The sequence below is a fragment of the Canis lupus genome, chromosome 5, assembly GCF_048164855.1.
Source record: "Canis lupus baileyi chromosome 5, mCanLup2.hap1, whole genome shotgun sequence".
Lineage (NCBI taxonomy): Eukaryota > Metazoa > Chordata > Mammalia > Carnivora > Canidae > Canis > Canis lupus.
In genome coordinates this window covers 39,333,755-39,405,843 of record NC_132842.1, presented here as the reverse complement: position 1 = coordinate 39,405,843, position 72,089 = coordinate 39,333,755, and the positions used below count along the sequence as shown (strand labels likewise).

The 72,089-nt window shown below is 39.9% G+C and overlaps 2 long non-coding RNA genes across 3 annotated transcripts; one reads left to right on the top strand and one right to left on the bottom strand.

The window, feature by feature from the left end:
• Positions 1-28,076: 28,076 nt before the first annotated feature.
• Positions 28,077-42,859, bottom strand: LOC140633580 (uncharacterized). The gene is made up of 4 exons (XR_012031161.1): positions 42,467-42,859; positions 31,456-31,566; positions 30,200-30,289; positions 28,077-28,184 (listed from the first exon to the last, which is right to left on the bottom strand). It is a non-coding gene; the product is annotated as an uncharacterized lncRNA (long non-coding RNA).
• A 79-nt stretch (positions 42,860-42,938) lies between these two features.
• Positions 42,939-59,703, top strand: LOC140632946 (uncharacterized). Of its 2 annotated transcripts, none has more exons than XR_012030592.1 (4): positions 42,939-43,237; positions 49,500-49,623; positions 53,919-54,073; positions 55,864-59,703. It is a non-coding gene; the product is annotated as an uncharacterized lncRNA (long non-coding RNA). The 2 variants fall into 2 exon arrangements; XR_012030593.1 differs by lacking the exon at positions 42,939-43,237 and adding an exon at positions 47,477-48,714.
• Positions 59,704-72,089: the final 12,386 nt, after the last annotated feature.

Here is a 72,089-nt window from a genome sequence, read left to right as displayed (position 1 = left end):
GTGAAGACATACCAACTAAAACACTCAAAACATGTAAACTCTTCACAGAAAGAGAAATAGAAAATCATGGACATGTTACATAATGACATGAGACTGTAGGCTTCTGATTGGATATATTGATTTCTCAGGTCTTTAGATCTCCACAGGTCATAACGATTGTCAAAGGTTCTACCCATCTCCCCTCCCCCAGTGAGAGGATTCTGGAAAATATGAGCTTGCTCTTATCATTTTCATAAGAATTTATATATCTTCTCACTTGACTCTTCTACCCTGGTTGCATCTGCCTGCCTGCTAGTTATATAGCATGAATACTAAACAATATCAAGCCATTCCAAAGTGTTTATTGTGATATGAAGTTGGTCATTTTCCCTTGGATATTCGAGTTCTCTTCCCGTTCTAATATTCCCTATTTCATTTGGTAGGTGAAAGGACTAAGTGAGGTACTTACAAATGTGTCAGATGCAGGCAAAGTGTTCATTAAATCGTAACTGGAATTAGGGGCACCTGGGTGGCTCAGTTGGTTAAGGATCTAACTCTTGATTTCAGCTCAGTTCATAATCTGAGGGTGCTGGGATCTCGCCCTGTGTTGAACTCCATGCTCAGCATAGAGTCTGCTTCAGAGTCTCTCTCTACCTCCTCCTTTGCCAACCCCACCCCGCCTCCACTCACAGGCTGTTTCTCTAAATAAATAAGTAAACAGAATCTAAAAAAGAACCATAGCTGGAATCATTATTTTAGCTTTTGCACATTATTTTTCCTTCAGTGGGGGGAATCCAGCGGAATAATGTAGAATAGGTTATATGAATCTTTTTATCAACTGGTACTACTTTTTCTTTCCCTCATGTCTTACTGTGACCAGTGGAGGCAATAGGAGGTAGAATGAGAGAAATAGTATTTTCCATATTAGAAAGGATATATTAACCAAGAGGAGTGCAGAGTCAGTGTCAGCCTCACTAAACTCTGGAATGAACATTCTTTTTGTTAAGGTAGAGCCAGAAAGCGGTGAAGAAAGACAATAAAAGGAGAAGCAGTTGTGATATTGTGATTTATAGTAAGAAATATGTATTTGTCTTCATCCCCATTTCTGGCACAGAGCTCCTAAAATTTGGAATTTCTTGTGTTGAGTGCCACAAAAGTGTCTTTTGTTATATTAATGAGGTGACTTTTGGACCACGCCTAAGGATGGGGGCTGTTGCAAAGAGAACCTGCCGTGTGATTAGCAGGTTAGAACTTTCATTCCCACTCTCCTGACCTCTGGGAAGGGGAGAGGGGCTGGTGGTTGAACCAGTCGTCAATAGCCAGTGATTTAAGCAATCATGTCTATGTAATGAAGACACCCCTTGGGTTTCTATCCAAAAGAAAAGGACTGGGTTCAAAGAGCTTCTGGGTTGGTGAGCATGTAGAGGTTTGGGGAGAGTGGCATGCCAGAAAGCTTGGAAGCTCCATGCCCTTTCCTCATACCATCATGCCTTATAGGTCTCTGCCACCTGGCTGTCTCTGAGTTATACCCTTTGGTAATAAACTAATAATCTAGTGATGTAAAATGTTTCTCTGAGTTCTATGAGCTGTTCTGGAACCCAAGGAGGGAGCTGTGGGAACTCTGATTTATAGCCAGTCAGTTAGAATAGAGGTAATAACATGAATTTGTGACTGGTGTCTAAAGAAGAAGGGGATAGTTTTGTGGGATTTAGCTCTTAACCTGTGGGGTTTGCTACTATTCTCCAGGTAGATAGTGTTAATATTGAGTTCAATCATATGATATCCAGCTAGTTTCTGAGAATTGCTTGGTGACTTGGGAAAACCTTCCCCTACCCCACCCCCCACCCCATACAGACACATACACATTGAAATTGGTATCACAGCCCTTAACCAGTCATTTGAAATCTGTAGCTAATACTAAGAAAGAAAGAAAGAAAGAAAGAAAAAAGAAAGAAAAGAAATCTGTAAGTAAACTGGCTGGCTGGCTGTTGGAGAACTTGTGGAATTTAAGAAATAAAACAGATGAACATAGGAGAAGGGAAGGAAAAATAGAACAAGATAAAAACAGAGAGGGAGGTAAACCGTAAGAGATTGAACAATGAGGAATAAACTGAGGGTTGCTGGACGTGGGTGGGAGGAAGGGGTAACTGGGTGATGGGCATTAAGGAGGGCATGGGATGTAATGAGTCCTGGATATTATATAAGGCTGATGAATCACTAAATTCTTCCCCTAAAACTAATACTACACTACATGTTAACTAACTACAATTTAAATAAAATCTTGAAAGGAAAAAAACAAAACAAAAAATAAAATCTCATCAAGCAACATGTAGTTTTAGGCACTTCCTGTGTACTCAGTGTTTTCCTGAAGTTTTTGAAGGAATAAGAAGGAAAGTAGATGGTATGCTGCTACTTCTTTTTCAGTCTGACCTCTCACCACTGGGACACTCAAAGCTCAGCTTTTAGTCTTGTTTTCCTTCTTCTCTACCTCTACTCACAACTTTGGTGAGCTAATACAGTGTCATGGCTTTAAATACCAACCATATGCCAGTGATTCCCTAACATAATTCTCCATCTAGATATCTCCCCTGGACCCAATATTTACATGTCCAGCTGTCTGCTACAGATCTTCATTATGAGATCTAGAAGATCTCTTAAATCTGTCAACGAGTTTAGTCATAATTACATTCATCATCTCGCTGTCCCACCCACTGCCCCCACCCTCACTCCCCCCCACTCCCCCCCCCCCACACCGGCATCCAGCCAGCCTCATCACTCACAACAAAAACCTATTCCACTGGCACCTCTCCCTCTTAGTAAATGGTAACTACATTCTTCTGGTTACTAGGACCAAAAACCTTGGAGTTGTCACTCTTCCTTCCAAACTCCCAAGATACTTTGTTAAAAATCCTATTGGATTTACCTTAAAAATGTGTCCAGAATCTGAGCATTTTTCATTAAGTCCACTAATCCCACCAAAGTCTGGATTCCTGGGTTACTGCCTCCGCCTCTTAACCAGTTTTCCTGTTGTCAGCCTTGTTTTCACCTCTGTGGTCTATTCTCAGTTCATGAGAGTGATGCTCTAAGGACATAAATCAGACCATGTCACCCCTCTCCCCAAAATCATGATGGCTTCCCATTCAGATAAAAAGCCAGAGTCCTTATAATGGCCTCTGGGACCCTACATGATCTGGTCCATTGCTTCTCTAATTCGTCTATAACTTCTCTACTCCTTCTTCATGCTGAGGCACTCCACTGACGTCCTTGCTGTTTTTTAAACATCAGTCCTTGCTCAGGCCTTTACCTCTACCCAGAGTGCTCTTTCCCTAGCTGTCCACCAGATGGCTACTCTTGTTTCCTTCACATTATTGCTCTACAAGTTACCTTCTCATTGAGACCAAGCCTGATCACCTGGTAATCTTAAAACTGGGACTCCACATGGTTAGTCTAATCAAAGAATTTTATTTAAAGAGACAGCTAACCTGCAGAGAAAAAAATAAAACTAATTCAATCTTTACTCAATATCTTCAATTTAAAAAAATCATCATCTTAGACATCAGCATTTTTTAGAGAATTTTCCTTTTTCTGTCCTCTCAGTCTCGATAACTCTCTCAAGCATGATGGCTATTCCAATTTCCCTCTCCACCTCATTTTGCCTTTCTCTCTGGAAAACAATCATATATATAATGTATATTACATATTCTCCCCACTCTCATGTGTACTCTCAACTGTTTCTATTTCCTTGATCTCTGCTCTTTAGTGTACGAAGCAGTTTAACCTCTCTGGAATCCACAGTTTTGTATTTTGTTCTGCCAATTTTTTTTGACATCCAATCTCCAAAGGAAACCCCTAGTCCTAACCTGCTGAGCAGAAATCTTCACTTTTGGAGAAGGAATATTACAAACATTCATAATTTATGAACCTACAGTCTATCCCTGTTGGATGGATGTCAAAGGACACAGACTGAGGAATTTTCATGGGTTATGTGAGAACTGAGCTGGACTTTGAGAGCTGGGTATAATGTCTATAGGCCAAAGGTAAGGGATTCAGATAAAGAAAAAATGCAAGCCTAAATATGAAGGGATGAACTAGAATCCCAACAAGGACAACATGATAAATGGAAAGGACAGGGAATCAGGTTGAGATATAATTGATATGGATGAACTAGAACTAAATTATCTGATTGTTAAAAGCTGGAGAAGAGCTTCCAGTAGGGAAGACTGAAGGTGTTTGAGTCATGCTTTATTTGTAGTAGGAATATTATCCATACTGAGGCAGTGGTAAAGGGGTTACACTAATCATTTACAGAAGGTTTTATAAACCTGTTGCTTCCTCAGGCCTCTTGTGTTCAATGAATGGCAACCTCATAATTCTAGCTTCTTCTGTACAAAACCTTGAAGTCTTTCTTAAGTCTTATCTTTCTCTCATAATCTTTATGAAATTCATCAGAAATCCCATCTTCTTTACCTTCAAAATACTTTAAGAATCCACTCATTGCTCGTACCTTCTCAACTTCTACCCGATCCAAGCTGTCATTGTCTCTCCCCTGGGATTACTGCTATGGACTTCTAGATGGTCTTCCTGGCCCATCCTTGCTCTTCTTCAGTTCATTCTCATCATTAATAGATAGACTTTATATTTAAATATAAGTCGGATCATTTATTTATCTGCTCACATCATTCCAGTGGCTTCCCACCAAGATCACATAAAAGTCTAAAATGCCCCCCATACTCTGGCTCTCAAACTGCATTTTCTTTCACTTTCTCATCACTCTACTCCAACCATACTAGCCTCCTTATCATTCCTTAAATATGCTGAGTATGCTCCCCTCTCAGGGCCTTTGCACTTGGTATTTCCTAGGCCTGAAAAGTCCTTTCTCTTGTTCAAGAGTGCTTGTTCAACACATGGCACAATCTCCCCCTTCCTATATGCCTCCTCCAATCCAACAGAACCTGCTTAAGGAGGTCTTTCCTGACCATTTCATATAAAATAGCGTAGGAATGCTGGGTCTGCTACATGTCTCCCTCCCTCTTACCCTGCTTAATTTTTTTCCATGGTGCCTCCCACCATCTGTGGGAGATTACATATTAACTTGCTATGCTAGATTGTCTTTTATTCTTCCTGATTCACTCTACTCTTCTGCACTCACTCTGTGCCTTGGGAGGATCACCACTATGGACTGTGACACATAGGCATTCTGGCCTCTGGCTTTCTAGATTCCAGTTAGCTTCAGCCAGTGGTGGGCACTGGTGGGAGATGAGAGGAGGGCACAGTTTGAGTGTTAATTCCCTGTCTCCCTTCCTGCCATTCTGCTTTTTGGTAGTGTCTCTGTTTCTTTTCCCTAGGCCACAGCTCTCACTGGACAGTGTTCTCACTGCTCACAGCTATAGGCATCTCTTACTGGGTTCCTCTCTAGGGCTAGAGGAAGGGAACAGAGGCCTACAGAGGCCTAGAGAGGTAGGAACTCTCTGCTATTGCTAGAGCCCCAGGGTACTTCACCAGACCTTATTAGTTTCCCTTCATCTTGTAACACCTTTCTAATCAGCCCCCTCAGTAAGCTCTCTCTAATCAATTATCCTGCTAGACTGAGCCATCTGTTTCCTATGGAGATCTCAATTTACATGTTTATTGGTTATGTCTTCTGTTCATGTGTGTACTCATCGACATACAATAAATGCATAGTGACTTAAGAGTAGGGATTTTGTGACTAGAACAATACCTGATACTTAATAGGCAATTCATAAATTTGTTGATGGATAGATAATGAATAAATAATGTATTTCTTTTCTGCTTACAAGAAATTAATGAGATAGAAATTATTGTCTCTATTTTGTCGATAAGGAAATTGAGGTTCAAAGGGGCATGATCATGCAGCTAGTATAAGACAACTCTGACTGGAATCACTGTGTCATATTTGCATTGCTACCTTGCATTATTTTTTCATTAAATCACATAATACCTTTCCTATTGCTATTATATGAAAGGTTGTCAATTTTATTATCCTTATCCCATGGTATTGGATTATGTCACATAGTTTGTGAATTCTTCAGCTGCCACGGCAGTTAAGAAATAGCCACAAAGAAAGACCTTAGCTTTTAGCACAGTAGAAGGCATAATGACCTATCAACCAGCAAAAAGAAGATATTTTAAATCTAACACATATTAAATCCAAACCACATGTAAATGTTCTCGGCTGATAAGGCTGTTTCTCAAGCATACTATTAGAACTGCTTCAGCAAAGTTGCATTAAGTTTCCAGTCAGATGAGAGAATGAAATCTGGGCCAGAGGAATAGCTGATTCAGAGCCAGCTAACAGGAAGTGCTTTCAACCCCAGATGAGTTTGCTGATTTAAGACAGAGAGGATCCCATGTCCCACAATGGAAAGCAAAGGCTCTAGTCCTAGTTTTGTGCCAGTCTAGCTGACTCCAAATCCACGATCTGTGCTCCTCTGAAAATTGAACATTCCGCCTCTTTTTTCCTCTAAAACCTACCAAAAATACTTCTTTTTAGTCTTTTATCCTCCTTCGTAACAGCTAGCTTTTGAAGGTTTTGAGGAGAGATAATAAAGGTGCTAGTAGGTTAAGGTCTTTTGAGGGCAGCACATGGAGAAAGTCATAACAAACAAAGAAAAACCAAAATCTACTGTGGATATAATTTCCAAATGAAGATAACCAAAATATCCTTGTTATTAAAGGATCTTTTAGGTTCAGACTGCTCTTATAGGGCTTGAACATTCCAAATCCCTTAAAAAGGGACTTGTCCTCTCTCAGTGGTCCCATGGGAAGCAAAGGAATCATCATCCCAGCATCTTTTCCAACATAAAAAAAGCAGAGTAGAGGGAGGCTACTGCCAGTCGCTTGACCAACAAATGCCCATTGGGCATCTGTCATGCGTCAGGTGATACAAAGGGTGCAGATGATTCAACGGGGAGCTAGACATGGATGGACCTTACCCTCACAGTGCTTAGACCCCACCAGGGAAAACAGAACCTGAAATAAATAAGTTACTTCTGAGTATACAAAGGGCAATGATGGAGAAGTGAAGAGTGTTGCTATACCTTATGAGAAGGGCAGCTCATTTGATAAGCAGAGGAAATATCCCTGAGAATGAGCCTGGGAGGATGACTAGATGTGGGAGGCTGGGGACTGTGCATATTGTACTTATAATTATAAACCCAGAACCAGCACAGGACCTGGAAGATACTCAGTTTGGGTTATCATTGCTGTGTCACAATCCACTCCAAATGTCAGTAGCCTAAAATCACAACTGTTTCGTTATTTTTCACAATTTGATGCGTTGGTGGGACTCCACTGGCCATTATCCTGCTCTACATGCCATTTGGCTTCACTTGTAGTCTACCAGAGGCTCAAATACCCAAGGTGGCTCACTCAGATCTCTGGTACCTTGGCAAGGGTAGCTAGAAGACATGGACTCAGCAGGGATGGCTGGGACAAGTGGGCCTCTCTGTCCCTGCAGTTCCAGGGACTCTTCTACTCCAAAAGTCCTCTCTGTGTGGTTTCCCCAGCAATGTGGCTGGACTTCTTAGGTGACAGCTAAGATATCTCAGAACTACAAAAATAGAAGCTGCCATGCATTTGTAAGGGACTCTGGAATAGAGACACTGTTGCTGCATCCTACTGGTAGAAGTGAGTCCTGTGCCAGTCTTGACTCAGTGAGGGAGAGGACCATATGGGGAGTATGACTGTCAGAGGTGTGGTTCATTGGAAAGGCATCATCTTCACAAACTACCTACTCTTCTAGGTGCTCAATAATTCAATAATTTTATTTTTAGTCATGGAATCAGGGTGAGAAATTAGTAGGAATCAGTCAATGTGGAGGGAGAGGCCTAAGCAGCATCTTTGATGATTAGAAGGCATGTGTACATAAGTCTTGTTGAAGGACCAGGGAGGGGTTCACTTCAGAGGAAGCCCAGAGAGAGGAGAGATAGGGATGAGGCCAGCGAGTGAGCTGGGAACAGGCTGAGCCTGAGCCTGACTCCCCCAAGCTTTTTAGTTATGTAAGCCAATCATTTCCCTTTCTCCCACTGCCAGTTTGAGCTGGTTTTCTATCTTTGAATCAAGAGGCCTGACTAATGGTAGGGAGGCAGCAAATCCTGCTGCCCAGGGAGGAAGGCCCTGAAGGTGACCTCACTGTTGAATGCAAAGCCATTTGGAAACAGCCTGTTCTGTACAAATGCAGAGCATTATGATTATCCCTGATGTGCAGGCTGTACACTCACCTTGAGTAGGATAGAATCTGCCCCTGACATCAAAAAGAAAAAGGTCTGTGGGTGGATGTTCCTAATGGCTTCAGAAAGCCCTTTCCACATGCATAATTAACAATGACAGCCAACCACTGCTCGGTATTCCTGCAGAAGCCAGTCAAGTATTTTAAAGGCTCTTCTCAGATCTCCACAATGTAAATTTGCTTGTGTTGGTTTTCACTAGCCACAATTCCTGCTTTCTGAATCCTCAACCCACACTGCCTTGAGGATTCCTATACTACAAGTTTGCTGAGCGAATTCAATAAGATAATTCATGTAAAATGCTCAGCATAGTACCTAGTCACAATCTAATAAAGCCCCGGGAAGCATAAGTTGCTTTTTTGTTGTTGCGGTTGTCTGATCTTATATATAGAATCCCAAGGGCTTTCATAAGTGTAGTTTTTTAAAAAAGTCCCTGCCTTTAGTCCCCTAAAAGACCAAAGAAAGGGAGAGCTAAATCAAATGGGAAGAAAGCTTGTCTAGGGTCCCCTTCCTTGGCCAAACTGAAACCCAGACATAACCATCATCTTAGGTATGAGGTCCTGGAGGACTTCAGAATGGAGATGTGTACATGTTATCCCTCTCTGACTCCTGTATTAAATCAAGGCTCATGTAAGGCTTGGGAAGCAGTGGTTGAGGTCCTCAGTGAGGGCTATAAGGCCCACTCCAGTGGCCTGACCCCTCATCTCTGAATGCACATATGTGTCTTGCTGCCTCCTGCCATATGGCCTCCACACCTGCCATCCTTCCTACACGCAGTAACTCACTTCCACCACATTCAGATCTCAGCTCAGCCTTTACTTCCACATTGAAGCATTTCCTAATCCCAGTCTAGGCCTGTTTGCATTCCTGCATGGTGTCCTATCACTTTAATTTTTGCCTTCAAACTTTGCATCACAGTTCATTTATGTGTGTCTATCAGTGCAGTTCTTGGATAATTAATGGATTCCTTCATCTTATTAAGTTTCATGAGAGCATGATCCAAAGAATTTGGTTTGTTTCTTTTCCTTTCTCTTAAGCACCCAGTACAGCACATGACACACAGTACATGCTCAGCAAATTCTGGTTGAGGAGTTGGAGAGAGAGAACGATGGATGCTATCCATTGGGATTAGGGACAGAACTCATCAGTTAATTCAATCAAGCCAGGCCATCCCTGAGAAATTATTGAGTTTCCAGAGAGGTAGGTAATAATTTATTCTAGGACACCAAGGGGGAATGGCTATGCTCCTTGTCTAACCCTTAAGTCAGTTGATTGTCCTTTGGGAATTGATTTTTTTTCAAATGTTTCTCTCCTTGAAAGATGGCCTTTCCCAGAGGAGTAGTTCTCACTTGCAAGAGACATACATATAGAGGCTAAGACTTTTTTCCTTTTGCCATAGGTTGCAAAACAAAGTCCAATGTACACTCCATACGACCTATATCTCCTTTCATTCTTTTTTTTTAAAAGATTTTACTTATTTATTCATGAGAGACACAGAGAAAGAGAGAGGGAGAGAGAAGCAGAGACATAGGCAGAGGGAGAAGCAGGCTCTCTGTGGGGACCTCGAAGCAGGACTTGATCCTGGACCCTAGGCTCATGCCCTGAGCCGAAGGCAGACACTCAACCACTGAGCCACCCAGGTGTCCCCCTATATCTCTTTTCTAAAGCTTTTTTCTAAAAGTCTAGAGAAAGAGGCAATATATAAAGATTAATAGACACTAGTTAAATATACCGGCTATCTAAAAGGGTCACTCATTTGTGGTTGTTTGTACTTAGCTGCCTACTTCAAGGTAGAGGCAATAAAGTATAATGATTTAAGGAATGCACTTCAGGGCAGGCGAGGCTGAGTCAAACCTAGGAGCTGGTACTTACTCTTTACAAACTTAGACAAATGAACTTACTCTCAATTTCCTCATTCAAAATGGAGAGATTTACTTCATTGCATTGTTAGTGGCTATGAAGCACTTGGTGCCAGACATACCGTAAAGGCTCAATTAGTGAAAGTTATATCATTGCTTTTATGTGGTTCTCTTTTTTTATACCATTGCCAAAGACTGGGGAAGGGTTTGTGAAGGGAAATAGAGTAGATTAATTTCCTTCTAGGCTAAAAGAGACATTTCCCTTCAATCCAAAGGGACTCTCCATGGACAAGCTGGAGCTGTTACTAGCTAAATTAACCAAAGTCTTTGCAGTCACCATATGTTGAGCCTTCCAATACAATCTTAACTCTACCTCTCTTGTTTTTCATACTTATTGAAAACTTCTTCTGTTCTATTAATGTCATGCTCTTTTACAGCCAACACTTTGGTAATTCTTCTTTTTATTGGAAGCAGCGTATTATTACAGAAGCCTCCTGGGTTGGAGTCATAAAAACCTGAGGTCAAATTCTAAGTCTGCCACTGGGTATCTTTGTGAGCCAGTACACACTGCTTTCCCTCTCTGATTTTCAGTGTTCTATGGGGGATGGATAGAGTGACGAGAAATGAGGTAGATACGATGCCTGCCATAGAGTACAGAGGTGACTGGGCAGGAGGTGTTTGTGAGGACTTTGTGATTTGCCTTTACAGGTGCATTTTCCCATGACAATGCAACCTAAGGAGGAACGATATGCATGAAGTGCTAGGCCAAAACTTGTCTTATTCTCCTTTTGCCAATGATTTGAGGTGTGTATGTGTGACTAGAAAAGCTCTACAACTTCTTTGAGTTTCTGTTACTCTCATGTATAACAGGAATGATTCTTTTAATAAATATCTTATTGAGACTAATTTTTCTCTCATCTCTCACTTCAAAATGGTCAGGACAAGGAAGAGGTGATGGTTATTATAAAGTCATTCAAGTATCAGAGGAGCTCTCTCTTCTTTAACATCCAGGTATCAGGCTCTGTAAAATTCCTCTGCATGCTTATGGCCTAGCCTCCAAAGGTGCTCACCCACCTTCCATCATCCATTGATCAATCAAAGAATTCACTGCCAAGTTCCCACTTAGAACTATGTGCCATACACCATGGTAGAAATGGGGACAATGAGAGGGAAGATACAGGTTAATAGGGAACAGCTGAGGAAACAGATGATCACAGCATAGGATTGCAATGGAGAATGGTAGAGGTTGTGATAGGAGAGAGTCACAAGGGAGGGGAAGGAAACCACGAAATTAAGTGCATGAAGGTAGAAGACATTAGATCTTGAGCCTAGACTCAAAAGATAAGAAGAGGAAGGAGATGTATAATGCTGAGGCAAGATAGACCACAATAAATAGGTGGCACAGTAGTAATTTTGCAAAGCTTAGATGTAAGGTAGCAAAGGCACAATCACCCTTTCTGAGGAATATTCCTAGTAGTTGCCACTTTTTGAAGCATTCCAGGAGGAACCAGGTCTACAGACCAAGGGTGAGAGTAGGTTTTGTTTTGATCTCACTAGCTTACTCATTCAGAGCAAACCAAGTTAGACTATTTAGAAAAGCCAAGTGGAAAACTTTAGTGATTTGGTGATTTTATTGGTTGAGATACAAATTTAGTTACATATTTGGAACACAAAATGACTGAACACAAAATGACTGATGTCCAAAATGCATGAAACTATCCTCCAGGAAGTGTCCCTCAATGGGACATTTTTCTTCAACTTTAGGCATAAGCCTAGAAATATTGTGAGATCAGTAATTATTTGCTATTTGGTTCCTTTCAGTGGGCAGAAGTACAAACAGTGAAAACTCTGGACTATTATAGTTTTTCCAAAAAATGTAAAAAATAAAGCCCAACTTATTTCCCAATATCCACAACTTAGTTTCAAGATCCAGGGGACAAAATGTTCTGATGACAATTCCTGAGAGAGCTCCGTGTGGGCCACACATTAAAATGCTTCATTAAATCATCAAAAGTAAGTGACCTTTTAGAAGGAAAGAATATCTTGTACAGGAGGCAGAGATTTTGTGATCCCAAAGTCTCAAATTAGTCAAAGACCATAATTCTGATAGTCACTAATACAAGTTAATGTGAATTTTATTCTAATGCCATTGTGATGATGTCATAAATATATCATGCAGGAGATGCTTAATTCTGTTTCTCAAAAAGTGGCCTTGTGGTCCCAACTCAACAAAATTAACAATTATTTATTTAGTCCTTTGCTGATACTATACCAGGAACATGAGATACATTAACAAATCCAAAAGACCAAACTCCTGCCCTCGTGGGGCCTCCATTCTAGTGGAGAGAGTTAAACAATAAAGAGCAGGCATAGCAAATAAGCAAACAATAGAGTTTTTAGAAACGGAGCATGAAAAGGGGATTAATAGTGTTAGAAGTATGGGGCAAGGGCTGTGGGTTTCGGTAGATTAACTGGGATGGGCTTTATTGAGTAGGTTGTGTTTGAACCTGGGAAATGACAGAGGTGCAGGTGTCTACAGGAAGAGCACTCTGGGGAGAAGGGACTGTCCTAAGACAGGAGCAGTATGCCTGAGATAGAGAGCAAGGTGGGAGTAGATGGAGATGATGTCAGGGAAGTAATGGCAGCATGGGGCAGCATTCAGGATTTTTAGACTTGTAGGTAAAATGAGATGCTGATGGTGGATTCTGAGCAAAGAATTGAGAGATCCGATATGTTACTCCATATGGCTCTGGTTTCTGAGTTGAGAATAGAATATGAAGGGCAAGATGGAATCAGGTGACCAGTGAAGATGCTGTTGCAGTGATATAGTAATCTGGTTGATGATTCAGCCAGGGTGATAGATAGGTAATTGAAAATGATTGGACTCTAAGGATAGTTTTGAAATCTTATCAATGCTAATTAGTGATTGATTTAAATATGGGATATGAGGGACGCCAGGGTGGCTCAGCATTGAGCGTCTGCCTTCGGCTCAGGGTGTGATCCCAGGATCTGGGATCAAGTCCCACAAAGGGGCTCTCTGCAAGGAGCCTGCTTTTCCCTCTTCCTATGTCTCTGCCTCTCTTTCTCTCCCTGTGTCTCTCATGAATAAATAAATAAGCCTTAAAAGGGGGGGGGGCGGCATATGAGGCATCAAGAATGAGTTCCATGGTTTTGTCCTGAAATGAGGAAACTGAGATGCCTTCAGTTAAGATGAGGAAGTCTGTGAGTAGAGAAGCTTGAAGAGAGGGAAGGGGTATATTAGTAGTTTAGTTTTGGACAGGTCAAGCTTGAGATATCCTTTAGATTTACAGTTGGAGATGTAGACCAGGCAGTTAGATATGTGAGTCTGGACTTCAGGAGAAAAGTTCAGCAAAGAGTTTAAATTTAGGGATCTTTGGCAGAAAGTTGGTACTGGTAGCCTTGAGATTGGAAGACATTACCATGAGAATGAGTATAGAGAAGGAAGAGGACAAAGGACTTTTATCATAATTTTATGTGTATTAGTTTTCTATTGCTACAGTAACAAATTACTACAAATTGAGTGGCTTGAAAAACACATATTTACTATCTTATAGTTTTATATGTCAGAAATCTTAAATGAATCTCATTGGGTGAAAATCAAGGTATTAGCCCTCTTGTGTTACTTTTTGAAGGCTGAAGGGGAAAATCTGTTTTGTTGTCTTTTCCAGCTCCCAGTGGCTGTCTGCAGTCCTTGGATTGTGGGCTCCTTCCAGCTTCAAAGCCAACAATGGCTGGTGGAGTCTTTGTTCTACTAATATCACTTTTACCCTGACTTTTCTGCTTCCTCTTTCACATTTAAGGACCCTGTGATTACATCAGGCCCATCTGGATAAGCCAGAATAATCTCCCCATTTTAAGATCCTTAATTTAGTCACATCTGCTATGTCCTTTTGCCATGGAAGGTCATATATTCACAAATTTTAGAAACAAAAATCTGGACCTCTTTCTTGTTGGTGAGGGAGCATTATTCTACTTACAACATTACAAGAGCCTATTAATAATGCAGAATCCTGGGCAGCCCGGTGACTCAGCAGTTTAGAGCCGTCTTCAGTCCAGGGTGAGATCCTGGAAACCCAGGATCGAGTCCCACGTTGGGCTCCTTGCATGGAGCCTGCTTCTCCCTCTGCCTGTGTCTCTGCCTCTCTCTCTCTCTCTCTCTCTCTCTGTCTCTCATGAATATATAAACAAAAATCTTAAAAAAAAAAAAAAAAGCAGAATCCTGGGCTATACCCTAGATGTGCTGATTCAGAGTCCCTAGGGAATAGTGTCCAGGAATGTTTTATATCAAATTCCCTGGGAGATTCTTATGTACTCACTGGCTTGATGGTGAAAAAAGATGGTGATGGAAGGGGATAAGTGAGAATCTGGTCTCACTCCTCACTGAGATTATAGTCCCAGTAGATTAAGGTGACCTTCTGTGTCATCAGCCACCTCTCAAGGCCACCATGTCTGGTTATCCATGTTACATGGCAGTATGGGCAGTTCTCAGCCAAGGCCAAGCTACAGTTCAGAACCTTAGTAGTTATAGGACCAAGCTGGAATATGGCAGTACTTGTTGATTCCTCTCCCAATGAACCCAAAGGCACAGGTTGTAGAGAGCTGCTTTGTCAAGGTTAACTCACAAAGGAACAAGTTCTAACTGGCTTGAAGAGATGTGACATTCCATTGCAAACACTTACTTTAGGAGCAAAGAAATGAGCACTTGAGTGAATATTTCTCTTCACAAACATTAGAGAAATTTCCAAGTCATGTAACATGATTCAAAAACTAAACTAAACCAAACTAAGATAAAAATAAAACAAGATAGGGGATCCCTGGGTGGCTCAGCAGTTTAGCACCTGCCTTTGGCCCAGGGCGTGATCCTAGAGTCCTGAGATTGAGTCTTAGGATTGAGTCCCACATCTGGCTCCTTGCATGGAGCCTGCTTCTCCCTCTGCCTGTGTCTCTGTCTCTCTCTCTGTATCTCTCATGAATAAACAAAAATATTTAAAAATAAAATAAAATAAAACAAGATAAAACTATTCATACCCAGCATAGGTGTGAATGATGAATAACCTTGAGGCAGGGATACTTAGATCTCCAAATTTCTGGATTTTTCTCTCAAACTGACCTCAAGAACTTTTTGCAAGTTTCAAGGCTTTCAAGTGAGAACTTTTCCTTAGAAGAATTCAAACATTAAAATGTGTTTTCTAAATTTTTACTATCCATGAGGTATAAGAATGCATTTTCTTTCTTTTTTTAAAGATTTTTATTTACTCGTTAGAAAGAGAGAGAGAGAAATCATGGAGGTGAGGAGGAGCAGAGGGAGAGGGAAAGGAAGGAGACTCCCAGTTGGTCAGGGAGCTCAATGCAGAGGCTCCATCCTAGGACCCTGGGATCATGATCTGAGCTGAAGGCAGATGCTTAACCAACTGAGCCACCCAGGCACCCCAAGAATGCATTTTCACATGAAAATTTCGATTCAGAAACACAGAGAACAAAGCATGAATATTTTTCTCAAATTCCTCCATCCCTGAAGGTAACTAATTACTGTCAGAAGTGTGGAGGACATCTTTCCTTATTCCTTTACACTCATTTACCTGCATCCGTACATATGTACACACAGCTACCTTTTATATAGATGAGATCATACTGGTTTTTTTCCTGTAATGATGTCTTAGAGATCTATTCATATCAGCACAAATAGTTTTCCTTTATTTTTTTAAACTATGGCATCATAGTTCCCTAGTTCCCATAAACCATAGTGATGAACGTTGAGGATCTTTCTTCCTCGTTAACTGTGTGACCTTAAGCATGCTACTTAACCTCTCTAGGCCTTAGTTCCCTCACTGTGAAATAGGAATAATAATTTTACATACCTCATAGCTTTGAGTATGGTTTAAGTAGGTAAAATCTATAAATCACTTAGAGCAGTGCCTGGCATACAGTAAGCCTTTAAATAATGTTGATTGTTATTAACGTTACAAAAAATGCCTAAGCAAACATCTTTATACGTATTTTTTTACATGTGTAATCTGTTTTGCAGAGTGGTTTCCTAGAAGTGAAGGGCTAATAATCATAGTGAATATACATTTAAAATTATCTTTGCTTTTCAAAAATTCTTCCCTACTTGATACTCCTATCAAGATTATGTGAGAGTACCCAATTCCCAGTGTCTTATCAAAAAAGCCATTAGGTCATTTGTGACTACTCAAAAATTTTGGAGACCTTTTCTATGTTTTGATAATTCTACATATTTGAATCCCTCCATTGTGAAGTAAAATTCAAAAACTACCTTTCCCAATTTCCTCTGTACTAAGAAACTGCCAGTTAGGGGCAATCACATGACACTTTGACCGGAAAAGAATTACAGGAGAGAAGTAGGCATAGGGCATCTTGCGTTGCTGGTGTTGAAAATAGCAGAGACAGTGTGATTCAAGGTCCAGGATGGTAGCAGCTCCCTCATTAGGATGGTTCTGAAGCTTGCTCTGAGAGCTATTCTGCAATACTTAGAGCCTGTTTCTCTTAATATTCCAAGCATTTAATAATTATTAATCATTTTTATTTCTGTTTAAATTAGCTACAGTAGATTCTGATGTCTGCAGCAAGAACTCTGATGGAGTCTCAAAAACCTTAACAGGTGGCATCTTTCAAATTTTTGCCAATCTCATGGGCGAAGTGTATTTCCTTATTACTCATATGTCTGAATCATGACTTCTTACATCCTTTCAGGGAGGTCAGATCTGATTGTGAGATTATAAATGCCATAGTTTTGCCTACAAATAAAGTGTCAAATCTATAATGCCTCCTCCCCTTCTTTTATCCTTCCTTTAATACACTGTTGTTATTAATAAAGTATTCTGAATAAGTAATTTTTTTTCTGAATAAGTAATTTAAAGCTAAGGTGCTAATGATTAATTTGAATTTATAAATATTTTAACTTCCATCTTTATCACGTTAAATAATTTCTATGCAAATACCTCTTTTTAACTATCGTATTCCGCAGTTAGTTTTCAGGGAGGTAGTTTTCATATAATCATTTATAGAGAACTCTAACACTTCTTTGTTTGTTATTCCTAACACGATGTTCTAATGAATGCTTCGGCATGGCATCATGTTATCCATCATTGAAAAACATGATTTACTAATCCTTTCTCTTTGTTACCTGGCTAAAATCTCTACCAACATTATGGGTACCTACCAAGCATACAAAAAAATGAAGAACGTCAGTACGAAAATCAGGAAACACTGTCTAATGTTAAATGAGGCAAAAATCTGCCATTTTCAATGGTAAAATCAATCCATAACTTTTCATAAAACAAGAAGTAATCCTCTGAGATAGAATGGCATGCTGTTTTCCCCAGTCATATATGCAAATATTTTCAGAAAACCTAATCGAATCATTATTTACTACTTAGAATTATTATTTTAAATTTAATTTTTAGAAGAAAAGAAGAATAAATAAGTTAGTGTCTTAGCTTGAGTTATAACAAAATGCCACAGCCTGGGTAGCCTAAAATAACAGAAATTTATTTTTTCACATTTCTGGATGCTGGGAAATTCTAGATCTAGTTGCCAACAGATTCGTTTCTGGTAAAGGCCCTCTTCTTGGCTTGCAGATGACGGTCTTCTCACTGTGTCTTTAATTGACCAAAAGAAATTGAGAGAAAAGGGGAGAGAGGGAGAGAATGCTCTCTGGTCTCTTCCTCTTATAAGAAAGCAAATCCTGGGCAGCCCCGATGGCTCAGCGGTTTAGCGCTGCCTTCAGCCCAGGGCGTGATCCTGGAGACCCAGGATCGAGTCCCAAGTCAGGCTCCCTGCATGGAGCCTTCTTCTCCCTCTGCCTATGTTTCTGCCTCTCTCTTTCTCTGTCTCTGTCTCTCATGAATAAATAAAATAAAATAAAATAAAATAAAATAAAATAAAATAAATAAAATAAAATAAAATAAAATAAAGCAAATCCCATGATGAGGGCCCCATGTTCATGAGTTTATCTAAACCTAGTACTTCCTCGAGGCCCCACCTCAAAAAAACAATCACAATGGGAGTTAGAGCTTCAACATATGAATTTGAGGGGGAGCACAAACATTTAGTCCATAGCAGCTAGATTCTAAGCTGCCAATCCTAAAAAATGTTTTGAATTTATCCTCAGCTAACCAAAATAATTTCAGTCCCTTAACTTCACTCTGCATTTATTTCAACAATGTATTAAATTAGAGCGTATTGGTAAATGCACTTCAGTAACAAATGTCTAATTTTTTATTCAACTTTCATATTTCCAAATGAAATAAATGATCTATTTACATGCATCAGTAGACCATCTGGTTCCATGCGAGTCCCCAACACAGAATCAACAATTGTCATCCATGTTTATTCATCATTCTTAACTCATTTTCTTACAAATAATGAAAATCTAGGACCTTTAGCAAACAAACAATCTTCATCATTAGTTTAAAACTTGATCTCTTTAACTATATAATAGAACATGACAAAAGAGCCTGGCAAAATATATACCTAACAAAATTAATTACTGGTTAACTCGATTGTGCCATTCCCATTTTATTGAGACTGATAAAAGCAGGGCAGAGTATGAATTTTAAAAAGCATTATGAAATTAGAAACAGTGGTCAGTATACCAGAGATGTGTGTTTGTCATTTAAGCAATTAAGTACAGTTTGCCAAGGGCATCCCTTTAATTCTTTCTTCTGAGTTATTTCTCTTCCCATCTTAGAATCCAGGGTCACTCTCAGCATTTGCATTCACCAGGATTTTTGAGCTCACATTTAAGCCACCAATATGCTGATGGGAAGGAAAACATACCAAAAACCCAGAACAGTAAGTAATTTAAACAATATAATTTTTACTTGTGCAGGAAAACAAAACCCCAATGCATTAAACAACATCGTAAGTTATCTTTTAGTAAAGACCAAGGTGAAAATTATTTGGTGGTTCTCTTAATGAACATGAGCCATGCAGTATTCAACGTTACGTCCGACTCAATTTTTACATCACACATCACTTTTCCTAACCACCAGGGCTGATTTGATTCTCCCTTCTAGACACCCCGCAACATTTTCCACTTCTTGGTATGATTGTTTGTAATTATGTGCTGTGTGATTATACAGTAAATGCCAAGAGGAACAGCGACTTCTCTTGTATTCTCAGCGGATAAATGGTTCTCAATAAATATTCATTAAATGAAAGAAAGGGGCAGACCCGGCAATTCTGTATAGAGCACTAATTTTACTCAAGGATTTGGGGGTGTTTTTAAATTAAAACATAAATTGTTTTAGTTCATATCATGATATGAAGTACAAAATTCATATCCGTTTTCAAGATAGAATTGAAAACTTCTTCCAATGAATGCTTGCTTTCCTCTGTCATTAATGCTATTTCAGAGGAAAATTTAATGATGTACTGATGTGGTGGGTTTGTGTGTGAGGCTCCAATGATCAGTAATTGAAGCCAACGAAATTCAGACATTTCATTATGAAAGGAGAAGTGACTTCTTCCTTTCCATGGAGAAAACAAGAAGCAGCAGAGTAATGAAGTGCAAAGTGTGCCTTAGCAAGTTATTTTAATGCCTCAGAGTTTCCAACTGTAAAATGAAAGAAAGCATTAGATTGGATGTTCTCCAAAGGCCCATGAATCTCAAAAATTCTGTCGTGCATAAACTCTTGGGTTTTTTTGGCTTACCATTATCCTTACTCCCACAAAGAGGAAAAAAGTAGGGTAAAAAGTCATGATATTTCTTTCTCCTTTCTTAAGCTAAGTGTTGCATTTGTCTTTTGAATGACACCTTTAAATGCTGTATAGTTGGGTTTCTTTCCCTTTTTATGAACTTGTAATCCCATTCATATGTCTAAAGGAGAAAGAACAGTAGATCAATATCAAACCACAGAAGTACATTTTTATGGATCAGCCACTCAGATATTATCAGCTGAGATGTTATATACTTCACCATCACAACCAGATGTAATGGAAAATATTGACTTCAAACACTACATGGAAAGAGGGAGGGAATTTTGTAACATCCCTCCTGCTATCTCATCTGTTCATTCCCTCTTTCTTTCTTTGGGCTTGAGATTTTATCTTCATATCAGAAAGTTTTGCAAGACAATGAATGTAGTAATTACTGCAACATTAATGCAATCTCTCAGGGGTGGTTAGATTAAACAGTTGCTATGCCTCTGTACCAAGCAAAGATTATCTGAATCCAAATAAAAGAGAACAAGTCAAAGTCAGTGTGGTGCCAAGTACTGATAAAAAATAAGTGGTTGATATTGCAAGCAAAGAAAACTAACATAAAACAACAATTATACTTTTTCGAGTCTGTGCATATTGCCTAGTGATTGCATGATTCAGTAAAGCTCTATGAAAAAGACCTGTTTTGTTCTATTATAACCAAATGCATTTGTCTTATAACCAAACACATTTAATATATGTCGGCTACAAATGGCTTTAAGGTATCAGCGCTGCTTATGTTGTGCTTTTTGTTAACACTAATAAAAATGCCTGCCGAAAGTTGCTTTTGTATACCCCATGCACAACCTAAAGGCTGGCGAAAGAAGGAATTAAAATCAGAACTCCTGAATTCAAAAATCAGACAACTTGAAGTGTTAGTAAGTCTATTAGAGACAGGAACTCTGGTGCATGGCTGGTGGGAGTGTAAAGCGGTACAATCACTTGGGAGAGCAATTTGGCAATTATCTAGCAGAGTTGAAAATGCAAACGCCTACAAGTCAGCAATTTCACTTCTAGGTATATACCCCAGAAAAACAGGTATGTGTACACAAGAAGCCATGTTTGTAATAGAAAAAACTGGGAGAGGGGAGCACTAAACATCATTGAAAAGGGATTACATAAACTCTGATATAGTTAAAAAATGGGATATGATATGGCAGTTAACATAAAAGATTTATATATAGTAAAAAAAAAAAAAGCAAAAAACAGAATGCACCATATATAACAGACCACTTTTATAAATTTGAAAATCACAAACAGTAATATAATATTTGGTTTCTGGCTAGTAAACTCTAAAATGATGGATTAGAAGGATAGCCACTAAATTCCAAAGAGAAGCTGTCTCTGGGGAGAGGGAGGAGAGAGGGACATAGGACTGGGGAGGGATGCAAGATACTTCAGCTTTTTCTGCAATGCCTTATTCTGCCTTTATGAAAAACAATTTTAGAACACATATGGCTGACTGTTAATATTAGTAATTCTGAGGTGAAGACACATGGATGTTTTTATACTATGTACTTTTCTGTATTAGTTGCTCTTCCGATAAAAAAAAAACAAAACTTTAGTCGCTTTTGGTCTCTCAGGGCAGCTGGAATACTGTATTTCTTGAATTTAAGGAACCACGATTCTATATTTAAATTGTTTAATACACTGTATTTTACTCATTTATAGTGTTTATACTGGATGAGTAAACTAGGGGCTTTGGAAAGCTTTCCATGGAATTTCAGTTTAATTAGGTCCATTTATATGCTTGGTAAACGTAGGCAAAGTAAAGTTTTAAACATCTGTTTATACAAGGTACACAAACCAGAAAGCATTTTCTTTGGTTTGTCCATATTATCCTGTGCCAACATGAATATTAGCATCAGTTTACAGGATTTTTCCCACTGAGAGAGTCAGGGTTAATGTTGCTATGTAAATTTCACGTGAATCCCATTTTGGAACAATTTATGTATCTACATGAAGTGCGGAAATGAGAGACTTTTAGTCCAGAGGGTCTTGTTGAAGTATAAACAATGGGAAAATCACTTTTCATGCCGTGGAGTTTTAACCCTCTCTCTCGTGTTTCCTGCCTGTGCACGTCATCCTGTCTGAGCCCCAGAGCCCGTGTGGACCGTTACCTAAGACTTTGCAAGCAGCTGGAGGAGGCCAGGGGGAAGGGAGGAAGGAGGAAATGAGCTTCAGCCTCACACAGACTTGGGTTCAAACCCTGACTTTGTCACTTACTCATCGTGGGAGTGAGCAGACGACCGAAGTCCAGCCGTTCAGCAGGGATGAGAAGAGCCACACCTCACAGTCTGGGTGAGGACTGCAGGATCCGGTGTGTGCAGTTCAACATGATGCTGAGACATGGCACACACATGACCGGTTGCCATTATATTTATCCCCACCACTGCAGATGCAAAACCATTTCTATCTTGAATGGAATTGGAGAGGTTTGTGCTCCTTGGATGCACCTGCTGCTGCCCTATCAAAGGATAAAGGTCAAGGAGCAGCTGGAGCCCTAGTGGAGTATATTATGAGCAAGTCTTACCAGAGTTGGGGGGTTTTCTTTGTTTAGCTTATTTGCCTTTTTTCTTTTAATTTTTTGGTTACTCTTGAAAGTTTTTATTTGTTTTGTTTGTTTTGGTGGGTGGGAGAGTGCTCTGCTTTAAGAAGGCAAAAAGCACGTCCTTGTCGTTCCGATCCTTCCTTTGTTTCTCTGTGTCCACTCATAGTTTTATTTCCCTGGCTCTCACTTTTTCTTTCTACTGAATATTTCTCATGTTTCAATACAAAGCACCATTTCTTTCATTCACACTTAAGATTGAAGGGCAATCGGATAGACTTGTGTCACAGATATTTTTAAATAATACTTACATCCATTATCTTCTCCAAAATAAGGGCAATTGTTAGAGTATTTTGATAGTGAGTTTTCCAAAAATGTTTTCAATAGTGGAAGTCCCCAAAAAGTCTTTATGAATTGCTGATCCTGGAATTTTGGTACTGCAACAGGATGGCAAAACAACAGGGGCACCTGGGTGGCCTGCTTTCAGCTCAGGTCATGATTCCAGGGCCCTGGGATTGAGCCCCACATCGGGCTCCCTGCTCAGTGGGGAGCCTGCTTCTCCCTCTCTCTCTGCTCTTCCCCCTCCTTGTGCTCTCTCACTCTTCTCTCTCTGTGAAATAAATAAATAATCTTTAAAAAATGATGGCAAAACAGCTACTTGTGTGCAAAAAGCCTGAAAAAAGCCTGAGTTACCCACCATTCCAATGCCATGTAGATGCCCAACTCCTCTGTTTACTTTGAGATTGGCTTTGATGCTGGCTTCAACTCAGGATGACCTACAAGTCATCACTTGTCCTTCTCAAGCCTCACTAAGTGGCCACAGCCCCTGGTTGTGACTGCCAATCCTTCCTGACATAGCCCTCCAGGTAGCAACTAGCAATCTTAGCTGATAAGGAAATGGAGACTTATTTGTCCTCACTGGCTTAAAAATGTTTTGTTCTGTTGTTTTTTTCTCAGTTGTAGAAAAGGGAACAGAAAGGTGGATATTTAAAAAAGAATTAGGAAATTATGGGTTATTCTTTAATTTTCTCTAGTAGCCCCAAACATTCAGGACTGCAGAAAGAACTTAAATATGAAATGAAATAATACAGTCACACACAAGTAGTATTGGAAAGGGCATTATAATGACTAGGAGAGTGAGAAGGAAGATTATCTTAAAAGATGACAGAAAATTATAAAGCCATTTGCTCTTCCCAATGGGTTCCTATGATATTTTAGATTTATTTTAAGCTAGAAATAGGAAACTATTTGTAGCATGATGTCATGCTGCATGTATTTCTGGCCTCAGTGGTTGATCATTCAGGAGACACTCTCATGATACCTTCTTGGACAGAATCAAACTGTGCAGTAATTTTAGGGCCCAGCAAGAAAGATTTAGATGTGACTGGAAGATACTCAGCTTTCCGACAGGTTGGGTATGGAAAGTGAGGCCCAAAGAAGTAATCAAAGATGATCTTGAAGTTTTGAGTCTCGGTATCTTTGGAGAAGAGCGGATCCTGGTAGACACAGGAGAGTCTGTAGGAGAAAACAGCTGTTCTGGGGGACAGAAAGAGTTCAAGTTAAGATTTACTGAGTCTGAAGGATGTCAAAATGGAGAACATCTTGCAAGTATCTTGGCATTACTGGCCTAGCTTTTGAAAGCCCAGGGATAAAGATTTGATAATCATTGTCCTTGAGCAGATGGTGGAAAAGAATGTTGACCTATTTCAATGTGTTTATTATCTGAAAGGTATTATGAAGGGTGCCAGAAACTGCAGCAAGGCAGATCTGGTTCTCTGCTGAGTTACAAGGATTATGAAGAAATAAGAGAGAGGTAGCTATGGAATTTTTGTATAGGGAAGGGGAGGCAATTTCTAAGCGGAAATCTGGTGGTGAGATGGGATAATGAGCTTTGATATGTAGAAGTTTACTATAGATTGAAAAAAATAGGTGCTTATTCTTAGAATGGGAGAGAGAAATGATTATTATAAGAGGCCTCCTAGAGCTGGCACAAATACATTGATGAGGTAGAAAGGGGGTCCATTTAGACAGTTGAAACCACTCGGGCTCTGCGAGAGCTATCCTCCATTTCTGAATATTCACATAAAATCGACAAGGCATGGAAAGAAATGATCAGAGAGAGCATACTTGGTATTAGATAATGTATAAAACATTTAATAAAGACATTTCAGCCAGTTCAAAATTTGCTTGAATTTTTCAGTTATGTGGACTCTACTCCTAGTTGAGAAATGAAAATTGTGTTTATTTTGATGGTAAGGAGACATACCTTGACCAGTGTTCCTTGGCAACTCCAATATTTACCAAGGACACTTAGGAAACTGGCAGTGAAAACACATGGAGACCTATGAGACTCATTCCAAGCCTGGTTAGAATTGCTGTAAATCTAAACCAGGTGATGCTAGCACAAGGCAAGCCTATTAGGCCTGAATGTTGAGGAGGTGCTCATTCAGTGGTGACTCATACTTGGTGCAGATGGTGTTAAATGGACTTTCTGTTTTAACATTTTAGATACCAGCTGCAATTATATCAACGACAATAGTGATTTCAGCTAACTTCACCTGTGGTCAAATATATTTTACCTTGTGCATGTGCATGTGCATGCTCACACATGAACTGTGACCAAAGCTTTATGAAACAATTCTTAATTTCACCATATGTGTTGCACATTCATATTTTCTACTCTAGTTCCCTTTCTTAAATTTGTCATGATTCTCTAAATTGATTTCACAGTCCCCAAATAAATCGTGACTTAAAGTTTGTAAATCATTGAGATGAACAGTGATATTCTCTTATTTTACAATCTGCTTCTATCTCCTTCTTTGTTAATGTCTTATATATTCTCGGAACAATAGCCAATTCTGATCCTTAGTCTTAGCATATGAGAAGCTATATTGTTTCCCCAACTATAATGATTCATTATACTGGGTGAATATTAGCTTAACAATAGTGGTCTTACATGTTTACGCAGTTTTTCTTTGTGTATTTTTTTTTTTAAGATTTTATTTATTCCTGAGAGATGAGAGAGAGAGAGAGAGAGAGGCAGAGACACAGGCAGAGGGAGAAGCAGGCTCCATGCAGGGAGCCCGATGTGGGACTTGATCCTGGGTCTCCAGGATCACACCCTGAGCCGAAGGCAGGTGCTAAACTGCTGAGCCACCCAAGGATCTCCCTCTCTGTGTTTAAGATGATATCTGTACTACGATGGAGGTAGGGCAAAAGACGAGAAAACAGGGAGAATTTATTTATAGGTGGCTTAGTGATTATTGTGATTTAATGTTTACAGATGACTTAGTGATCACTAAAACGTGATATAATAGAACTATATTGATAAAAGAACTCCAAGCCCGTAGCCTCATCATCTGCCCTGATTTCATGTCCATGACCCCAACCTGACAAATGAGTACAGTCTAAATATTTGGTAAGTGATTGGTTCAAAAATAGCCTCTTAGCCCAGTCAAGTTAATTAGATCCATTCTGGTGACTGTAGTAGTTCTTTTTCCATCTACAATTGACTAAATGTGAGACAGAACCCTGGATGCTGGCAGCCATATTTGCCACCAAGAGGGAAGATCCTCCCTGAGAATGGAAGCAACACAAAAACAAACAGAGCCAAGGGTTGGAAAGCCCGAGAACCATCCCTAAGCATATCATCTGAGCCTAAATTTTTGGTTGTACCTGAAGCACAACAGGTCTCAATGACTGCCACTTATAATCAAGTGTCCTGGTTAAGAACAACAAGAGAAGTGAAGAGAAATTTATACCTGTATTTGAGTGGCAGCGTCCGAGGAGATTTTTGTATTTTGTTATTTTTTTTTAAATAATGTGGATATTTTAAATTTTACAGAGGGTCAACATGAAAAGTTAGCATTCCTCGAGATGCTCTTTGGAAAGTTAGACTCCGAGTCGGTGTTATTTGGAGATACTATTCAATCTACCTCTCAAATTTTGTATTTCTGAAATTCTGGAAGGATCTAATTTTATAGTTTGACCACGCAGATTTTTCCTTTTTGGGTCCAACCTCACTGTTTCCATGAACTTCTGTCAACAAATACTGCAGCTTTTGTTATCTCCCTAGTAGGCGTTTCCCAGAGGGCACTTCCCTGAATATTGTGAAGAAATGTAAATAAAGGCACTAAGTGGAATTACTAATGTCTGAAATACACAGAAGCTGGGGGTAAATGTCTTAACTCAGGCTTGGTCCTGCGAATACAGAGGAGGAGCACTTGGCAATAAGCAGGTCTTCCCCCCAGTAGAGAAGCATGGGGTAGGGAAGCAGTATAGGGGTAGGGCAAGAGGCCGTGGTTGTGTGGTCATTTTTGTGTATTTGAGTCCCATATATTTTTAATTTTTTATTTTGAGTAATTATAGATTCACATGGACTTGCAAGAAATAATATAGAGTGATCACATATACCATTCTCTAGTCTTCCCCCATAGTAACATCTTGGATAATTACACAGTATCAGTACCCAGGAAATTGACATCTTTCAACTTTATTTTGATTTCTGCAGTACTGCATGCACTTGATTGTGTGTGTGTGTGTGTGTGTGTTCGCACACATATTTGGTTCCATGCAGATTTATCATGTGTAGATTCTTGTAGATTTAGAATTACCACCACAATCAGACACAGAACAGTTGTATCACAAGGATCCCTTTTATAACCATGCCCATCTATCAATACATCCCCCAACCTATGTCAACCACTACTCTGTTCTGTCTCCGTAATTTTGTCACTTGAGATGTATTTTTAGTTTGTTTCTCTCATCCTAGAAATATCTAGAATACTTGAATGTGAAGTTGAGGAGGACGCGATAGCAAGGCTATGCGTTCTGCTCTCTTTCACCCTCTCTTTACTTAGAGAAATCTTTTAACAGCCATCTGTGCAGCCTTTCTGTTAATAGAGAGATAGTGGAGGTCAATGTGTTGTAAATGATAGGGTGGCTCTGTAGTGCTCTAACTTCCTGACCTCCAAACCTTGGCTGTTTCCTATGGTAAATGGGGTTAATAATTATAATGATCTCACAGAGTTGTTTGAGGTTAAAATGAAATAATGCACGTCAAACACTGCATGCCGTTATTAAAGAGAGAACCGGGTCAGTCCCAGTAGCTCAGCGGTTTAGTGTCACCTTAGACCCAGGGCAGGATCCTGGAGACCTAGGATCGAGTTCCCCATCGGGGTCCCTGCGTGGAGCCTGCTTCTCCCTCTGCCTGTGTTTCTGCCCCCGCCCCCCCGGTCTCTCATGAATAAATAAATAAAATCTTTTTTAAAAATTCTGGAAGCCGAGTCCAGAAGTCTGTGTATAAATAAATAAATAAATAAATAAATAAATAAATAAATAAATAGAGAGAGAACTCTGTGCCACACCCCCTTGGACAGTTATCACATGACTATACAACGAAAGTTTTAGAGAGGTGTTGCTCCTAGAGAGCTGGAATCTTCCTCTCCCAGATTCTTGTCATCGGCCTTAACTTTACTTTCCTAAGCCTCACAGAATAAATTGGATCCTTGTTCTACCTTGTTCTACAGCATTTAGCTCTTGTAAGTCAAATCCTGTGCTCGCCTCCTCTCCGGGCCCCACTTCCTTTAAAGTGATCCCCATATGATTCCTTAATGACAGAACTGGGTCTGTCTTTTTCACCATGTCTTCATCGCCTAGCAGAGTGCCTTGCCCATGTTTTGTGCTCAAACATGTTTTAATGGACGATATACCTTAGCAATCTTTTATCTTCACAGTTGTCCTGAGCACTCACCATTCAGCCAGTTTCTCTTAAACAGTGGTACAAAAATGGCTTTTATTAATCTCTGTCTATAAAAACAAAGGTTACAAGGTGTATCATTTCTGAGCTCCAACAACAAATGGCAATGTATTGTGTTACTCTGAACATGAGAAAAAAAATAAACTTCTATATAAACCTTTGGAGCTAATGTTATAGAGTAATAGGAAATTCTCTATTTCTGGGTAGGTTTCTAATCCTGTTTATTAAGTCACAGCTAGGTTTTTTTGGCTGACTGATTTGTCAGGAAAACCACTAGATCTTTCCATAGGAGTGGTCACTATAGCACCAATCGTTTCTTCCATGTTGGTTTGAATTAAATCCAAGAAATGACACCCCATCTTGCTTCCTCTTCTTTTTGAGAAAAGGAATTGTCATCAAACCAACTGCAGGACTATATGATGTTTTCCTTGCACATAAGTGAGACTCCAGCATAAGCTCAGAAAATTAAGTCCAGGTAGCCCGGGTGGCTCAGCAGTTTAGCGCCGCCTTTGGCCCAGGGCCTGATCCTGGAGACTCAGGATCAAGTCCCACATTAGGCTCCCTGCATGGATCCTGCTTCTCCCTCTGCCTGTCTCTGCCTCTCTCTGTGTGTGTGTCTCTCATGAATAAATAAATAAAATCTTTTAAAAAGAAAAAGAAAAAGAAAATTAAGTCCATGTCTGTCCCACCCCACCAACATTCAGGTCACCATCATCTCATCTAAAAAGCTGGCAGCAGATTCCTAGCTAGTCTCCAGATCTCCATTTGTCTCACTCTTTTTTTTTTTTTTTTTTAAGATTTTATTTATTTACTCATGAGAGACACACAGAAGCAGAGACATAGGCAGGGGGAGAAGCAGGCTCCCTCCAGGGAGCCCGATGCGGGACTCAATCCCAGGATCCCCAGGACCTGAGCCAAAAGAAGATGCTCAACCACTGAGCCACCCAGGTGCCCCCTCTTATCTCACTCCTTAGACTCTCTCCACACTGCTGCTGGCTTGATCTTGCAGAAGCAAAAGCCCCAAACGCCATTTCTTCCTGTGACTACACCCTGAGCTGTCACCTCCTTATGACCCCTCATTTACTGTGCTCTATCCATTTAAAATGGCTTGTTATACCTTAATGCATTTGTGTTCTATTTCATCCCTTGATTTTTTCAGAAAGTATCTCTACCTGAAATAATTTTTATCTAACTGTAACTTGTCCCTCAGCTTAGACATTGGGTCTTTCCTGAGCCCAAATCCAGGCCAGAAACTTCTCCTAAGGGCACCTGAACTCCCCTCCACCACCATTACAACTCTCATCACGCTATGTGATAATTGCTGTTTGCTCACTGTAAGCAAGTGGTGGGTGGAAGTTAAGGAAAGATTCTATTTGCATATATGCTATATAGTATAGCATGGGCTTTTGGAGAAGGCTTCACCTTTGAAAACTGAAGGAATTAATTGTTAAAATATTGTGACTTGTTTTTATATGATGAGTGAGATGGATGTTGGGGGAAAAAGTTTGGTATAATTCTGTAACATTCTAAAAAGAAATATTCCTATTACACGTATTTTTCATACACATGCATTATGCTTCAAATTTTAGTTCCCAAACTAGTTTTAAGGATCCTTTCTGTCATACAAACATTTTGAATATGATGCAAACAATTTCTGCATGCCTTGTGGGCTTTCCTTAAATGGAGTAAAAACTGTGCATTATCTGCACTCTTTCCAGTCCAATTATAGATTTTCTGTGGTTAGCAGCTGGACGTTTGAACACATTCCTCCTATAGCATGGAGATCCAAGGAGTTCTGAATTTGTGATTAGCAAGAGGAATTGTGCCTTAAAACATACATCACTCCCAAATGGAGCTGAAACATTCAACATCTCATTTATTCTGTAGTAAACAATTTTGTTTTCTAACAAGGAACAGTTGCCATCCAACTCATTCTAAATTTCAGTGTATACTTCCTTGAACAGAAAGCTTTTGGTGTTTTTGACTACTTTTCTTTGATTGTGTGCCCAGTACCACAAGGTGAAACTAGACAGTTTAAAAAAAAAAAAAGTCTCATTCAGCTTACATTGTAGCAAAACTTCACATCCTCTCAGAGATGAGTTGAAATGCCTCATCACCTTATTGTGAATCTTATTTGTCCTGAATAAAGAAACTCCTATAAGATGAAAGAAACTCAATGAAAAGAAATTCCTGCAATTTCTTATTTACTTTTATCTCTGGCAGTTTATGGGGGAAATAATAAAAACTTTACAGATACATGCACACACGCACACAAGGGTATTTGCTCCAGTATTGCTTCAAAGGGCAAAGAACCAAAAACTAGAATGTCCATTAGAAAATGGTTGAAAAAATTATGACACCTCTATACTGTGGGATATCAGTAACCATTAAAAAATCAAGTTAGGCTCATATCCACAAATCATGATTTTTCCAAGTGAGAAAATAAGGCTTCAGAATAATGCATATAATATAATTTCTTCTAAGAACGGTATGACCAGTTGGGGGAAATGCTCTTTCTACTGGGGGGGGGGAGAGAGAGAGAGAGAGAGAGAGAGAGAGAGAGAGAGAGATTTGTATGTAGTTTTAAGAACACTGATAAAAGACTGGACCATCTTAATCTGTTAACACTGGCAGAAAGATAGGATTGGAAAAGGCCTATTTCTTTACATGTCTTTGCATTATTTCATTTCTTGCAAATAACATAGTTTTTTGAAATGAAAACTAACAGAAAATAAATTCTCAAAAAGGAGAGTTACAAAAGAGAGAGAGAACGAAAGAGAAGCCACAACAAACCACGGGTGTCAGTCTGTTTATTCTGGTTCCACCACTAGCGTAGAACTCCTGCAGTCCCTGCCAAGGGCAGAGGACACCTAAGCCAGGCCATGAAACAGTAGCAGGAGCAAAGGGGGAGAAGGGAAGACGTGGATGAGAATCTGAAGAATGACCGCAGATTTTGTCAAGATTTACGGGCTGCTGAGAATGCCAGTCATTCATTTAATTCATATGTGCTGAGCACATGTAGGTGCAGGGGCTGTGGGGGTGCTGAGGATAGGACTGTGCACAAACACACAGTCACTGCTCAAGGTCTATAAATGATTAGCCTAGAGGTAGGGCTCAAATGAGGTGGGGGTGTAGGCAGTGGTCCAAGTCGTCATGGCAGCAAGGAAGCATTCAAGAACAATTTCATTATGGACTCAAGGGATAAAGAAGAAAAAGAAATCACTATATTGAGTTATATCACCAAGTCTCTTCCTGGTTTTTACTAGGATTTTTCATCTGAAGATTTATTGTCAAACTCCTTTCTACAGATAAAATGCTTACCATAAATCACATTGTAGGGATGCCACTTGAAGAAAAAGTTGGCGTAGCCACCTTGCAGTAAGTTTGAGAAACACAGTGATGAAAAGTGCATCCAGACACCACAATAATATACTGTGAAAACATAAGATGAGGCCGTGTGGGATCCTGGTAACATTCTAGTCTAACCTGGGTAGTGAGTACATGGCTGCTCCTTTTATTACTATTTCTTAAACTGCACATACACATTTCATATACTCTCTGTAACGTCGTAATATGAAAACCAAAACAACGAAGAAGTAAATTATTTTTGAGCAAAAGTTAACGCTTCCATAATGTATGAATTAAATTTCTATATCAAACCTTCTCAATGACACACAGCTATAGATGTTCATTTTTCTGTCTTTTCTCCTTAATTATGCTGTTTCTATCACAATAAATCATTTAGGCAAACAAAGCATGATTTTTAATGAAGTTTCATGGAGATTTTAAGCAAAGAGCAAACATTTCACATTAAACTGAAATTGGGGGATCCCTGGGTGGCTCAGCGGTTTGGCGCCTGCCTTTGGCCCAGGGCGCGATCCTGGAGTCCCAGGATCGAGTCCCACATCGGGCTCCCGGCATGGAGCCTGCTTCTCCCTCCTCCTGTGTCTCTGCCTCTCTTTCTCTCTCTCTCTCTTTCTCTCTCTCTCTCTGTGTCTATCATAAATAAAAATAAATAAATAAATCTTTAAAAAATATTTTAAAAAATAAAATAAACTGAAATTGACATCTTGAATCCTTTAATACTTATATACTGATAGTATTTTGCTTTAGCTTCAGCAGTGATGAGAGAAATGATAAATATTCTAACAATATCAAGGAGCTATGAATATTCAGATTGTGAGCAAGTCCTAACTGCCCACAGTTTTCCTTTGGAGTGGGGAAGGGTTGTCAGAGAGACTTCCAGAAGAAGTGACTGACTTACCCTTGAGGTGTTAAATGCTGGCCCCACAAAATATACCAAATACTATGTGGTGATAAAGCCCAGTTCATTGCTTGGTGCAAGTGAGGAGAACACCCCTCTAGAGAACCATAACAGCACCTGAGAGACGTTGAGATACTGATTGAGGTTTGAGGTCTGGTTTAAAGTACGCCTGTCTATGCAGGGGATCTAGCTAAGATTAGGTCAATGTTATGACCAAATAATTTGGGATGTGTAAAAACAGCAAAGGGAGGATTTTGAGGTTAGAGTTTCAGAGTCTTGGACTATAAACTGTTAGTTGATGCTTTCTATTGAATAAATTGATGAGTCTTTCAATTCCTGGAATGAACAACAAAGTTGGTTGCAATGATTTTCTTCCTGGGCAAGAGTCTTCTGGAGTAGTAAAATTATGTTGATGAAGATGATGGAATAAGGAAGTCATGTTAATAATTGCAGATAGTAAGCTGTGTGGAAGATTTCCTCTCTCCGTGAGTAGGAAGTCAGAGACAGCAGGAAGGATCCACCCATCATTCCTTCCACACAGCTAGAGACTTGGCATCCTTTAGCCCACTGCCGTAGTAGGTTGAGTCACTAATGCCAAGAGCAGGTTGAAACTGCTCTGTCATTGCGTGTTTTGTAATGTGACCCTTTCTCTGGGCCTCCATCTGGTCCCTGTTTCAATATTTCTAGGGCTCTGCTAAATCATCCTCTTGGGGCTTTCATTCTCTGACTATAGGCAGGTGGGAGATGATAGTGGATAAAAAGCAATCCCCCTAGAGTCAGATGCCATAGGTTCCCATGCCACCTCTACCACTTAGTGGCTGTGTGAGCTCGTGTCAGATGCTTAACTTTTCACTGTCCCATTGTTCTTATTTCAATAATAAAAATAAGAACAAAACTGATCTCGTTGAGGGAGCTAAAAGCCCAATAATTCATGATAACTGCTCATATTTTTCTGGTTGTTGTCATCACTCTTCTAGTTTTCACTCTACAGTGTCAGAGGTTAGACCATTTAAAATATTTTAGACTAAGAGAGAGTTTTAACCTACATATTAATTAATCTAGCATGTGCTCCTGTACATTTAAATCCAATAGAAGAACAGCCAAGCATATAACTGAGGACTCCTAATGTTTAAGATAAACATAATAGAATAAAATATTGAAGTCACTAGCATATATATATATATATATATATATATATATTTAAAGATTTTATTTATTCATGACAGACAGAGAGAGAGAGAGAGAGAGAGGCAGAGACACAGGTAGAGGGAGAAGCAGGCTCCATGCAGGGAGCCCGATGTGGGACTTGATTCCAGGACTCCAGGATCAGGCCCTGGGCTGAAGGCGGCACTAAACTGCTGAGCCACCTGGGCTGCCCCTCTAGTTTATATTTTTAAATGATGTAAAACCATGAAACAATTTTGAGAAAGATTTTTTTTTTTTTTTTTTTTTAGTCCTTATAACTTACTCACAGGCATTTAATTGCTGTGGGTTGAAAATGTGCTGAACTGGTCTGGTTTTTCTTTTGGTTCTGTTATAAAAATAAGGTTGTTTCTGCCTGATTTTAACCAGCCAGATTTGAGACAGTAGAATTTGGCCAGTTAGTCAAATTCCCTCCTCATCTGCACCTGCCACTGTGAGGTTCAGCTGGCAGTTGCCCTGTTGTTGACCTGTGGGATCTCTGAATCTGTCTTCCTGCTCTAGAAGGGGCTGAGAGAGCAACATGGGGCCATTCTGCTGTGGGTGCGCCATCACAGTAAGGCACCATGGCCTGGCTTGCTTTCTGAAGTGCACAGTGCGGGGGCAGGCAGTGGAAAATAGGAAAGAGGGTATATGGAAAAAGGAATCACATTTTGGGAAGAGCTGGCTCCTAGAAGTACCTAAATTCTAAAGGATGCTTCTACTGATGTGGCATAGACTTTCTAACTCCGTGTATTTATAGCTAGGTGTAGAGATTTCTGTTGTGAATTTGTCAAAGAACACGGTCATGATTAAAAATGAAAACCAGCTGAAATACAAGCCAAGTGTCCAAGTCATGTCCTAGTATGATCAGGCTTTATTCTCATAGATATATTAAAGAAAAATGGAAAGAAATGTACAGGTGTGTTTTCTTATAAATCATTGAGATCATTGATGTAAAACTTGTCAAGTAACTCAATTATACTATTACAGAAAATTGGCAATTATTCAGTTAAATCTTCTATCCCAAGCAGAAATTACATCTATAATGATTCTCCAGCATTTAGCTGAATGTTTATTTCTACTGTTTTTTAAAGCTTTATTTATTTACTTATTTGAGAGAGAGAGAGAGAGAGAGAGAGAGACGGAGAGTTGCATGAGCAGAGGGAGGGGCAAAGGGAGAGGGAAAGAGAATTTCCAGCAGACTCCCCACAGAGCGTGGAGCCAGATATGGAGCTCAATGTCACGACCCATGAGATCACGACCTGAGCCGAAACCAAAAGCCATCCAGGCTTCCCTCTTTCTACTTTTGATAAACTCAACATTTTATAAGCAGCTTTCACCCTTTTGGGCCAGTGTAGGAAAGCTCTTCTTATATTAAGACAGAATTTATGGCTAATCAACTTCTACCGTTACTTCTATCTCTGCTTCCTTGAGCTTCACAAAACATATGTCATCCCTCTCTAACTTGGTTTCCTCTCAAAAACTCAGTCCATAGATACTTACTGAATATGTATTTTATGCCATGATGCAAAGACCTGGGAAAATCAAGCAGAAGTGCTTCCTGACTTCCCAGGGTTTGGAGGACACTACCTTATTTTCATCAAGCCTCTTATTTTTCAGGCTTACTATCACTAATCCCTTTTCATTTCTCCCATAGAACATATTTCTTACCCTCAGATCAAGCACATAAGACAAGAAACAAAACTGTACACATTTCTCCAGATGTGATTGAACTAATGCAGAGCACAGTGGCCACTATTAGCCAATTTATCTTTGCATCACCATTAGCATTGAAAGCAGGCCTCATACACATCTGAGTGCTCAATACATATTGAAAGGCTGTGGATACTCCACTCTTTCTCATGTGGTCTCACTGGTCTGAGTTCTTCTATTAACTTCTCGTGATGGATGCAGCCATAGATTATGCATGATTAAAACAAATGCTTGGGGAATAAATAGTGAACCATATGTGACTTAGAAGTTTCTTAAAGAAGAAATTAAATCCACCTTAGGAAATTCCTATGAAAATAGTTGCATTCAAGTGAGTCTGCTGCCACAATAAAAAGCATTTTTTATCTAAATGATGAATACTGTATTCAAATAAAATCATGAAGAGAACTCTGCATTGGTATGTGATTCAGGATAGATTTGTCTATCTGTTGGCTGCACATGGTTGTACTGAACGAAGGTGATCAGGTCAAAAAAAATTTTTTAAATGCTCACTTTCTCACTTTGGATGTAGGTTTTAGGAACTGCTATGTTAATATACTCTCTCAACCTTCAGAGCCCACTCTCTTTGACTACACACACACACACACACACACACACACACACACACACACACGTAGAGTATTGGATATAGTTATGTCCAGGCATTATTTCCCATGCCTAATTATGCCTTGAAGAGTAATCTTCAAAGAGGACAGAGACTCCCAATATAAAAGCAATTGCAAATGCCTCATGTGAGTGTGAACAGCAGTTAAAGGGAGAGACCTATGGAAAGAATCTCTGCTGTAATGTGATTCTCTTTTATTGATCTCGCCAAAAGACTGTTCTCTACCTCTCTGTTTCCCATCCTGGTGCATTGGCCACCTATTTTTAATTCATCCCTTCTTAGATTTCCTAAATAAAACTACTTATACTAGTGAATCTTAGCTTTTCCAAACAATAATCTTTATGCTTAGGATTCTTATTCACTAGCTTAGGAGCTTTTTTTTTCCTATGGTGAATCTTATTTGTGTTATTTTTTTTATTTGGTTTCAATAGTACTCTTAACATTTTTAGAAGCTCCAAATAACTTTTTAAATCATTCTGACTTCAGTAATATTCATGACATCTTGCAATACAATGTCTATAGATTTATATTTATTTTATTTTACTTTTTTTAAGAGAGAGAAAGGAAGAGGGAGAAAGAAAAATCTTAAGCAAGCTCCATGCCCAGCATGCAGCCCCAAGCAGGGCTCGACCTCACGACCCTGAGATCATGACCGGAGCTGAAATCAATAGGCAGTAACTTAACTGACTGAGCCACCCAGGGGCTCTGTCTAAAGACTTTTTAAGCAGCATGTTGATTCTTCTCCACCAATAATTTATAATACTGGCAGGATCAGACACAGCTCACCCACCAGGAGCTGCTTAATGTGTCTCAGTCAGTTGAATTGATGGTCTGTTCTCATCCAGGGAAATTTGAACTACTTTTAACATCAAATAACCAATCCATCCATTACTGAATCTATCAAAGCCTGTGATCCCCAATGCCATTAAGATGCTCTCAATTAAATGGGCTGGTCAAATCAAAGTCCACTCATGTAGTGCCTACAGACACGGTCTGTGCTGAAATGACACATTTTCAAAACCCAGAAATGAGTGCTAGGCAAGATGGGAAATAAAATGAGCCTTTGCATTGGGAGTCTCTTCCCACTGCAGAATAGTCTTTGAAACGTAATTAAAGTCTGGGAAATACTGCATAGAAAGAATTCTAGGTATTTCGGCATGGCAAAGAGTCTGACCAGCAGTGCAACTCCACCTGTTAGATATGCATAATCAAAATGATCATTTTAGGAAACAATTTGTCAAAAAGACAAAGTGTTTATAATTCTTTTGAGTTTTGAAAAAGACGTCTCAGTGAGAAGAAACCATTTTTAACGTTTCTTTTAAAATCCTTGAAATGGTTTTTCTTTCGTTCACTCAAAACTTGATTATTACGAACCAAGGTATTTCAAAGAACTTATTCTGCTTTGATTTTCCACACATTCACTCTCCATTCTTTCAGGGTAATATTTTAAATTAGCTTGTGCTGTATCACCTCTAAAATATCAGTTTTATTTGAGAGATAATACAAAATAGCTTCTCTTATTTTACCTTTCTCATCCCTAGTTTGACTCTCTTTTTAAATTCACTTTCTCTTTGCAGTTGCTGCTTGTTGCAATAAAGCAGTAATTTTTTTTAAGATTTTATTTATTTATTTGAGAGAGAGTTAGCAAGAGAGAGAGCACAAGCAGGAGGAGGGGTAGAAGGAGGAGCAGACTCCCCACTGAGCAGGGAACCTAAGGCAGGAGTCGATTCCAAGACCCTGAGATCATGACCTGACCCAAGGCAGACACTTAATTGACTGAACCACCTAGGTGCCCCTCAATAGAGCAATAACTCTTATCGTGTAAAAATGAGGATAAACATAATTTCCAATAAATTTGAATTTAGATAAATATACTTTGTTTTTAAAGCAGGTTGTCCATGTGACTGAGAGCTTCAGGCAGAAATGCATTCATTTCGATATTGGTGCTGACAGTAACTGATGGTACCCTTGGGCAGGAGGGAAAAAATAGGAGATTCAGGCTATGTGCACATTTTCCCTTATTAACTCACTGCAAGGCTCTAAGCTCCTATGAGGGGCAAAACAAGCCTCTTCACAGAAGAAAAGAACACATTCAAATTTTTTAATAGTTCTGAGATAAGAAGTCATCTGGGTCATCACTTCATTTTGCCATTGGCAAATCTGAGGCCCAAAGAGAAGTGATTTGTCTCGGGTCCCACAGCTGGTTAGAGACAGATGGGGACCAAGAGCCAAGCCTCTACTCTCCCAGTGCAACCCATTTTTCTGCTTCCTACTTCCTTGGATAGGGACAGTTACCCCTACCTAAAACACAGTGTGAAGTTTTTCTTTCCCATAGCCCTGGAGCCCATAAAGGCCCATACAATTGGCCAGCAGATCAGATCATCTCTATGATATAAAAGTGAAACATCAAAATACCTCTTGCAACTTTCATCCCCTGGCCTTCAGCACACCAATCCAATTAGAAACAGTGTTTTTCTAATACCACTATAGGCAATGGGAAGAGACCTAACCAGATGATAAGTTGCATGCAGACTTCTTCAGACCTTCTCTTTTGGTTTCACCAAGAAGTCCTAGCAGCATATGATATATAAGTGATTGACACTCATTCCAGGCTTTGTGAACACTAGATGTTGACCACATTTTTCAGCATTGTATGCTCTTTTTTTTTTTTTAAGATTTTTAATTAATTTATTTTAAATTTATTTTAATTAATTAATTAATTTATTAGACACAGAGAGAGAGGCAGAGACATAGGCAGAGGGAGAAGCAGACTCCCTATGGAGAACCTGATGCTGTACTCGATCCCAGGACCCGGGGATCATGACCTGAGCCGCAGGCAGACACTCAACCACTGAGCCACCCAGGTGTCCCTGTATGCTCCTTTATATTCAGATATTCTAATCCTATGGTGGAGCTACCTTTAACATTATGAAAGGAAAGTCTTATGGTTTAGAGGCTGAAAGATGTAGACTTTTTCTGGCCCAGAAGAACCAGAAGTTTCCTTACCCTGGCAGTTCTGGAACTACTGCTAAGCCACTTTGTGGAGCTGATGGTTGGTGAGATAACTAAAGAATTTCAATAAAGCTACCAGCACTGGGATTCCACACGGAATTTTGTATTCAGACCTCCTACCAAACTTTGCTCACGGATCCCAGTCCCAGCCCTCAGCTATGATCTGATATGTGTGAGAGGCCTTCTGCCTCACTCTGAGAACCTCATCTCTCCAGACACCACAGACCAAGCAAGATTCAGATTTTCTTCCTCCACAGCACCTAGCTTAGAAATATGAACATAGTAGGAATGCAAAACATTCTTTATACGTGACAACAGATAGTTGTTTTCTCTGTACCCTTGTTTGGATAGAGTAGCAATTCACCCACTTGGCCCTACACTATCCATATTTTAGTTGCTCCCATTACTAACCTGTTAACCTTTCCCCTTTCAAGTCAGACATTAAACAATACCCACTTCTTTACTTCTATCAGTTCAGCTACAATGTTTCTGAAGTCCTTTTAGGGCTTGGGAAGAAAGGAACAAATATATAAAAGTACAATCATTATGAATATTAGAATCTTTCTTTCAAACCTTTTTGAATGTAGATCCTTAGAACAAATCTTGTAAGCATATTGAATATAAATTTCAAAACTTGTTACGATTTCGAGACAATTCCTTATTCATTTCAAAGCATTCCAGCTTGCATTAATATTTATTTTTTAATTCAGTGGGAGGCATTCCTTTCTCAACAAAGCCAACTAATTACCTGAAAGAATCATAAAACCAGAAGTTCAAATATTAAGAAAGGAATTCAGGTTAAAGCACATTTGTGGCCCACCTATTGAAACACCATAATGACTGTGATGATAGACTGCATTTACATGGCATTGTATAAATCAAAAGAAAAATGTGCTGTCTTAACAAATCATTGTGAAAAATCATGACTGAAAAAATAAAAAATAAAAACCCCAACACAGTTTAGACTTCATTTACCATCTTGAATTTGACATAGAAAAGAAAGTAAGTTCTCAAGTGGGCAAAATGCTGTACAGTTATTTTCCAAAGTGAGGAATAAAAAATGAACAAAACTTGGAGGAGAAAAAAATGCAAAAATAAAATGAAAGTGTAGAAGTGATTCAGCATGGGGCATCTGGGTGGCTCAGTGGTTGAGCATCTGCCTTTGGCTCAGGTCATGATCCCAGTGTCCTGGGATCGATAGTCCCGTATCAGGCTCTCTGCATGGAGCCTCCTTCTCCTTCTGCCTATGTCTCTGCCTCTCTCTCTGTGTCTCTCATGAATAAATAAATAAAATCTTAGATAAAAAAAGAGAAATGATTCAGTGTGAATTCACACACACATACACACACACACACCTACTTTGACTGTGGGTAGGATCTGATCCCCAAGACTGACACAGCAATTTCACCAAGTGGTGTGCTAAATGTATTCTGCTGTTTTTTGCTGGAATCCAGAAGGAATACCACTTCTTCATTTTGCTCACTTAAACTGTGGCTCAAAGGGAGCCCAGGAAACTGTGAGACCCTGAACTTGAACTCAAAGAGTCAAGATGAAAAAAACTTTTTTCCACAAAGATCAAGGAAAGTGAAAGAACTGTTTACATAATCGGGTTCAAACCCTGCTTTATTCTCAAATTCCCCTCTGCTATCTCGGCTTGCATTCAGCGCCCAGGCTTTCATCACTGGCCACATTATCATTAATGTGAGAGGCTGCCAGCAGAGGGTGGAGTCTGGACTTTGGACATCAAGAAGACCACTAAGCTGCCCAAGGTGACTCCTTGATGACGATTCATGGCCTAGCACTTCATAGCAATTCAGAGCTTGCACGGATTTCCATTGCAGCACGCACATTTCACGGATACGTGCAGGGATCACAAAGCTTTTACTGGGAAAAGCAAGGCTCTAATTGTCAGGGAAGCTCTGTTACTGACCCTTGAAATAGAGGAATGACACATCTATCAAAGGAGCCCACAGAACCCAGCACCAGAAACTAACTCTCACCCCTCTGGGTGTCTCTGCTATCGACTTCAGGCCAAGAAATTATTATGATTATGAGATGAAGGGGAAGGGGCGGAGAAACAGGAAAGCTTATAGAGCAGTTAGTAGTCATGAACTTATGAACCACTTTCTCATTTAATTCCAACACTGTTCCATGTAGTAGATTTTTAGGATCCCTATCTTAAAACTGAGGACACTGAGGCTCCTTTAGATAACTTGCCCTAATTCATCCCTAGAACAGTGCCTGGTGTACATAAGCACTTCTAATATTTGTAGAAGGGAGGAAAAGAAGGAAGGAGAGGATGGAGAAATCAGATGAGGGGACCATTATTGTAAACAAAACGAGTGAGGAAAATTCAGCTTAGAGAAATAGTAAGGGGATCTGAGTGGAGCAGAGATTCATAAGATACTTGAAGGACTAATATTATAACATTAATACAAACAGATACTATTGGGCACCTGGTCTGCACTACCTACTGTCTGCTTTACTTATATTAACATATATATTTATTTAGTTAAATTAACTTCTGCTTTACTTATATTAACTTATTTACTTAATTATATTACTTATATTAACATTTAATCCTTACAATAACCCCATTTTACAAATAAGGTCAAGTATCTTAGGTCAGTTTCCCTAAAAGCAGAGCCTGAGGTGGATTGTCTTGTGCAAGTGATTTTTTGAGGCAGTGAGAGAATCAGGGGACCTTGTGAGAATGTGAGAGCATGAATTAAACCACAGGTTAAACTGATTTGAGGCAGGGGACTGAGCATTGATGTTCTTCATCAGCCAGTCATTGGTCACCGGGGGTTCGGGCAAGTTTTTGGAAGAAGGGCAGCAGTGAGCTGTTAGCAGCCAACACTTAGCATCCTTAGCAACGTATTTAGATCACCTGGAGTTAGTTTGCACCTGCCTATAATGGGGATCTGGGTGTGATATCACTAGGGTCTGCTATCTCAAGTGATGAGCCTCCTGTCCTCTGGTTAGTGCCGGTGCCCTTAAGCTTGCCCTTATGCTGTCTTCTCTAACCTCACACTCTGATTAAATCTGAGAATTGTTTCAGAAACTCTGCTCAGATTTTGCACTTTCTGTTTGAGCGGGATGAGGTGCCAGGTATAGAGGACAGAGGCAATGAATTTAAGCAAAGAGGCCAGGAGGCCATCCTCCAGGAAATAGTGACTGCACAGAGAGGGAGCCAGGATTTTCTTCTTAAAATGCATATCTGACCATGTTAATCCTGTTATAAAGAAACACCAGCAGCTCCTCACCACCTGTAGAATAATGGCTTTACTTCTTGGAATGGTTTCCAGTGGTTGCCAAAAGCTGACTCTAGCCAACTGACTACCTGCTCTAAGGATACATCCACCCCCTTGAGGTCCTGCCACAATGAACATGGAGGAACAATTCTCACCAGTCTTGGAACATGTCACGGCTTTCCTGCGGTTGTCCCTTGTGAGCACACTGCCCTTTCTCATTACCAGTACGTTCCATGCTCACTTCCTACCCATCACTGGAATTTCTGCTTACTCTACAATGCTCACCCCCAGTGCCACCTCCTCCTTCATTGCAGTTTTCCTCAGTGTCTTCACTGGGATTGAGTCATCTTTGTTCTCTGTCCCTGAGTGATGTCTGCAGGTACTTCCCGTACACATATCACAGGATGCCTTCCACTACAACTATATATTTCCTCATGAGATGACAAAATTCTTGAAAGCAATAAAAGAACCAGCTAACAAAAACTCAACTCAAACGAATGTAAGCTCAAGAGATAATTTGTTGGTTCCAAGATTGTGGAAGTCTAAGATGAGAGGCTGGTTCCTGGCATGATGGAATCCAAGAATGAAAATGATGGGAGGTTTCCCTCTCTCTCAGCTTTGGCTCTGTCCACATGCCAGTAAATATGGTCACAGCAACTCTGAGTTTGTCATTTTAATAGCTAGAATTTTAAGTGAAATGGATGAGCTGTTTCCCCAGCAACCACATGAATCTTGGTCAGTAGTGATTCCAAATAGAGTGAACCTCTCTCTCTGGGGCCCTGTTGGTCCCACATTTATCAGTGCCCTCTCTCGGACTTGAGGTCGGGTCCACGATGTAGTTATCCTGATTGACTGGTTTGGGTCTTGTGTCCACTTCCATTTGATTAATAGCTTTACAAAAACTACATGGATGGATCACCAAATGGAAAACAGAGGTTCTACTACCATATCACAGAATACTGATGAAAGACAAGACCACTCAACAGATATCCATTCCAGGTGACAATATCATTACCCCTGAGAGAAGAAAGTGTTGAGGAAGTTACCAAGAGCAAGGTAAAGGGGAAGAAAGAGAGAGGAGTAAGTGGAGAATGGGAGGAAGGAGTGGTGTAAAGGAATCCCATGATAATCTTGATCAGCTGGCAACTTGCAGGAAAGTAGAGAATGAAGCCTAAGGTCTGTAGGTCAATGTCTTTGGGAGTTCTTGTTCTGCAGAGGAGCAATAAAAAGCTCAGTTCTGTTTTAAGTAGAATATTAATACTTTACAGGGCTTCAAAATAAAGAATCTCATAAAACGTTGAAGAAATGAGAAGAATAGTCAGAGGGACTTTGGCTTTAATAAACAGTTAAAATATATTCCCCTCGAGATTTTAGGAACCTAATAGAAAGTACAAGAGCTCACAAAAGCAGAAGAGACTGTTATATGTTTCCCCTTATTGTAACTTGTATTTTAGTTTAAAAAAAAAAAAGCAATCAGTTCATGAAATAGCAGAGTACTGATTTTTTTGTGTCCAAAGTTCCCTTTTTCCTTGTTGAGATTTACTTTTCTCTTTTTTTTAAATGACTATTTTCCCCCCAGTGTTGAAGCAGCTTTATCTTTGTCTTAATTCAGGGTTTGTGTTTAAACACTGTTCTTACGCACACTGGGACAGTGTAACAGGAAAACGAAAGCTGAGCCTCTGTACACAGAGTGGACACTGATGACTCACCATCCTCATAGTGTGGAGGCTCTGAGCTGTTTTCTGAGTAGCAGAGAAATAGCCAACCCGGCCTCCTCTGGACCAAGGGAATTCTCTCATGACATAGGTCACCTGGAGGAGGGTGTTTTCATTACAGGCATAATTGGTTGTATGGAGAATCACACTTGCAATTTGGACCCTGTTGCCTTTGTTATTCAAATTGATCAACATCAGCCTTTTCGTGGCTGTCATATGATGCTGGAAAGTCACTTTCTGATAATGAGTTGACAACAGTCATGGCACAAAAGGTATCTGAGGGGAGTCCTTTTAATTTCTATCAAGTTCCCCCAAACCAAGCTAAATAATCAAGTGTCTGAGACATCTTCCCTGTCTACCACATTGCTGCCCCCAAAACTCTTCATTTGGATATTCTTGAGCTGGAACCATGTTTTTTCAGAATTATAGAAAATGACGTAGAATTCCTCTTCCGGCAACTGTGTTTTGAAATCATATCCCTTATGACTAGAGCTTTGTAAAGAAGCAGAGTTCAAGTACATTTTCATTATATAATACTTCTTTAGAGTAACCAAGAGTATCTTTCACAACCGATTCTTAATACTGTGAGCCATTAAACTAGCTTCCTTCCAGAAAGTTCACCTTCACTTTGAAGAATTGCTTTCCCATCTCAGCCTCAGTTTCTTAGATTTGTTATCCAAAACCCCTTATCAGTCACCCTCGAACTTAAGAAAGCACAGAAATTCCCCAGAGAATTTGTCAAAACTGCAAATGTAGACTCAGCAAGTCTAGGGCATACCTCCAATCTGTAATTTTAGCAAACAGCCTAAGTGATTCTAATGCAGCTGATGGCAAAGTCAGCACCCCACTTTGAGAAACGCTGGTGCAATCATTTAGAAGTAGGGCTTGGCATTCAGAGAGAGTTAAGTTTTGGCTTAGCCTCTAGATAAGTTCATTGAATTAATTGATTAATCTTTATATGTCTCAGTTTTCATTTCTATAAAATAGGAACATTAACAGTTTCTGTGTTATAAGGTTGTTTGGTGGAATCAATGAGATTATGAAATCACTTAAGCATAGTGCCAGGTGACATATAAATGCTCATTACTGTGTATTGTTAGGACTGCGATTGGTACATAGTAGGCACTCAACAAATGTTTGTAGAAAATTGAATGAAGCAAAATTATATTATATTATTATATCTTTATATAACATAAAATTATATTATGTCTTTCCAGGTGATTAAAATGCTGTCCTAAGCCTTGATTATTACAAAGAGTCAAGGAGAGAGGGAGAGGGAGAGAGGCTTTAGAAATGGGCTGCTCAAGAAAGAAGAGGCTTGAGTGAGGAATGCACTGGCCATTTGAGGAACTAAGAAACATTCATTCCAAATAATTTCAAAACAGACTATTTTGAATATAATGTACAAAGATAATTTACAACTCTCAGTTCTAATCAGCTAAGACTAGACTCAACTAGAGAAGAGGGCAAAAACAGAATTTTTATGTCCTAATTAAAATGACAAGGATGGGGTGCCTCGGTGGCTCAGTTGGTTGAACAGCAGACTCTTGATTTGGCTCACAACCCTGAGATGGTGAGATAGAGCCCCATGTCAGGCTTCACACTCAGTGGGGAGTTGGCTTGGGATTCTCTCTCTCTCTCTCTCCCTTTGCCCCTCCCTCAATCCATGTACAAACATGCACACGCTCTCTCTCTCTCAAGTAAATAAATAAATAATTTTTTTTTTAATGGAAAGGAGTCATAATACCATTCATGTGAAGAAGAGACCATGCATTGCAAACCTAGAATACAAATCAAAGAAACAAACCCTTCCCGGAGCATTATCAGAAATGTCATTGGAAGTAATGAAGCATAATGGAAATGGTGATCAGTAAATAATGATAAGTATAATGGGCTCAACAAGTACATGACACTAATTTGAAGTTGTGTGTATCAGATTTTACAACAGTTCACTGACGGGTTTTCTTAAGCTCTTGGGGATTATTAAGATTTTAACTGTTTTCAGTAGATGGCTGATTATAATTTACTCTGATTCTTATTTATAATTACCATGTATTAGCACTTACTCTGTGATGTGCATTTAAATGTTCATTATTTTAATTAACATTCATAGCAACCATGTGAGATGGGTTGTCAGCATCTCTATTTTATAAATTATGAAATGAACCTCAAAACTCAAAGGAGTTGTTTGACCAAAGTGACTTTGAGGTGATGGAGATATGATTTGAACTCAGGTGTCTCACAGCCATTGATGTTCTTCTACTGTTCTGCACTGTCTCTAGGTGGTGATTAGTGCATGCCCTTCCCTAATTAGCTAGATGTGGCTACAGACCTCTTTACCACACCTGGCCTGCCCCATACCATGGCATTTCTCCATGGAACCCTTAGGTTTCATCATCCTTATGATGGTTGATTGAAATAGACAGTTGCCCGGTTTATACACGGCTTTGGGCGAATTACATAATTTAATTAGTCCAAAGTACATCTAGTGACCCAAAAGATCCAGGCAATAGGAAACTTTGATCTGTGGACTTTAGTTTTGTATTTCCTCATTTATATTAAAATAAAAAGTGATAAAAATGATTTGGACAAGCTCATTCAATGACAAGAATGACCTTAACCATAAGAATGGTTAACATACATTAAATACTTACATGATGGGCACTTGGCTAAGCACTTTACATGGAATATCTTATTTAATGTACCCAACACTGTGGCAAGGTATTATCTCCATTATAAAAATAAATAGATATAGTCTTAAAAACCTTCAGTGATATGACCAAGGACTCAAAAGTGTAAGTGGCCAAGCCAGAACGAGAACCCAGGACAGAGAAGTTTGTGGCTTTGTAGCCAAGGTTGGAACACAAATGAGTAAAAAAAAGCCAGGAGGGGACATTGGCAAATCCAAGAGCACATGCAAGTTTGCAGAGATGGTTACTCATCTCCAGCATTGTGAGTGCTGGAATGTGGTCTTCTGATTTTTTTTAAGTCAGTAATCTGAATATTTTTTATGTGAATTCTCTTAACTTTAAAATGTCAGCATCTATTTTGTTTCACTTGTGTTTCTGTAAATATTTTGAGTGCCCAACAAGCACATCTTTGACTCTGGGCCTCCTGGATGAGAGCCTGTGCTCTTAGGCTACAGGAACTCCAGTGTCCCTTATATCATCTCTGCAAGGAGATATTTCCAGGCCTATCATTTCCTAGATCTACAGCTTCCCCTTCCTTCAGTAAATGAAACACCATTCCTAGAACTCTCTCTTACCAGAAGCAAACTTCTACTGCTCTGGCCCCAAGGTTGATAAATGCTCACATCTATGAAAGAACAAGGGCCAATGTATTATTAAAAGAGATATATGGTGCTCTTTGAAGGTTACTTGCCTTTTTGCTTGGGAGAGATTAAGCAGATATACTTTGAGGGGCAGAATTTCTTCAAAGTTTGGAAAATATGACCATATGCATAGTATCCTTGAATTTTTATTTTCCTGGAGGCCATCTGCCTCCTGTTATCCTGAAGCACCGAGTCATGACAGCAGTGCTGCGGCATGGAAATTGGCTCCAACTAGGTTTCCATGTTGGCATCCAAATACTTGTTTTTATTGACAGATTCTCCCCTTGGGGATTTTTCCTCAGACAGCTGGGCTCCCAGTGTGCCTAATCTTCACCTCATCTTCAACCAAAGCAGGACAGGGGAGCTCCACGGGCTTAAAAAGCCTGAGCAGCAGTACTTCATGCATTTATTCCCCTTCCCACTCATGTTTATTAATATCTGGGCAGAAATGTGACAGTGAGAAGTTTTGATGTGTGCAAGGAGGACAGCTACAGCAAATGAGCATTCTCCGTTTAATATAGTATCAACCAAGTAGGCTGTGCTGAAAAAAGGAAGGAAAATAGATCCTAAATCTATGTGTAGGCAAGGATTGTGATCCTAAATCTATTTTGCACAGAATAACCAAATGTTGGCTTGAGTTAACAAATAAGCTACAAAATAATGTAGAAAGCTACGGTAGGACAGAACCTTTCTCTAAGTCTGCCCTTTAGATTTATAAATGCCATTTTTCTATGGAAACTAAGGGGTTTTGGGTGACTGATGAATGCTATCTGAGAAACAGGATTTCAGAGGATCCTTAAAACTTCTGCAGAATTGGGAAAAATACCTTAGTTTTGCAGAGCAGTCATTTGATGACTAATGGGACAAAAGGTAACAGTCTGGGTATCTAGAGACTTTCTCCTACTCTCTACCTGCAAAAGAATTTGGATTTCGCCTACTCTTTCTCTTTCCCATCTTCTGCAGAAGGTTCTTCCAATTGTTGTGCTGAATTGGGAGACACGATGAAGGAAAAAAACAGAAAGCAGAGAGGAACTCTCCCTCTTTAGAGAACCCTAAATGGTAGGATAATAATCTACTAAGAGTCCTTTGTGTGGGAAGACAGAGCACCGAGATGAGGAGTAGGTCATCAGAGTGATAGCAGACGTTGAATGGAGTAGATAATGAGGGAGATGATTCTAGAATGGAGGATGAAACATTCTAGAGACATCTGAGTCCAAAAAAGAGAATGGATGGTTTTAATAATATTCCCATTTAAGGTGTTTACAAGATGCCACAACACTTTAGAATTCTTATTTGGATGATAGCACTTCAAATTTCAAGTTACTAATGGGCTGAACCACGTGGCTCATGGCTTTAACAGGGTTGCAAGTGTATATGACATTGCCTGCATTCCTCCTTTCTTTTGTCAAACCTTCTAATTATTCCCAAAGTCATGGATGCTTAACTCAGAAGCACACACACAGGTGGCTTTGTTTCCTCAAACAGAGGTAAGGAGCCCTTTCAATAGTGCTATTCCCAGATTTCAGAATAATCTGCCTCTGGGAAGTTAGGGGTCAGCAGTTAGTGGTGACTTTGAGGAGTTCACTGTGATCTTGTCAAGGGGTACAGGCACCTAGGTGACTCCCTAAATCTTTCATTCGTCCATTTAACCAACGGTTACTGACCACTTAGCTTGTATCGGGCACATATTCTTGATTCTCAGAATGCAATAGTTGACAAAAATAATTACCCCTCCCTCACAGAGACTACATTTCTTTTTATACATTTTTTTTTCTGGAGAAAATGCTCCCATTAGGTAGGCAAAGAAATATGATGGTTAGGTTATGAACTTGATATTTAAGTAATTGAGAAAATTAAATCATCTCTTAGAATCCTCACCCAAGAATTATAGGGAAACAAGGGTTGAATAAAATATTCTTTCCTTTATCCATCCAAAAATAACTAAACTTAAAGGGAGTTAACAACATGTAGCCTCAAGTTAACGGAGCTTGGCATACTTTCAAGAGTCGCAGGGAAACAAGGAGCTGCAGGGTCCGTGATGCCAGCTCAGGTCTGTCAGCCCGCAGCTGGGTCCCAGCTGAGTCAGCGTGTGCTTTGGGCAAGTTGCATAACCTATAATATGGGGTTAATAATAGTACCTACCTCATTAGGGTTTTTGTGTGTATTAAATGAGCTAATTCATGTGAAGTACTTAGCTCAGTATATGCCAGAGAGTGTGTGCTCAATTATTATTATTATCTGTTCTTATTCTTTTGTTTCCTTGCCCTTACAGAATGGGCTGGAGGAGTTCGGCTCCTCTTAAAGCAAAACACTTTTCACAAAAGAAATGAAAAAAATATATAGCCAAGAAAGACCCCCTGACAAGTGAAGAGAGGCATCGAGCAAGTCAAATAATGGTATGTAAGGGTGGCGGCAGGTCTGTGCAAGGTTTAGAACAGGTAAAACATCCTCGGAGTAAGAGCAGAGGCTGTGGTTTCTCCACATGGCACGTGCATGTGTCTGTGTCTCTCTGTGTTTCTGCACACCCAATGGAATGATTTCCTGTTAAGTGCAGCTAGCTCTGTGACTGCAAATGACAGCTTTGACAACTTGCACCACCAAGGAGGCAGTAAGACTCCACTACTCCTGGTTCGGTAGTCCAGGAGCTGTTGCCAGCCCTCCAACTCGGAGAGGATCCCCTGGTGGAACACATGCTGATCTCAGTGACACGGACAAACAATGCAAAATGCCAAGCATTGAGCCAGCAAGGTGATTTCCTGGGCAGAGGCCTCCTTTAATGAAGAAGCCTTACTCTTGAGTCTTTCCAGTGTTTGGATCAGCATCTAGATTTTCAAGCCCAATTTTCTCTCGTTGTGCTTTCTCAAGGGGGTGGGAGAGGCAGGTATCAATCATTCCAATCCCCAAATTTGTCTCCCACCTAATATTTAGTGGGAATACTGTCAGAGTTTAAATCATTAGGCAAAGTGTTTTATTGCGTGACTTCTAAGATTGTCTAATTCTGGTATTCTCTACAAAGTCGTAGTTTCCCTTTAATCATCCCAGGGACAGTGTTTTCCATTTTGAGGCCAAATTTGTCCTCATGTTCTGTGCTACTCTGCTTGTCACCAGGAAGAAGCAGGATGGCTCAGTAAAAGGAGCAGAAGGAGATCAAGGGGGACCTACCTGGATTCAAATCCACATTCTTCCATAACCTGGTTATTTGAGAGTTGGCTGCTCCCAGTCTGTTTCCTTATATGTAAAATAATATCCATTGAGCTACGAGGCTCTGAGGATTGGAGACAATCTCTGTCAACTCACTAATTATCAATATTGCTATGATTTATTGCTTAGAGTCTTCTCCCTTCTGTACGTCAGCTTCTTTCTTATTTCCTCTTGAAACATGCTTTTAGTAGCAGCATTATCAGAGACAGCGAACAGCAGTAATTGTGACCATGTGCTTTGAAGCCAAACTGCTTGGCTCTACAAAGATGAGCATTTTACTATGTGCTCACTTTTTAACTTCTTGTGCCTTGATTTCCTTACTTAAGAAATGAAGATAGTAACACAATCTACTTCAAAGAGTCGTCATGTCATGGAAGACACGAGTGCCACATGCATAGCTTTTAAGTGTGAGCTAATATTATTTCTTATTTGTATCTGAAAGTCGTCTAACATCGTACCAGCACAAAGTCATGAACCAGTGAAGTAGGAGGGTCTTTTGAGGCCTGGCAAGCAACGCATTGAAGAAGGGAGAAGAGGGAAAGCCCATCTCCCCCACATCTTGCACAGCCTTCTTGGCAATAGCAGAGGAGGATCTGTCTCAGAGTTCACAGGGTTTCAACTCAGTTCCCAAGAAGAAGGATCATTCTTTGCTTACCTGTGTGTCCTTAGTGGCTGGCACAGAGAAAAACTCAGGAGAAAAATACTGGAATAAGTTAAATCTAAGGCAGAAAAGGAATGTAGAGCTTTGAGTTACTGCCAGGCTATGAAGCCCTCTGACTTATTCGGTGAAACCTTAACAGCTACAAATGGAAATACACAAAGTAACCTAAAGCCTTAACAACATGCCAGTAGGGGACTTACTACCAAGTCCGCTTGCTCTAGGTGATTTATTTCCAGACACTCTTCAAGACTATTAAAATACCTGGTGAGGCCTGACTAAACAGGACATCTGGTCAACTTAATAAAGCATATGCTCCTGGGTGCTGTTCAACACCAGTAACCTGATACTCTTGCTGCAGCAAGAATTCTTTTGAATCATTTTTCTGGCAGCAGGGTGTCCTATCCAAAGGTGGGACTATTATCCATGTGACCTCTCAGATCCATTTCTCCCCTATGATGCATTCAGTGACCTCCTCCAGTGTGAAAAAATGGTATCCTTCAGCTTGAAAGGGCTTCCCCCCCCTCCTTCTTCATCATGAGTCATCCGTTTCTTCTTACCAGTAGGATACTGTCCTTCTTCATTCCCAAAACACTCCTGTAAGGAAGGCAGTAAGGGTATAAAAATAAACCCTACAGAAGCAGAAACACCTCATTGGGTAGCTGCCTGCCTGGTCCAAAGCCCCTGTTCTAATACTACCCCACCACTGTGGCCACAGGCAAGAGAGTTGTTCCAAATGCCAGCTCTGAAGCCAGACTGCCTCAGTTTGCACCCTTGCTCGGCACTCACCTGCTGTGTTACCTTGGGCAAATGGCTTAACCTCTCAGTGTTTCTATTTTCTCTTTGTCAAATGAGGGTAAAAATGGTACCTACCTCACAGCATTCATTGAGGACTGAATACAAGCAAACATTTCACAAAGGAGTGGGTACATAGTAAGAGCTCCACAAATGATCTAGAATTTTTATTTCCAAGATTACCACAAATTTCTCCATCGAATATATGGATGCATGAATAAATGAAAACTGGAATGAAATGCTCTCCAGAACTGAGAGTAAAAATGTATGATGGCCATAAGTGCTCATCACATTCTCTTAGTTCTTTCCTTCCTGTCTACTGACTCACTAATGTCAGTACTCGGTTTGGAGAAGATTCTTCCTATGTTTTGCTAAAGAAAATGTCATTCCTCTAAGCCACTCTGAAATGAACTAAAATTTCCATTTTCATTCACCTTGAACTCTGAGTCATTGTCTATTTCCCTCGAGGGGAGAGGCTGGTTCTTTAAGTTAGGATGTAGAAAGAGAAAGAAAGTAAGTTCTGTGACAATTTAATTCTTGTTTTCAAATGTGTCCTTAAATAATGTGCCCTTGCCTTCTTGCCTTGGCACCCAGACGTCGATTGGCATAGGGCTGTATTCCTAATGCTGAGCTGTCAGCGTGCCAGTGTGGTTTGTGTTGCCTTCCTTTCTTGCTTTGAGTTGCAGATAAAGTAAATTTGTGGAAGCCAGTCACCAATATTGGCATCTGTGAATGGAGAGGAAAAAAGTAAATAAAAGTATGATCATCACCTGCAGAGTAGAGTACACTGATCTGAGATGTTATAGGTGAACGATAGAATTACATTTTATCATTCTGTCTAGGTCCTTCTGATTTCATGTTTTGTTTTGTTTTTTCTTCTTAGAAGGGAACTTGGCAGGAGTCTCTGACAGTGATAGATTCAAAAGCGTCTGGCACCCATTGTCAGGTGTGTTTCTTAAGCACGCAGGTGGCGGAGGTGAGCCATCTGCATTTTCTTGGGTTTCTGCTGCCTCGTGCACCAAAGAACAAGGATAAGAGGAAGTGGATGGCTGGAAAGTTCCCAGCAGCAGAAGAGAACTGAGATTCCTATCACTGTTTTCCACAAGGGCAAACCGATACTTTCCTTTTGCTCAAGTGCAGGGGAGAGGATGAAACAGGCTCTTTCTCTGCAGGTCTGTTCCCTGGCAAAGAAGCCCACCATCAAAGAATACAGTAGGGCTCCCTCCCCTGAGTGGTTTGGCAGACACATTTTGTAACCAGTTACGGTGCCAGCAGTTTGTAGCAGCCTCCACCACAGCAAATCCACTGTGATATTAAAAAGAAAAACAGCCTGGCAATGTGGAAATTATCCCCTCTAGCAGTATCTCCCAAAACAAGAGGCTTGATTTTGCTGCCCAAGTGAGAGTGACAGCACTGATTAATCCTTTATTCCAAATGCCATCAAATTTCGGTTGCTGATTTTTTAATCTCTCATATAAAAAGGCAACATTGTGGCTATTTAAATAGCCCAAGTGAAGCAAAGATTTGGCAATTGCATAGTAAATTTAAGTAAGCCAAGCTAAGAAGAGAAGAAATGGGGTCGTGCAAGGTAAAGAAATCTATTATCCCTGAACTTTCTGGATTAGCTCACTCTATGGTGAAACCACTTCTTTTCTGCTGTAGTAACTCATGCAGCCATCTGGATTATTTAATCTACACAGACAGCTGGGCCAGACACTTTTAGATGCAACATGGAATTCTTTTTGCAATCTGAATAATCTACAAGGCTGAAATTAATAAGAGCATTTCCAGTTCTTTCCTCATTGTGTGCCAGTTCACCCCTGTGAGGAGCATCAGGAAGAGTGGGGATAAGGAAGAAGTTTGTACCCTTAGCCATTGAGCACTTAAGCTGGCCAGGTCCAAAGCCCCTGTTCAAATACTTTAGGTAGAACAGCTTCCTGTGTTTGGCCCTTGGTGCTCAGGTATTGTAGGGGCTCAACACACATGTGCTTGCTTTCTCCTTTCAGTAACTTCTCCTCCCCATGTCTCACTCCCCAGAGTTGTGGCTGCAGAGGTGCAAGCTCTTCATCTACAAAGCTGAGGACCATGAGGCTAAGGAACTACCAAAAGGCCCGGAGCTAGCAGAACCCAAGAAGAGGCCAGTCTACCTGGTCATTGTTCGGCTCTCTGATCTCTTCACCGGAACTTTCAAAGTAAGAAAGACAGTGAAAGCTAGTACCATGGTATTCCAACAAACTAATTCTGTGGCCTTGGGCACTAACTAGCTCTGTGATTTTGAGGCAAGTCGCTTAATTTTTCTGAGCCTCAGTTTCCACATCTATAACATGAAACCTGCTTTCGATACCCCCTCATGGGGCTAATGTGAGGATTCAGTGAAAAATACATGTCAAGTTCTTACGAAAATACCTGGCATCAGAAGGACTTGGTAAACAATAACAATCAGTACCATTTGTTGAGCATTTACTATATACCAAACACTCTTGGAACTTCTTAAATTGTAGCTCTTCTGACTGACCAATGGAATAGTTATTATTATACCTATTAAATAAGAAGAAGAACGGCAAAACTAAAGGGCAGATGCCCCTTCTGATACAAATCACCCAACAATTAATAGGCAACTGTTTGACATGATGGCTGATGAATCAGGGCCTGAGCTCTGGGCTCAAATATCCTGGGATTTAATTTCAGTTCTTCTTCTTCACATCCAGGTGACCTTAGGCAAACGACATAACTAATTTCACCGAGTCTCAGTTTTCTTATCAGAAAAATGAGACTAAGAATTGTACATAGCAGGTTTGTTGTGATGGTAACTCATCAATATAAATGAAGCGTGTATAGCACATAAGGAACTGATAACACTCAAGTTGAAAATGGGGTCTTGGTTAGGAACTCACTGAATCCACAGCTGCTCACTACTAGCTGGGTGACCTTGGGCAAGCCACTTAACTTCTTCTCAGGCCTGATCTCTTCATCTGCGAGATGGAGCTGCTGCTGTGAGGACCGAATGGGTTAAAGCACATTAAGTACCTACTTGGCAAATATTCAATAAATAAATAAATAAGTATATTTGTAGGCATGGGTTTTCATAACTGATGAAGACATCTAGGAGACAATAAGCAGCATACTGAGGTCAGAGTCAGGAAAGTCTCTGAGAGTTGCAAGGAGGCAGAGGCTGGGTACTGAGTGGCAGTGAGACTACATCTGCTGTGAGCCACAAATTCAATTCACTGCAATATTTAGTGTCACCGGTCTCTGACTAGGCTCCAGGAATATACCCACAGACATGGGCAGTCTCTGCTATCTGGCAGAGCCATTAATCTGGGGGGACATAGAGGCTAGGAAGCATCTAACTATGACACTGTACAAGGTGTTACACTAGAGAAAGGCAAACAACAAGGAGAAGCCAAGTGAGTACAGTAGGAGCAGTGACGTGTACAAGGGGGAATAGCATGAGGCTCGGAGGAGGCAAAAGAAAAACTAGGTAAGAATGCTGTTTTTGGATCCACTAAGCCACCACAGTGTATTAAAAGAAGCCAGATGCCAGCAAATATGAAAGAAGACATTGTAAAAAACATTGAGGGTTGACATGGGCTTCAATAAAATCATAAATATCATGTTCTTCCCTTTAGTCAATTCTAACTGCAGGGTCCTAGGTAATCCTTGTTTTCTCAGATTTAACTTAGCTAAGATTGTCTGGTTTCCAAGCTAAAAACTTCCCAGCTCTGCTCCACATCTCTGTATTAGGTAAGACTTTATTTATTTATTTATTTATTTATTTATTTATTTATTTATTTAAACAAGTGACAGAAATGTACTCAAACTCCCTTATGTAAAAAGGGGAATTTATTGGCTTATTTAACTGCAAATCCATGGAGGTTTCTAGCTTCAGGCACACTTAGCGCTTCAAACTACACAACCATGTTCTCCGTCTTCCTCCTCATCTTTCACTTTGTCTTTTCTCTCTATTGGCTTTTTCTCTCAGACAGGCTCTTCAGATTAGCAACCCCTGCAGAGAGTCCTTTTCTGCCAATAGCCCCTCCAGAAGTTGTCAGTATGTTTTCACTGCCTCGGGCACGTGATCATCCCTGAACCAATCATCTAGACCACGGGTTGAAGTGTTCTCATCATGCCAGTGTCCAGAGCCTGGAAGCCACTGGGTAAATTCAGTGATACTCCAACTGAGTGAACAGAAAGCTGGAGCGATGTGGTTGCACAAAAGAATGATGAACTCAGAGAAACTTCTACACATGGCAGTGGCCTCTAACATAAGAAGGCAGGGAGAAGAAAGGGAGACGAAGCGAAATGGCTCCATATGTGCAAAACCAGTATTTCCAGACCAATCAACTGGATCTTGGATCTGCAGTCACCTGCATCATGGATTGAACTCTTTTGAACTTTAAAGTTATCTTTCCTCATTTTTCTTTATTGCAAGCCTTTTTGATACCTACTTCCATCTCTTGTTCTTGATTTTCATAGAGAGTTTCATAGTCATACAATAGAAAAATACATTTGGTCGAAAAAATATTTCATAAAGACATTTCCTCTGTACCTAGATTAATCAGAGGTCATGTGTGCGTGGGGCTCTTAAGTAGATTGCTTTTGGTTCTCAGTGCAGCATCAGTTTGGACCCCTTAAAACGTTTCTACTGAAGGATGATTGCTATGCACCATTCAGATGTTGAGTGTTGGGGACTTTCACCTGGACTCTGTCTGTCTGCTCTCTGTCTCTCTCTCTGCCATTGAACAAAGGAGTATTTACACAGAAGCAAAGATTCTGGGATACATGGGCTCTTTGTCCTTTTGAAAGAGAATATTTGGACATATTTTCAGCTTTTCTCTGTGTGCCCAAACTTCTTTTTATTTTATATTTTAAAAGTTAGCTTTGATTCTTCAAATAGCACACCTGTTCCAAAGAAGGACACTGGGCACCAGAGAAAGCTTCAAAAAGTGTAACTGTAGAGCATAGCATAACTCTATATTCCCACTTACCCTTCTGTTGTCATTGTTATTTAAAAGACCTTCATCCCTAACACTAGAGCCCCTTGGCTGTCACCATGGCTGCTTCCACTCTCCTTGCTTATTTAATGGTATGTGAATGCAACATGTCATCAAGTCCCAAAGCTCCATTTTTGTGCCTGTTCAAGACCCTCTGCCTCATGATCCTTAACCTCAAAGAGTTCATATTTAAAAATTGGAGGGGCTAAGTGTACTTCCCATGTGAATCCATAGGGAGTGACCTCAAAAACATCAGTCATATGCTCAGCCAGTAGAGTTGCCCCTAGAAATTCCCCTTGGATGTGTGATGCCCTGTGTAAAATATGCAGCTCCTATTAGCTTGCAGGGAAGATTTCTGATGTCTATCCTACAGTGATCCTGGCTGACTTATGCATGTGAATTCAGGTCCTCTATGTACACTCCAGGTGGTTGTGGCCAAAATGCATTTCTTCTGAATTGCATAATTGTAGTTCTCCCCTCAGTGAGGTGGTTGCAGAGCAAAGAGAAGCTGAGTTAATGGAACAACTCCAGGACATTCTCCACAAGACAGTGTTTAGACAGCTTCAGAGCTATGCATGGGGTTCATCATGTGGTCAGACTTCTAATGGTTGTCTAGACACCTGGACATCCAGGCTGCCATTTGTCCCTGATTCATGGTGGATTCTGAAGGGCTTTATTTATAACTCAAAGAAACTTGCACATACACACACACACACACACACACACACACGGATATGCACATACATGCACACACACAAACATATACATACCTCAGGAAGGAAAGGGGAAACCTTTCAAAGGATATCTATAAATGATATTCTTTAATGTACATGGTTCCTCCCATGGTTCTCCAGGCTCTGTCTAAATGGTTTAATGTTTTCATCTGGTCATCAGATTTCCTGCAGAGAGGAGAGCTCAAACATCTTGTTTGGGAAAGACTCTTGCAGCTGTGCAAATACAGTCTTCTTGAACATTAATCCATCTGTCAGGTGAGATTTCTTTTTTCAAATAGCAAGAATTCCAAGTGGGGAGGATTAGTGTCTGCTACAAAAATTCTCAGCTATTCACAGCTAAGTTGTAATAATATCCATTTGGAATCTTCTGGGAATTTGAATTCTGGGTTTTCCTGGGAAGGAGTGGTCAATCCTCTCTAAGCCACTTGGTCAAAGAATTTCAGCATCATCTTTAATCCTGACCCACTCATTGAAGGGCCGCCTACTGATTCTACTCACTTCTCATTTATTCAAAAATATTAGCTTCTTCTCAGGTGCCAGCCACAGTGCTAAGAGTTCAGAAAGCAAAGATGAATAAGAATATCTGCCTTCAAGGAACTTGCAGTCATAGGGAAGAACAGGTATTTTGACACATGCTTTGTGTACAAGATAGAGTAATATCCAAAAAAGGGAGTGGGAGGTGTGTTTCAGGAAGGCTTCTCAAAAGAGAAGATAACTGAGCCTGGGGATTAAGGAACAAGAAGGAGTGGTGAGGGACAGGGTTTCAGACAAACAGACTACCATGTGCAAAGACATCAGGAAGTGAAGGAAATGTGAAAAGGTAACTCTGAGTAGAGCCCAGTAGGCAAGTTGGTAACTTGGGAGGACCTAGTAGACGGAGCACATGACAAGATTCATAGGAGTCAAATCATGCAGAGCATCTGGATCATTCTAAAGTGTAGAGCCTTTGAAGATTTTCCATTAGAGGAGTAATTTGAATAGGTGTGCCTTTCTGAAAATTTATTTCTGGGCTATTACATGGAGAATGGAAAATCATGTTCTCCTTACTTTGCATGTCAAATAGTCGGTAATTTATATAGCTTCTCTTCTTTAGGAGTCTATTCCAGAGATGGCAAATATGCTATGATTCCCCCTCTTCCTGCAGCCTTGAGAGATGTTGTTCATCACTTTTAACATTTTCCTCACCAAATTGAAATGCAGAGAAAAGCCTTTTTTTCAACCCTAATATTCAAGTGTTTACTATCAACTAATTGGAGTTGTAAATGCATTGAATTGTGTTCTCTATCCCTGGCCTATTGTTCACCGGACCTCATTGTTCTTTTTTTTTTTTTTAAGATTTTATTTATTTATTTGAGAGAGAGAGTATGTATTAAACACACAAGCATGGAGGGTGGGGTTAGGAGGAGAGGCAAAGAGCCCCAACCCAGCAGTCAATCCCAGGACTCCAAGATCATGACCTCAGTGGAAAGCAAACACTTACCTGACTGAATTGTTGGACTGAATCACCCTGGCTACCCGGCTTCATAGTTCTTTGCGTGATTTTGATTGCTGCTGTCCTCATACACTTGCCTGTCCTCAGCATAAGGTGCCTCACTCCCAGTAGAATGGGGTCCCTCTCCTTCTCTTGTTCATTCTCTCTCATCTTCGCTGCCTCTCGTTCTTAGCTTTCTGTGGCATAGGGGACCAGAGTCCATTGTGTTTCCCAAATCCAGCAGACATATAGCAAGCTCTCCAGGGGTCCTCTGGAGTACCACTGGCTTGGCTTAAGGTAAACGAGATGCAACCACTCACTCTTGTCATGGGCTGGATTTCCTGGGAGCTGACTCTGAGACAGAATTTAGTGTAGACAGTGATTCTTTGTTGTTGTTATTGCTTTTATTTTTTTTAAGATTTTATTTATTTACTCATGAGAGACACACAGAGAGAGGCAGAGACATAGGCAGAGGGAGAAGCAGGCTCCACACAGGAAGCCCGTTGTGGGACTCAATCCTGGGACCCCGGGATCACGTCCTGAGCCAAAGGCAGACGCTCAACCACTAAGCAACCCAGGCGTCCCTGTTATTGCTTTTAAAGATTTTATTTATTTATCTATCTATCTATTTATTTGTTTGACAGAGAGAGAGAGACTGCAAATGGGAGTTCAAGCAAGGGGAGCAGCAGGGGGAGAGAGAGAAGCAGACTCCCCACTAAACAGAGAACCTGATGTGGGGCTCCTTCCCAGAACCGTGGGATCATGACCTGACCCAAAGGCAGATGCTTAACAGACTGAGCCACCCAGGAACCCTGATTCTTTGTTTTTTAATACTCAACAGAATATATTTGTTATTTCTACAGATGTGAATCAAGTCATTCTGTATAGCTTCAAATAAATACCAATCTTACACTTCATTAAATTCTCTGATAAACGCTGAAAAGTGAAACACAATTTGCATGTCCTGTCATCAATGCCTTGGTTTGTGATAGCAGTATAGGAAAGAAGCACGTAGCTGCTATTTTCCTGTGAGGGAAACCTTTTTTTTTAAAAATCATATATATATGATATATAATCATATATATGATATAAAATCATATATATATAATCACATATATATGTATGTTTTGTTTTGTTTTGTTTTTTGTTTTAACACAGAAGGTTAATTCTGACCATCTAAATGCACCTAAGGATATGAGAAAGTACGAAGCCAATTGATTTCTGAATAGCATTGAGTGGATCAGCATTAAAACTCACTTATTCACTTTAGTACAAACCTCACAGTATATGTCCTGTACTAGAAATTGTATAACAATTTAAGTACAGATTTCAATAACAGTATTTAAGTGTTGTTATAACATAAATATATTACTTAAATACAAATTTACAAAATAAAAATTCAATGCAACTGCAAAAATAACGTGCAGCTATGCTATGCATGCACATCACCTGTTCTAAGGGGAAGCATATGAGCATCTCAGTGCATAGAAAAAGTGGGATACAGCTATCAACCTCTTAGTATATCCTAATGAAGGCTTTTTTGCCTTCAGCTTTTTAAAAAAAATTAATATAAGCTAGATGATAATCAGAAAATATTTTATGTTTAAAAAATTTCTTTCATACATAAGAAAGACCTATTTTATTATTTCCTCTAATAGTTGTTTAAGTGTCATACAAGGTTAAATTTCAATAGCATACAAGTATTTATCATTTCTGTATGAAAAAATGTAAGGAAATTTGTTCAAAACCTATGGTTATACTCCTTTTTTTTGTTTTGTTTTGTTTTTACCACAAATATTTATAAAAGAAAGTGTAGCATCACCATAAACAGCTGAAGCTAGACTATCTACAGACAAAATTAGCAACAAATCTGAGGCACTGTCAATTCAGGTCCACAGGAGGACAAACGTGATTAAACACGGCCTCAAGCAACAGTGTTAATGTCATTTACAAAGGAGAGAACTGATATAAAAACATTCAAAGCCTGAACATTGCTTGGCATGTGAGAGGGAAAACATCAAATTAGCTGGAAGGTTCAGGAACACAAAGTCTTATTTACACTATAGAAAGCTCAGGTGTTAGCCCTGAACATAACTTTCTTTCTTTTTTTTTTTTTTTTTAATGAACATACCTTCAAGAGACATTCAACTCAGATCGCTTTTGTTGATTTGCTGCAGTACCAATCATGTGCCACATCTTTTGTCCCTAAGACAAAACAACTCTTCAGACAATACTGCAAGTATGTCACTAAACACCAAGAGCCATATCTGAAGGGATTTCTTTAGGTAGAACAGATTTTTTTTTTCCTGTGTGTAGGATGATTCTAAAGGACCGCCCGTGGGATCAATAGCTATGGAAGGGAAGGGCTGGAGCAGGTGCACAGAGGGAGAAGTGCAACAGCTGTGAGGTCCATGGACAGCGTCAGCCAAGCCTGCCGGAAGCCTGAGAGCTCCAGTAGCCTTCAGATTGAGCCCAGGTGGCTCATCCTGCATCCCCCTACATCAGCCAGTCACAGATGTGAGCTGGCCCAGGACAGGGAGTCATCCTGGCTGAGGTAATTCTCTACCACTGAGGCAAACTCAAAGACATTCTCTTTCCTTCCCCAGCCTCTCCAGCCTCAACTGCTTTCCAAGCCAGAGGAGAGCAATCACTGAAGCTGGTAGAGCTAGTTTTAGAATTTCTTAGCCTGCCCAGAGAAGGGCTTTAATTACAGCTTTTTTAATTTATGATTTTTGTTTCCTGATTTGGGGCCCTCAGCTAAAAATTAATACCCACGGTTTCATTTTACCAGCCTGCTGCACTCAGTAACTTGTTACACTGAATAGATGGCAATAGCTAGATGGTAAAGGTCATGACTTGTGTTCTTATACCACTTTCTGGCTTAGCAGTTATGACAACCCAAACGTCAAACATTTTTTTCTTCTGGTAATATGATATGCCCTAGTTTGGGGGTTGAGAAGTATGGTGACTATATGCGAGGAAGTTAACATAAGGATGGGCACATAAGCGGTACCCCCCACACCTTTTATGCTGGATTTTTAAAAAAAATACTTTATTTATTTGACAGAGGGGGGTTGGGGAGAGAAACACAAGCAGGGGGAATAACAGAGGGAGAAGGAGAAGCAGGCTTTCTGCAGGTCAGGGAGCCCTACACAGGGCTCGATCCCAGGACCCTGAGATCATGACCTGAGCCAAAGGCAGATGCTTAACTGGCTGAGCCACCAAGGCACCCCTTTGGTGCTAGCTTTTTATCTTAAAGTCTTTTTATCTTAAGGAACTCATCAGCCAGTTTGACTTATGGCTGCTTCCACTGCCTATGGCTTCCTAGATGCTCCTGGAAGGAGCTTCACCAAGGGTAACTTCAGATCTCCATGCTTGCAATGATCATTTACCCCAATTTTTAGGGGAGCTTGTTACCCCTTTTCCTGTATTCTCAGGAAAATTAAATAAAATTAAAATGTGTTCTTCCTGTTGACTTCCAGATGAATTCCTACATAGCATAATATGGCTGTCACTGGGGTCATAAAGAGCCATCTCTCAAAATTAAGTTTACCTTGCAATTCTACTATTACCAAGTTAAAGGGAGAAAAAAGAAAAAGAAGACCAGAGTAAATAAATGAAATATACCGGGAAATTGGTAGATTACTGGCTTTTATCAATATCTAGACTTGAAGTCAGGATGTTTTTGTTTCAGGGTCATGCTCTGAAATAACCTTAGATAGTTTACTTCTTTACTCAGGCTGCCTTGGTTCCATTTTCAATAAAAGTGATGAGACTGGATAAATTCTTATTTTGTCCAAAAGTTCCTATAATTCTGTTCAGAGTTTCCTGAGATGTGGTTGTCCTGCAGAGGATGGAACACTGAGATTGACAGGCAGACAGAGGAATAGGGCTAGAAACAATGATTGGCTAGGAATGACCAGAAAGGTAGAAGAAAAGCCATGTAATGTCATGAAAAGCAAGAAAAGAGAGGGTCTTAAGAAGGAAAAATTGAGGTGTATGGGTGGCTCAATTGGTTGAGTGTCATTTTGGCTTGGAGTATGATCTCAGGGTTGTGAGATCGGGCCCCAAGTCAGCCTCTGTGTTCAGCAGGAAATCTGCATGGGATTCTCTCTCCTTCTGCCTTTACCCCTCTCCTGCTTCTGCTAGAGTGATGTGCTCTCTTTCTCTCTCTCAAAAAAAGGAAAGATTAATCTACAGTGTCCAATATTCTTTAGAGCTCAAATCATATAAGGAATGAAAAGAAATGGATATTTAATTTAGCGACCAATAAGCAGGTTGAAGAGTGATTAGATATGAGGGTAGAGAAGACACAGAAGTAAACACCCCCAAAATATTATTACTGATTCCCTGAGGGAAAAAGAAAGAGTTGGAAAGTATGAACTTTTTAAAAGCACCCATGTCTTATTTGACTCTATGTTAATTTTATAATCTGAAAAAATCCAAATGCAAGAATGAATGAGAAGTGGAAACGTGGAGGCAGCAGGTATTAGCTATACTTCCAAAAGGTTGTCTAATACACATAAATGTTCTCATGGCCAATAAAAGGAGCCAAAATGAAAAAAAAAATTGTAAATGTTTGAGTCAAATTCCCACCACCACAGGCTTTGACCAGCAGTCCTTCTACCAACAGGAAAAGGGAAGCACAGGCTGAGGAGAGAAAATAGGATCTGCTAAACAATAACTTTCTCAATGAACAGAAATCATTCTGGAGACTGAATTTGTACTAAGAATGGATTTCTCCAGACAGACTTGGAATTTCAAGTATGGTTTTTAGAACCCCAGGCTAGGTTGGTTTTGCATTATTGTGGCAGCCCTCAAATATAATCTTAGTGTGGTACACCTCAGAAGAGCATGGGGCAGAGGCAAGCCACAGCCTCTCCTTAACCAATCTTTCTAACCACCCCATATAGCTTCAGGAAGCTCTGCAGCTTTCCTCTGGATGGCATGGGATCTCTCACTCAGGCCTGATTTTGGACATCATCCATAAAGCCAATTGGGGAAAGATGTCAAGATAAGCAGAAAGAAACTACTATCATAAGCTATGTTTTTAACAGGGTCTTTTGCATAGACAAGAAAGAATTGGCATTTTGTCAATCTCCTAGGACAACTTGGAAAAAACATTTTTCTGTATAAGTGTGTCTGGAGAGGAAAAAAAGGAAAAAAAAACAAAAGAAACCTTTTGAGATCAGGAATGAATGATAGTACTGTAAACTTGGCAAATGCTGGAGCATTGGAAAGAATGAGACACAAAAAGCGGGGAGGGGAGGAGGCCAGAAGAAGCCCCTTAGGAGAATTTTTTCATGTTCTTTTATTTTAGTGAAATGCTTGAAAATCTTTTCTCTCAACCTGTATTCTGTGCAATATGAGGTAAAATGTCACTCTGGTCACCACAATGCATCCCATCATCCGAGATACCTCTCTTCTATTGGAAACTTTCCTCTTATTACCAACCAGCCCACAAACATTGAGCCAAAATTTGTAGGATTCCAAATGAAGAAGAAGTTTTTAGGACACATTCAAATAATAATCAACACAACAAATGAGAATCAATATAAGGAGAATAACGAAGAGTGTAGGGTTAGCATAGTGAATGGCTAACATGAGACTGTCCCTCTTAGCTCGTTATCCTACTTCACAGAAACAATAAAAGCTGTCAAGGTTGAACACCACCTAAGCTTTCCTGACTGCGACCCCTCATTCATACAGCACCCAGGACCCAGACTTTGTTCTTTCCCCACTGCCCAACAGGAAGAGGATGGCCCCGTGGAAAGAGAGGTCATCCTTCTACTCAAGGCTAACTCTTGCATCCATTCTATTCTGCCTTCTTCACAGACTTTGCCCTATCCCTGACTCCCCTGCTGTTTGCATCCTTATCTTTCTTTTTTTCTCTATTCAATGTCAACATCTTCAAGTTCTCTCCAATGCTTTCTCCCCAGTCCAACCATTAAATTGTCCATCCGTGGCCACTCCTCCAAGCTTTCTTCCTATCCTTCTTTTTCAGGACCAGACTCTTTCCAAGATTTCTTACTTCTCCAGTTCCCCTCTGCCCATGCACTTATCTCTGAATCCTACTCAAAAATATCCATTAACAATATTATTTGCTCAAGTCACCAGTGACCTCCCAACTGCCAAATGTAATGAGTATTTTTTCAGTCCTTATTAATGTCTGTGACTTGAGACTCCAATCATAATTCCTTCTTTATTTGTAAAGTTATTTATTTATTTGGAGGGGGAAGGGCAGAGGAAGAGAAAGTCTCAAGCAGACTCCGTGCTGAGTGTGGAGCCTGATGCAGAGCTCGATTTCATGACCCTGAGATCACAACCTGGGTCCAAACCAAGAGTTGGATGCTTAACTTACTGTGCTATCTAGGCACACCAATTCCCTCTTTAAAGCCTGTCCTTTTTTTTTGATTTTGTACCATCCAAAAACCCTGGTTTAACTCTTATCTTTATGAGAACTCAATGCCTGTGTACACCTCTCTTTCTCCATCTCTTTGAGTAATTTCATCCATTCCAGTGGCTCCAAACCTAGATGTTCCTGTCTTCTGAACATTTCCCCTGAAAATTCTCATAGATTGTTCAGACCCAGTATGACCAAACTAAGCTCCAACTGATCATGCTTCTGTTACACAATTGCTTCCCTATCTCATTATATGGCATTCTGGTTTCCCTAAGTTCCTCATACAGAAATCATTCTTAAAACCTTCTCCTTAACTCTTATCCTAATTCTTCCTCCTTAATAGATGTCCATTCAACCCAGTTGCCTCTACCTGAAAGTAAACTTTCTAATCTAACCACTTTTCTCTGTTTCTCCTGGACTATTACAACAGTCTCCCTGCTTCTATTCCTGCCTCTCATCTAATTCATCACACTTTAATTAAGCCACAGTGTCCCTTTAAAAGCCCTTTAATATCTGTGATCTGTCCAGATACCCATTCTTGACTATGCTATTCTCTCTTATTTTCTACAGTTATGTGATTTTGAGTTCTCCTTGTCCTGGGATTCTCCAAGTTGTCTATTTCTTTTGTTTCTACTTTTTTGTCTATGACTGGTCCTTAGGACCTTCCTTCAAGACACCTCCCTGGCCCCTATAGGAAGTCAAATTGGGGTAAAGGGGGGTATCCTCCTACCAACTCATCTCCATATATTCCCTTTGCCATTACTCTCCCACATTTATTGTCATCATTTAATTGTCTCATCTTCTCTGGTAGAGTATAAGCTCAGAAAGGGCAAAAACCATATCTAACTTGTTTTCCACAAAGTCTCCTGGGACTAGAACAGTGTTGCATTGAAGTTGCTCAGTTTGTTTCATACTGGGTAAATGAATGAAAACATAGATGTCCTGAAATCCATTTGCTTATGGAACAGTGGTTTTTGGTCCAAGTTATCCTGCTATTAAAATAAAATAATGGAAATATTTTTCTCACTTTTAAGAAAAATCAGATAATATCCTACATTCAAGTACAGGCACCATAAGCCTTTCATACTTAATATCAGCCAGGCATATTCTATACTCTGCAAAGGCCCTTGAGGTCTGAAACAAGCCTGGACATCCCAGTGTGCGCTCCTTTCTTTGGCCTTCTTCTCTTCCCTAAGTAGCTTCTCTCCTTGCTCAGGCCCAGCACTGCCCCTAACCCCAACATAGAGTGGTGCACATCCCACTCTGCACAAAGGCATCCAGCCAGTGAGAGTGGAAATCCAGCCTCAAACCCTGGCTCTGGTGCAAGGCTGCAGAGAACCCAGAGGAAGGAATGCCTTTTTGCAATTTGTATGCCCAGAGGGGATACCTTTCTGCAGTTCACACAAAGGCTGCCCAAAGTGCCAGCAGATGGCTGGGCACTACTGTACCCCAAATTGCTTGACCTCCCAATTCAAAACTCACCATGAGTCACAGAAAGCCAAACCATTATCTTCAGATTGGCTTTTCTAACTCAGATCCTAATGCAGATGGTTCAAAAGATTGATCTAGTTGGCCATGAAGAAGCCTCACTATTTCAACACATTTAAATCAATCCCAGTTACATGTTTTGGATGTGGATTAAAGTGTGACCTCCTCCTCAGGGTTTTTCCCCAGTGATAGTTTTACTAAAGAAACCATTTGTGCCTTTGCAAAGGCAGCCAACTATTTGTCTACTGCTTTGTGGGGTCATCTACAATTTTTGTATAATTTCAGGGGTGGGATAAGGGGAGCAGTGGTGACCTAAGCCCTAGGAATGTCACGCAATGACCCCGTAAATTGGGAATGTGCCCAATCTGTCTTGAGAAAGCATCGAACTGTGACTGTATTTTTCAGTTTACTAAATGCAGTATAAATTATTCAGTTACTTTTCTTGATCATGTAGACCTTTGTTTTTGTTTTTTGATTGTTTAAATGCATTTTCTAAATTGTGCTTCTTGGGATCTTAATGTGAATTGCGTGGTAGGGATGGAATGGTACATATTGGAGTTGAGAAATGTTAGATTAAAAACAGTCAAACACATTTCTTTACAGCAGGATTTATGAACTATTTTACTTTTACAAAAGTAAATTGTGAACCTCCAGGGGTGGGGTACTTTTATACACCGTGTTCCCGAACACACTTAGCCAAGAAACCCCCTCAGAAATTTACCTCTTCGAGGACTGTGTTCCACAGAACCGACTCTGGAAAACATTGGTCAAAGAGTGACCTTCCATAATTGCCTCTGCAACATGCCCCCCACAATATACACGAGTGCCTGAATAACCAACACACTAAGCATAAGATTTTTCTTTTCAATCACCATCGTCATGAATCAAATCAAATGACATTTTGAAAGATTAATTTTATTTTTTAAATTAAATTACTTCATTTATTTTTAGAGAGTGAGAGCAGGCACCCACAAGAAAGGGGCAAGCAGAGGGATTAGGAGAGAATCCCAAGCAGGTCCACGCTAATACAAAGGCCTCAATCTCAGGACCCTGAGATCACAACTTGAGCCAAAATCAAGAGTCAAATGCTTAACCGACTAAGCCACCCAGCCATCCTGAAAGTTTAATTTTATTAAAAATCAGCAATTAGTTCTATGTGATGGACAGAGACAGTTTTGGGTACTTAGGCATGAATGAATCTAACATTTAGATGGATCTAGAAGGATTATGAAACAACAACAACAACATTGCATTTGGAGACCTGAATTAGGTAGGACATTTTTTGTTTGCTTATTTGTTTTGAATTTTAGGGTTTTGTTTTGTTTCACTCTAAAATTCACCAGTTTTACTATTATTGCCTTTCCTTTCCCTCTCCTAATTTGGAAAACGAATTTTAGGATCACTTCTAGACTTAGGCTTATAGGTTTCAGTTTGCTACATATTATAATCTTGGGTACGGATAGAGTAGGGAGGAAGGTTGGGGAGCGTAGTTGAGGAAGGTAGTTGGCAGTTGTGGATTAGAAATTTCGATGCCCAGTCAGACCCTGGAGCAACTATATGAGAACCCCAGGACTGGGATTCAATTCAGTCCCTATACACCTAGGTCTCTGTGATGGTTAATTTTATATGTCAACTTGTCTAGGCCAGAGTAGCCAGGTTTTGTTCAAACACTAGTCTAGAAGTTGTAAAGGTATTTTTTAGATGTAATTAACATTTAAATCAGTAGACTTTGAGTAAGATTACCCTTCATAATGCAAGTGGGTCTCACTCAATCAGGTGAACATTTTAAGTGAAAAAAACTGAGGTCCCTCGGGGAAAAAGGAATATTGCCTCTGGACTGTCTTCTGACTTGAGCTGCAAAATCAGCTCTTTCCTGACTCCACAGTCGGGTGGCCTACTCTGAAGAATTCAGACTTGCCAGCACCTATAATAATATGAGCCAATTCCTTAAAATCAATCAATCTCTCTCTCTCTCCCCCCTTTTCAATCTCTCCCTCTCTCTTTCTAAACTAAACACACACACACACACACACACACACACACACACACACTTCTCCTTTGGTCCTGTTTTTCTGGAGAAACTTGAGTTATAATAGAATAATCAAGCATCTTACCTATTTTTACCAGAGTGACTTTAACTTTCCCCTGCATCTGTCTTTTTCATTATAACCCATGAATAGAATAACTGTTTTTACAAAGTAACATACTGAATTCATTCAATAGGACCCTTTGTATTCGGGCAAGGAAAATAATACATCTTTACTTGACCAAATTAGTTTCTAAATTGGCTTTGCTCTTGTAGTTAAATGTATCATGTTGATCTTGAACATTTTTAATAAGTAGATTTATATTAGTGACCAAGTGCTAAAATTATTTAAACTTGAAAGGCCCAGTTTGCAATGAAATGAAACAGATTCTGGTGGATGTGAAGGAGCTACCAATAAGGATTAATTGAAACTCAAATGTTCTTTATTATTCGTTGATTATGTAATTGTTATTCATCCAGCCTTCTTGATCTTCCATGTTAAATAATCATGCTTGTATTTCACCCTAGCCTTTCTGTTTAGTTAACTGATTAATTAAGAATGGGGATATTCTGCATTTATTAGCATTCCTAATGGACAGATTAATTCCCTGTAGCCCAAATATCTACATATGTTCAGTTTTTGAGCTCAGCTTTATCTCCTTTTAGAGTGATTATCATTTTTAGTTGCAGATACTAGAAACTAAAATACATGCTCTTAAACAACGAGTCCAATCCAGCTCATTAAAAATGTCCCTTAAAGATGAAGTGCAGGTGTGAGTACAAGCACTAGAAAGGAATCACATGGTCACTGCAAGATATAAATCATCACTAGCTAAGGATTCTTGTGGTCTAGCCATTCCTATCTTTGAGGTCCCGAGGGCTAGCAACTTTGTAGGAGGATCCACTGGACTGAGGGTCTTACAAATCTAATTCTTTTTTCTTTTCCAAGAGGTTTGGAATCTAAAGCTATCATCATTTATGAAGTTGAAGTGCATCAAATACTAAAAATTAGGTCATTGTCTTTGAGCCAAAGACACATCAGCTTTATTTTAATGAGTCTCTGGAACATGGGCTATGAGACCTTGCATTATATTCAGTTAACCATAGCATGTCAAATAGCGGTAAGAGGGTCCTCTGGTTCCCTATGGAGAAAACCACTTTTTCCAATAGGATAGGTGTGTAGAAGAATAGTTAACTGCTCGTGATGGATTAAAGCCTACCTTTCCATTTGAAGAGAGGGCCCAACTGGCGACATAATTTGAATGGTTCCAGTGCAAAATGAACACTGGTCATGCATACTGAACTAATCTTTGCTCCCAAGAACATTCTAGGTTGCTTCCATCTCCAGTCACAAAACACGGATTTGAAGATAAAATCGTTAAGAATTTTGAGACAGTGACAGCAGAGCATTAATCCAAGTGTGGGTCCATGATGCCGGCTCTGAGCTCACAACCAAGTAAAGTAACGTGCACAGCTAGTAATGGTAGATTTAGATCTCAAATCTAGATCTATTAGATTTAGAATTTTAACAATTGCTAGGACAATACAGTGCTCAGAAGTATTCTATCCTTATTTGGGTTGATTTGAGTGTGTGCATTCACTCCCACCCTCACCCATCACAGCACCCCCTCTCTTCCTTGTCTTTCCTGCTTGTATAGCTTCAGGGTTGCAGTTTCATACCAAGGACATATACCAAAGAGTCAGAATAATTAATAAGGTAAGGAAAGAAAAAAGAGAAATAAAACAAAATCAGTATTTAAGAATCTTAGTGTATGAGTTGGGAGAAAATTAATAACATGGGATTTTAAATATATTTGAGAGTGTGTTAGTTTATTTTAGTAAGTTTATTTGAAAATCATCTATGTATTTAAATAGGTTGCTAATAAGGATAAAAAGAGAAAGCTGTAAAAGTCCTGCAAGAAAGAATATGGTTTGATTTTTTTCTCTAGTTTCCAGAGATACACACAGGGAGGGAGACCCAGACCTCAAATCCTGTGTTATTTTTATTTTACACAACATAGCTGCTAGGTCTCAGTGAACATAGTTTGCACCATGAGTGAATGCCTTATGTGTGTGTGCTAAGATATTCATAGATTTAGGATATCTTTGGATTTAGGCTATCTTCTCAAAAGAGCTTAGACTATCATTCTAAAAGAAGTGAATTGGGGCACCTGGGTGGCTCAGTCAGTTAAGTGTCTGCCTTTGGCTCAGGTCATGATCCTAAGGTTCTAGGATGGAGCCCCACGTTGGGATCTACTTCTCCCTGTCCTCTGCCTGCTCCCCCCCAACCCCCCCACTCAGGCTCTCTCTCTGTCTCTCAAATAAATAAAATATTTTAAAAATATATAAATAAACAAAAGGAGTAAATTAACGTATATAACACTTTTAGCCTGCAACTTTCACTTTTTTGCCTTGATGTTCCCACTATTTAGTCATCCATTTTAACTACGCCAGACACTACCTTGGGTTCTAGGGATACAAGTCCGGTGGTGAGGTGTTTTTTCTTATATAGAGTACGCTTTATCCTGCAGAGTGACAAATGGTAATACCTGAATCCCCAGTGACACAAGGAAACAGTGTCATAAAGAAAACAGAACAAGGTTAGGGCTAGACAGTGCCTGTGGTTACTTTCAACTGTGGCCAAAGATACCTCTCTGAGGAAGCAACTTTTAAACAAAGATATAAAGGATAAGAAAAGGTCAGGGATTTCAGGAAAAGTGTTGCAGACAGGGAACAGCATGTATCATGGGCTGAAGGAGTACACCAGTTGTTTGGGAGCTTTTTGTTTCCTACATATAATTTCTCCCCTGAAACCACATGATGTCATCAGACCTAGGAGGACCTTTGAAGTTTTGGTGGCTACATTTGAAGGAGTATGGATTTACAACTAATCACTTTATTTTTTATTTTATTATTTTTTAAAAGTAGGCTCCATGCCCAATGAGGAGCCCAACTCATTACTCTGAGATCAAGACATGAGCTGAGAGCAAGAGTCCGATGCTGAACCCACTGAGCCACCCAGGTGCCCCTATACCTATTCATAACTTCCTATCACTCTTATTAGGTTTTCAAAGGGTCAATGAGTCAAAGAT